We start from the raw sequence: 71590 nt of genomic DNA, 5'->3' as shown, positions 1-71590 counted from the left end.
GAAGCAGCAGAGTCACATTAATATTTTTGGCCAAATGTAAATATATCTAATTATCTACCAATATTTGCGACTAATGGTTTTGACTTTTAAGACTGGTGTATATTAAGTTAGCATAATAGCATTAGTCATGCAATAATTCATATTCATATTGGATCAAATTATGTTGTCTAAGTTTTCTATGTGGATGATGTCTGTGGAAAATAAATATGTCACTATTTTCATTAATATTGCATACATTATTCACTATTATTATTAACTATTGAGTGGAGATGAGGACATCTTGAGATTGATTGGTGAAATTACTATGTAAAATGTAGCAAGTCCTTGCAAATTGGGCACCACCTTCTGGACAAAATTGTCTTTTTTATAACATTAGCAAATGACTATAGACATAAAATGTTTTATTTAGTTTTGATGAGAAATATCATCATTTCAGACATGACTTAGTGACATCCGTTACCAACCTTAACACCAATTAATGATTAATTTCATTTTTTCTCAATGGATGGACGTCTAGTATTGTCAATGGCAGAAAATTAGTTAATATCTGGTTTAATGCTGGAGTGACTCATTGATGATAGACTGATTCAGACCACTTTAGGCTTCTGCTTTATCATTTAATGTTAAAAAGGTTAATAGGAATGATTTTCGTAGATCACTGACAACACACGTCACATAACTCAAGGCCTAGAAAGAAAGCCGAGATCTAATGAAGACAGAGTATGTCTTTATTCACGGGGAAAATTAGGAATTCTCTATGTCAGCACTCTGACCTTGTGATAATGGCATTGTGTGCATTTGCCATGACATATATTATTAGACCTGTCATTTCTTGATTTGCTTTTTGACAGGTTTGGATATGAGAAAAGTAGTGCTATATGATATATTCCATTGGCAGAGCTAATATTTCACAAGGGACACGTTTAAAAAATAAACAGGGTGGGAAGGGACTTACCCAAGCTCCTTGGTAGTCTGTGACTTCCATTGGCTGCTGAGTTTTCCACCTCCTCTTCATCTGAAACAAAGAAGTAAACACTTACAGTTTTGGATTAATGCAAGTATTCTAATTAATTAACATTTTTTTGCATGTTTTGTGTGAATTTGGTTGTTTACTACTTTGTTTGAAAGTTTCTAATGAGAGTGCCATAAGACTATCATAATAAAAAATAAATATATATATTTATATATATATAAAAACCAAAAATGCTCATAAAAATGTAAAAATCAACACTGAAACTCACAAGCGGAAGACAGGAAATGAAAAATGGTGGAAATCAGGGCACCGCGAAATTTCACCGTAGAAGAATGATGCGCCAAAAAATATAAAAGGCCAAGAATGATGATATCTTGCTTTTTCCTGTTTTGTTCGGATTGGATTTCACATTGCACACATCACTTCAAAGATGCTGACAATGTCTTGCCTTTATCTGTATTTTTCTTTTTATTGGATTTCACAATGCGCCTATCAACTCGTGGTGGAAGATCATGCCAAGCCTCTTCCAACTTTATTTCGATTTCGTAGTGTCCTATCTGAGTAAATGCCCATTGTGTTCAGCTGCCATTGCTCCCTCATGTGTTTCCCAAGTGTTCCTAATTGTCTCGTCAACCCATATCAGTCTATTTAAACTGTTATGTCCTTCATTGGATCATCTGCCCATGTTCGTCCAAGCCATGTTACCTCTATCCATGTGCCTCGTTCCTCACTTCTGTGATTAGATTTCTAAGACTTTGTCATTTTCTAAGATCCTGTCTAAGTTATTAAAGTTTTTGTTTGAGCACCACTTCCATCGTCCTCGCCTGCTTCCCTGCGATTGGGTCCTATTCCCCGTTTCCTTGCCTCGATGTCTTGCCAAAGACATAACAATTCCTACTAATCCTATGGGGCCTCCTGAAGATTCCTTGGATGATGATCCAATCCCTCTCAAATCTGACAAAAAGGACTTGGACTATACCTACGAATAACTTTTAAAAAATTTAAATCAAGCGGAGAGGAACTATTTTCATAGCGATTACAGTATTTACATTTTTTTATGTATACATTACATTTAAATATGAATCCTTTAAAGTTTGAGGGACTAGTGTAGTTTAGTGTAGCTTATCAGAGAGCATATTGATAAAATTATGATTAGAACATTTTCAATATGGCAGCCATCATGGATCAACACTGGGTTTCGTAAATAAGCATTTAACTCATTCACGGCAATAGATGTCCAACTTCAAATGGATTGGGTGTGTACTACTTATGAACACAATATATTTTTTAACCAGATGGATAAACAGAGCTACATGATTGGATCATGCATCGATACGTCCATTTTATTTTTAAATGAACGATAAATATGCATGTAGAACAAGTTTTATTCAAAAGAGCAGTTCTTTACCTACGGAATCAGTCAGCAGAAGCAGTTGAAGGTCATCAATGGAGGAGATAGGACTGTTTCTAACCAGCTCCACCAGGGCTGCAGGAAGTGGATCCCCCTGAGCAACACATAAAAGCAGATATTAATATACATATAAACAATTATTCAACACAGTAGAGTTACTAAGGAGGAGTGAGCTAAATCTGTACATGGTGAAACCCATTTGGTGTAGATTGGAGATACATAGATTAGATGTAAAAAGGGTTTTCCCTAAGAAAGCATATTAGACAACTGAAGCTACAGAAGTCAGAAATATTATAATAAAATAAGGTTAAAAACAATTCAGAGACATTGGCAACTGTAGTGAACAACTATTCAAAAGTTATCATTAGCTTTACCTATTCATTGGCAGCACAGGTCACAAAGGTTGTTATGAAAAGAGTAAAAATGATATTGAAAACATAAATAAACATAAATTGACAGGAATAGAGGTCCAATTTCTTTGATTCATCAATGGTAGTCAAATTTAAGCTATGTGAGGTCACAACAGATTTATAAACAAAAAAAAAAAAGTCCCAGAGAAAAATCTATGTTTCATAATTCCATGTTCTAATTTTCCATTTATTGCAAATGGTTTTAATTTACTATTTGAAACCTTCTTAATTAGATTAAAATAAAAATTACTACAGAAATATTTCCCCTATATGGATCCCTAAATGAATTAATGTATGTTATTCAAAAATTATGTGCATATATTTCTTATATTCCCCAAAATATATGCATGAAATACTAATATTACAATTTCATAAGAGTTGCAAAACACTGTTCCTCAAGTGTGAGATCCTTTTTTATGTGAATGCAATAAAAAATATTTGAGGAAACAAACAAATAATTTGTGCTAAAGCATGGTGCCTCAATCAAGGCATGTACAAGAGATTATCTTAAAAAGTGATGATAGAAAGATAACATAAAGTAAAGATGAAATAAGCCTCTTTAGTAAACAGTACTTAACTAAATGTGAGCAAAACACCACATTGTCATCATGAGCTGACTGTGAGTTTAAACCCCCAAGTCATTATAGGGCGAGGGGGTAGGTTTTGTCATTGGTTGAGTTAGGGGGGTAAGTATTAACCAAAGCAGACTACACAATGGTCACTAAGAGCAGGGTGAATGACTATTGGGGTTGTGTCTTCTCATCTGCTAACATTTAGGGGTCAAAGGAGCCAGGAAGGAGCCAGGAAGTGGGGGAAGGAGTGATACAGAGAGGAGAGGAGAAGGGAAGGGAAGGGAGGCAGGCGCATGTCAAAAAGGAGATGAATAAAAGACGGGTTAGAATGGCAGAAGATCAGACATGGGGTCGGGGTGACACTTGTCCACGTTGCTTCAAATGCTCTGTGGATGCGCTTCATTGGCTTTGCCATCAAGCAGATGTAGCTAGTGAAAATTATTCGTGAAGTACCTAAAGATTAAAAATGAGTATGTATCTAGGTGAACTCTGTTATTATTTTTTGAATTATTATTGAAAAAGGCATTTCTGATGTATGGTCGCCGGTCTTTTGGTCGCTGGTCTTTTGGTCGCCCGTCTTTTGGTCGCCGGTCTTTTGGTCGCCAGTCTTTTGGTCGCCGGTCTTTTGGTCGCCGGTCTTTTGGTCCCTTTTGGTTGCCGGTCTTTTGGTCCCTTTTGGTCGCCGGTCTTTTGGTCGCCCGTCTTTTGGTCGCCCATCTTTTGGTCGCCCGTCTTTTGGTCACCGGTCTTTTGGTCGCCCATCTTTTGGTCGCCGGTCTTTTGGTCGCCCGTCTTTTGGTCCCTTTTGGTTGCCGGTCTTTTGGTCCCTTTTGGTCGCCGGTCTTTTGGTTGCCAGTCAAATGTACTTAGATATTAAACAGTACTACTACTCTCTCTCTCTCTCTCTTAGATATTTAACTCTTTACCATGAATATAATTTTGAGAGCTGGCTTCAACAGTAAACTCTCTCTCACCATTTGACCAGCGACCAAAAGACCAGCGACCTAACGTCCGGTCACGGTTCCTCCCAGGTCACAAAAAAATGCTTCGTAGGCTGGTTGAACACTCTAAATTGCCCTTATTGCCCTATTGTCCGTCTCCTTATGCCCTGGGATTGGCTAGCCACCGATTAAGGGTATCCCCTGCCTGGTACCCATAGTTAACTTGGATAGGCTCCAGCACTCCTGTAACCCTTGTGAGGATAAGCAGTTTAGAAAATGAAAGATTTTTTATGTAGTGAGATTATAATTAGGTGTTTTTGAAAGTGCATTTTGAAGTAGGTTTTGGGCACAGAACTTTTCCCAAGTTGTTTGTTTCCTTATGTTCGTCCTGTCACTGTTTATTCATTGAAAATATTCAAGCACAAACATAATACAACATTTATTCTTAGACCACACATTCAATTTCAACAAAACTGAAAGACAAATAGAAGAAAAAGCTCCTAGTTATGTGAGAGAGTCCATCCAAAATCTGGAGAATTTAACAAAGTCTCTTTAGGAGGCAGGTTTTAGCCAAAGGAAGCGGTCATCCATGCATGAGCAGGTATTTCGAACTATATATGCCATTTCCTGCATTGTTTGTAGGCCTTTCAAAGTCTCAAACAGCCCAGCCGGGAAATGCCTGCTGTAATTCCGCTCACATCTCTGTTGTAGAGCAGTAGATGCCCCAAAGGAGTCATCATTATTTCCTTTCCTCGCCAACAGAGCGAACCTGCTTGCTCGGATAATTGTGTCTGATGTTAATTATAGGACATAGGCCTTTTTTCACAGCCCTCCCTGCTGTTATGAAGTGTATTTCCAAGTAGCGTTTACAAATGTATTTCAATTTGGAAAAAAAAGGTGCAATATTAATATATATACATTTTGAATACTAAGAAAATTCTTTGATGGAGTTGTTTTTATTATAATTTTGTGATTATATCACATCATAATGTGTTTATATGCAAATTTGACGCAAGTTTTCCTTGATTTAAATAGAAAAAGATAATAATTAGGATAATACAAAGCAATTTTATCATTCAGATAGTAAGATGGGCAAATAAATATTAGTGAGAGAAGAAATGTATTGAAGTCGCATGACTCATATACAGTCATCCAAAACAACAATAAATACCCTTTAGGTGCTTTTTATAACATAATTATAAAGTTACTGCTGCACGTTTGTTTTTTTCAAAATGTCTATCATAGCTATTATTGTCTTATTATTAATCATTGTATTTATTTGTATTATTTCTTATATAAATATAAAGACATTTGGAAATCACTATTTATTTATTAATTCATTCATTTTCTGAGCTGCTAATCCTCACAATGATCGCGGGGGGTGCTGAAACCTATCCCAATGACATCGAACTCCAGGTGGGCGACATCCTAAATCAGTGGCCAGCCAATCACAGGGCACACACGCTCACACGTATACATAGGGGCTATTTATAGTGTTCAACCACCCTACCCAGCATGTTTTTGGGATGTTATAGGAAACTGGAATACTCTCAGAAAACCTACACAAGCCCGGGGAGAACATCCCAACTCCACACATTGAGGACCAACATGGGATCCAACCCTCGAGCCCAGAACTGTGAGGCTGATACGCTAACCACTCAGTCAAAACAATGATAATAAAAACAATATTTAATGAAATCTAAATGAATAAAAAAATATATATATATATACACTTTGATTACAGCCACGAAAAACTTGTAAAGAAGACCTTTTTCATAGTATTTAACTGATGGCATGCCATAAAAATTATTTATACTGCTTTCAAAATGGAATAAATGGCCATCAAAGAGTTAAATAAGTATTTATAGACTATATAACCATAATTTGCGCATGAAAGGGTTAAGATCCCTTAAAGCGGTAGACCTCATGGCCTTCTTTTCTCAAGCTTCCACTGGATGCATTGAGGAATGCCAGGTACGTCTAAAGGGGAGGAGCAGGAAGATCTAATCGAATATAATTAGGGAGAGGGGCTTGTTGAAGTCCAGAAGCCCACGTGTTATTTTTAACAAGTGGTCACTGATGTCATGACCTCATTTGAGCAATGCAACATAAAACGCATTTTGGATTTGTTTGTTATTGTTTGGCGGAAGTCTATAATTAAAAATAATGTCTTCATTAGATGTGGGTGAGAGACTGGTCACCTTCCAATCTCAGTGAACACTTATTTTTTTATCAATGGCCAATTTCATCTGTAGTTTACCTGATAATGTGTGTTTTTCGAATGTGATAGGAAGTAGGAGAAAACTATTCAATAAACTTGGGTGAGGAATAATGTTTTTTAGTTAGCATCATCCAGACCAAAAATGTGCAGGTTCCAAATTATTTGAATGGTAAACAGTACGATCATAGTCAGCCAATTAGATGCTTTAATTCATCACTTTGCCACCCAAAACCCCACATTGGCAATTTTGCACAAGCCTGATATGTTTGGTATGGTTGTATGCTGAAATAAATTGAACTATCTGGATTAACTAGAAAATGCATTGAAAGAAACTGCATGCAAATGCTTGGATCTTCATTTTCTGGAAGTTGCAGGTCACTTCTGATTCATTTTAGGACATAAAGATGATATTGTCTTTTTTCTTAGTGGTGGTAATTAGTTAATTTTGTCTTACTTCAATCCTAATTTTAGGCTACCTACAGATTACAGTGTTTTCTAGAATATAAATCACATTTTTCATAATTTGGTTATACTCAGGTGTGTCTTTTTTTACCTACAGCATGAAATGTGATTTTTTTTGTCTATAGTTATCCAAATAACTCTTTATATATTACATTATCAGGTGTCTTTTTGTCTGTTTTCACCTATTTTACCATTACTTAAACATACAATGTTTGTTTTTTTTATGATAAATTGAAAAACTGGCCCTCAAAAATACAATTTATACACCAGTGGGACTTATAATTTTCCCCCTTTCATTATGCATTATTTGGGTGGTGCGACTTATATTCAGGTGCGGCTTGTAGTGCGAAAAATATGGTATTTCCTTTACATATTTGATCATTTCTTGTTGACTTGAGTGTTTCACATCTCTTCTTGTTTATTGCTCACTTCATGTAGATTTTGTAGCTTTTTTGTTGACACTCGACACGATAATATTTGCTCAAATTTTTCACATTAGGATTGGATTATGCCGTTAATAATAAATGTGGATGTTTGTTAAATATTAATGCAAAAACAAACAGCAGCTTTGTGCACCTTGATTTCGATTTGAAAAAAAAAACGGAATATATATTTTGAAATCTAAAAATGTAAATGGTTTTGGAAATGAATTTGTTATTTTTTGTTGAGAAATCTTTTTCATTTTTAACTTTCCGAATTTGCAAACTGCCGAAAGATTGGACTGAGGTGGAAAAATAAAAATCCCATAACATTAAATTCAGAATTCAAAGACTTTGAGCCACTGGCAGTGTGGCTCAAAGCCATTTTATGATAATAGGAATGTTTGAAGTTTGCATGTATGCCTTATTCCCACTTTCAAAGTTCAACTCTGGGAATTCCCCCTTGTATACATCAAAGTCCTTTTAACTTTCACCCATGAGCATCCCTGTCAAAATGGAGTTTTAAATTAAATGTGCCTACAGAAGCCATAAAATGGTGCGATTGTAGAGGTTGCAAGTCATCCATCATAGAGTGGGATGAACCTTTACATCATGCACTCTTGAAGAACACAATTAATTGAGCTATTTGTTCTTGCGTGCTATATACAGATTCATCCTTTTAGCCCTGAAGACTTCGAACTATAGGTATTTTTTTACAAGGTAAATCTCCTTACATATAATAGGCATTTTTTTCCTTAGCACTTTTTAGTTAAGACACACAGCACATGCACTTTAACCATTCCGACTTTGAAACATTGCAAAATCTCACACAACTGTTTCTTTTTTCAATTTCACCAATAAGAAAAAAATCCTCATTCATTTCAAATGGCAAAAAAAATTCATTGTCAATTTCAATGTGTATCTCCTGAATTATTTCCAATTGATATTATTTGTACAGGGGGCCCAGTGGCCGATTGATTAGCACGTCAGTCTCACAGTTCTGGGGTTGAGGGTTTGATCCCAGGTCGGTCCTCACTGTGTGGTGATTGTATGTTCTCCCCAGGCTTACGTAGGTTTTCTTCAGGTACTCCAAGTTTCCTCCCACATCCCAAAAACATGCTGTGTAAACTGTTTGAAGACTCAAAATTGACCCTAGGTATGAGTGTGGGTGCGAGGTATTCCCTGCCTGTTGCCCGTAGTTAGCTGGGACAGGCTCCAGCACCCCACTCAACCCTTTTAAATCTAAGCAGTTCTGAAAATAAATGAATGTTTTTTACATAGAATTAGGGCGCACAAAAATGTTTTAGTTCCTGTCACCATTGTACAGGCGGCCACGCGACTTGAGTGGTTTGCACGTCGGCCTCGCGGCTCTGGGCTCCTGGGTTCAAATCCAGGTCGGTCCACCGGTGTGGAGTTTGCATGTTCTAACCGGGCCCGCGTGGGTTTTTTTTCGGGTACTCCGTTTTCCTCCCACATTCCAAAAACATGCATCTATCTCCTCGTGCCCTGCAATTGGCTAGCCACCCATCCAGGGTGTCCCTCGCCTCTGGCCTGAAGTCAGCTAGGATAGGCTCCAGCACCCCCTGCAACTCTAGTGAGGATAAAGCGGTTCAAAATGAATGAATGATTGTACGCTTAAACCAAAACTTATTCGTCTGATAATATCCTCTTTATGCCAAACTAAGCCTTTCTATTTAATCTATATGTATGTTTCTACTGATTGATTCTTTTGACTAAAGAATGTATCTCATAAGTCCCAAGGTATCATTTTAAGACATGTTTATTTTATAATGAAGTGTGTGTAAGTGAGAGAGTGACCCAGCTTACTGATTTAAAAGGTAGTTTTACATCTGGAGTTTCAGCAGCACACCATGTGCTACGTTCACAAGCTGCAGAGGACGATGTACGTGCACGTGCCTGCCCCTGGGCAGTCCTTCTTATAGACCCTTAATAGCACGAATACCAAGCTCACCTCGGAAGCACTCTTACCCTTTTTAAAGAAACAACCTCCACATCAAACAATTAGTTTAGAGGATGACAATGCAGTAATCACAATAATAGCTATATTTATAGTTTTAAGCGTTTAATTACTGGATGCAACATGGCAGTGCAAGATAAGATAGTGTTAGATGTCCAATTCATTTGAACTAACAATCAATGATGAACTAATGTGAATTCACAGCAGAAGGATGAAAAGAACTCAATGATTGGAAATCTATTATCAACAATGGCAGCCGATTCATTTAATAAACTCTCACTGCTTATTGCATTGATAATGCTTATTTTGAACTCCGCTATGCAACTGACAATCGAAAATTAAAAACATAGTGCAAATTCAGTGTGCATGTTTTTTGGAATGTGGGAGGAAACCAGAGTACCCAGAGAAAACCCACGCAGGCCCAAGGAGAACATGCAAACTCCACACAGGTGGACCGACCTGGATTCAAACCCAGGATCCCAGAGCTGTGAGGCTGAAGCGCTAACTACTCATCCGCCAGGCAACCATATTTTTTTTAAAGAAAACTTCACAACCAATACATGCCAAAACACCTGCTTTTATATCATTTTGTTTTCTAGATATCCGATCCATTACTGATTGAGGTTGGCAAAAAATGTGCCACTTTATGTCTAACCCATGATTCATTCGTTCATTTATTCATTTTCTGAACTGCTTATCCTCACACGGGTCATGGGGGTGCTGGAGCCTATCCTAGCCATCTTCGGGCACGAGACAGGGGACATCCTAAATTGGTATCCAGCCAATCACACACAGGGCACAAGGAGGTGGACAACCATTAACGCTCACACTGATACTACCTATGAGCAATTTTGAGTAACCAATCAACCTACCTGGCATGTCTTTGGAATTTGGGAGAAAACCGGAGTAAAGGGGGGGAAAACCTATGCAAGTCTGAGGACAACACGTGAACCCCACACAGGACGACCAACCTGGTTTTGAACCCAGGACCCCGGAACTGTGAAGCCAACACACTTATCACTCACGCCAGGCCATTCTAACCAATCTTTTTTTTTAAATCCACATGCAAAATATACAAAAACATGCTGTGTCCATATAAATGTACTTATTCTTACTCCTTTCGAGTTCGATAAAGGTTCAAGTCATTCGTAGCTTTTTTACAGACATATTATCAAATAAATACCACAACCGCAAGATACTATATACGTACATGACAAGCAAATAGTGGTGTTCACCTCATTGACCACATTGTCCCAAAAGGAATACAGTTTCAACGTTTTCTTCATAGAACCCTATTTCCTCTAAACAGACCTGTCTTCAAAGCGGCTGATAATCAAACAAAACACAATCTTTTAACTCATTAGAGGCCATTGACAGCAATAGACGTCTAATTCAATTTGACTGGGAGGTGCAAGGGAGGCGGATTAGACTGGAGAGGTCTAAAAAACAAATGTGATATCTAATTAACGGAATGTGACATTGATGTGTAATTGTGATCCACACATTATGGTTGAGAAATTTAATTGTCGCGTCATACTTAACATTTGTTCATTTGCCATTCCCAATCAAAGTGGATTGAATGCCTAGCCTCCTCATCAATGGTGCTAAAAGAAAAACAATCACTGCCAATTATCCCATTGTCTAATTAATTGGACCTCTATTGTTATCACTGGCAGCCAATCAGATAATTAGCACACAAATACAAATATTCCACCAAACAGACCAGAGTGACCACAATGACTCCCTAAAATACATTCCCAGTGTCTCTGGACCATCATCCACTTTTGGTTTGGAGATCCAGTGCCGTAAATGGCAGTGAAAGATGAGCAACCACTCCTCCCAGTTTAAAATAATTGGACGTGTGGGAACGTCAATGGCAGGCAAAGAATTATAGAACACCTCTGAGGTCAAATTGTGCAACATTTTCGCACTATCACCATCACTACTGACAAGTGTAGGGTTTTTTTTGTCATATGGGGTGTCCCACAAACGCGTGTAAAAGTTGATGGAACTGCGGGGGGCACTCACCTCGGACGCGCCGAGTCGCACGCACGTTGCCAGCAACGCCAGAAGCAGCAGCACGGTGGAGCTCATCTTGCTGCCCAGCCTGGAGCCTCTGCGACGGACCGAGCATTTATGGAGGCTCCGGTGGCCCGCGGTCCTCGGCCGGCAGGGTGCGCGCGGCTTGAGCGCCGGCTCTCCCGGTGGAGACAGTGGCTCTCTCGCCCCCTACGATGGATTGAGCCCTGGTGGTCGTCGCACTCTGATTTGCAGCTATCCAGAAGATGAAAAAAAAGTTGGAGGAAGACAAATCAGCGGTTGCTTTTTTTGTCCGAAAATAGGATTTTTAATCCGCATTAGAAGATCAGATCGAGTTTGCTCGGTGCGTCGGACTGATGCGAAGCAGCGTTATTCCCAAGATAAAATTAAAAAAAAAGCTTCAAACCACCGCAACGATCCAATGTGATCAAATCTTTGAAAAGTATTGATTCAGACAGACATTGAAAGTGCTCCAATGGTTTCTCCCCGAAAAGTCTTGTTATTCTTTAACTTTGATCCATAAGAAGTCCACTGCTTGCAGGTGGCAGTCCTTTGGGACTTTTCTTCCTTTTCTAAATCGTGTGCGAAGATAGGCCTGATGAGGCAGTAGAAGAGGTGGCAGTGTGAGGGCTAAAGCACACTTCCAAGATTCTACTGTTGGTCTCCTTAACGCTATACTCTCCCGCCCCCTGTCTCGGGAATGCCTCATCATCTGCATAATAGCACAAAAGAAACACTAAATACTTGCTCCAATATTTCCCTAAATCATGATCATGATATTCCACTGAATCCTTTAGACTTACATTGTCTTTTTTTGGCAATGTGATGTGAAGGAATGTATGTGTAATTAAAAGTGACAATAGGTTCTAGTGATCAAGTGGAACAAGATCTAATATTTGCATAGGTGAATAACTTCAAAAAGCAAACAGTATAAGTAGTAGGGACTAAGAAGTAAAGTAAATGTACTTATTTATTTGTTTAAGTGTATGAAAACTATCTGGTCAGGGGAAGTTTTGAACATATTGACACTGAGTCATTTTCTATTGTTTCTATTGTTGTAGAGCATGGGTGGAAAACATGCGGCTCGAGAGCTGCATGCTGCTCTTGGCCAAAATGAATACTGCTCTTTGCTTCTCATATTTGGTATATACTCCGGCTCTTTGCCTAGTTTCATGTTTCTCTTATTTTTATTCTCTCTCGAAACACTCCAATTCATCATGGCCAATTAAAAATAAATAAATTATATTTAAAAAATATTTTTTATTATTTTTTATGCTAATTCTGTCGCAAGGGGTGGCTCTCTGATCCTTAGAGTTTCAAACTTTTGCTCTTTGAGTTGCCACTCCTGTTGTATAGCATTTCTGCGTAAATCTAATAACTATTGAACATTTTGAATGATGTCTTAGTGTATTTTTTGACTATAAGTCTCACCAGTTTAAAAAAGCACATGGAAAAAAATTATATTATAAATTGCACTGAGGTATAAGTTATATTTTTGGGAGGGGAATATTTCAATTTATCATAAACCAAGAACAGGTATATGTTAAAGAAACACTAGTAAAATAGAGAACAACAGGCTAAATAGGCTCCTGCTTTTTAGTTTTTCAGAACACTATAGCCTAAAAAAATCTCCATGAAAAAAAACGTATATAAGTCGTACGCCCGGCCTTACAAGAGAAGTCTTATGGTATTCCTAATATTTTTTAAACCTCTCCTTCAAAGGTAATATTGAATGTAGCACAAGGAGGTTGTCTAATTATGATTCATGACACAACTTCATCATTAATCAGCGAAGGCAACAACTGAGGGTTTATTGGGTTTCAGCAGGACTACCAATCACTTGTCTCTGTATTTCATATAGAATAGAAATCACTCTATCCACTACAGAAGTTGATTCATGCACATTACATTTGCAAATAAATCACTGTAGTCTATTTAATGTATAATGCAGATTAGGAAGTAAGACAAACCTTAAAGTACTACTAAGTTGAGAGGTAATGTGACCTTGGAAACTAAAATAAGACTTCCTATTCAATTGTCATTCGACAGTTGAGTCATGTTCAACCACAGCCAAAGGTTGAGGAAATTGATTAAACACAGCAATAACATTTTGTTTCAGAGTTTAAAATTTGGAGCTGGGGAATTCCTGGTTGTGTGCCTCAAGAACGTTCAAAACATTCTTGCCCCAAGACACTTGGCCTGTGAAGATTGAGAATAACTTCAAATGCACTTCAGATGTCACTTTATAGGGATGACAAGTGATAGTTCTCTGAAAAGCTCCAGTCAAAATTGATCCATCTTAAAGCCATAACATTTACACTGACTGAAATCAATAAAGCGGCTCGGCGGATGAGTGGTTAGTGTCGGCCTTACAGCTCTGGTGTCCTGGGTCCAAATCCAGGTCAGTCCACCTGTTCGGAGTTTGCATGTTCTCGCTGGGCCTGCATGGGTTCCTCCAAGTACTCCAGTTACCTGCACATTCCAAAAATACGGTACTCGCACGATTCGCTGAAAGACGTTTCGTCGACAGACGTTTGGCCAACGGACAGTTCGCCGAACAAACGTTTCACCAAAATGGGATTCGCGCGCTATCCCATTTTGACGAAACGTCTGTTTGGCGAACGGTCAGTTTGGCGAATTGTTCTTTGGCCAAACATCCGTCAGTGAAAAGTATTTCGGTGAATCGTCCGAGTACCGTGATTTTAGAACAGGGTGTCCCTCGCCTCCTAGCAGGTTTGCCTGAATCAGCTAATAAATTAGACCCAACATATAATTGATATTTTTTGATATAATGCTCAGCCTAACCCTGTCTCATGCAGGAACCGCTAAAGCAGATTAGAACTGAGGTTATACGAAATTTAGGACTAGCATACATGCATGCTAAGCTCTTTGGGGACTGCCATTGTTAACAGGCTGGTATTTGTTGCAGATTTTATTTCCTCATTGAATGCTGATTATCATCTTGATACTTGGCAAGATTTTGAAGAATCCGCCCATTCATTTTCTACCACTTATCCTGTTCAGGGTCAGGGGTGAGCTGGAGACTATCTCAGTCAATTAAGCTAACGTGCATGTTTATGAAATATGGAAAGACCCGGCCGGAGAAAGTCCCTACATTTACATCTCAGTGACGTTGACTATGACAGATGTCCAATCATGTGGCATCCAATCTTAATTCTGCAGTGAATTTAAATTTGAAAGTTTCTGATTCATGAGCCTTCAACCCTCGCTCTTCATGTTGTTTTTTTCTGGATTTCTTGATTGTGAGTGTGCGTAACATAATTTTAAACTGTTAAGTTGTGTGTTTATGGGTGTGTTTGTGTGTATGTTTACTCAGATGCCACTCGCAATTCTGCCCCATTAGAAAAGTGTTTGCAATTCTTATTCAATTGAATGACTTAATGAAGGTAGAACAGGCTGAATTCACACGGAAAGGCTGGGGAGATTCTGTATTTCCAATGTGTCTTGAGCAAAGCCTAAATTCACATAAAATCCAGCTTTCAGTCTGTTGCATAATAGGCATTTGATAAAATTTCTATTGGTGGATATAGTATACTGACTTCTCTTATTACCTCAGAACAAGCAGCAGCCAAGTTATCAGGAACATGAGGTTGACTGTAAATATCACAGGAGTTATTCTAGGAGTCACGACCTTTTGATGGTCACTTGTGTTTGGGGAACATTTTGCAAACAATGATGTTCACTCTGCAATTTGATATCAGCCAAGCTACTTGTACCACAAATAGAACTGCAGACATTTTCATAGTGGTATAGAACAAAATTTCTGAAAAAAATTATTATCATTAGACTTCCTTAAATGGTGAACACCAAATTTTCTTCAAGTCAAATCATGTTCAGCTGAATAATAGGATGCCATTGTTTATCTAACTTGAGCCAACAGGGGAAACAAAATGAGCTATAGAGCTAAATTTACACTGAGCCATACAGTACTTCTATAAGCTAGGACCAAAGCCACCCATAGAATAATACCAAAATTTACAAGAAAACTTATGCATAAACTTGGTAAACAAACGTTTTTAAAAGAATAGTATTCATATAAGTAAAATGGTCATTTTGCCATAGATGTTTACGAACTATAGTAGGAAGACAAAAGTGATCCCGGAGCCTTTTTAATGTGAGGTAACCGGCAACCATGCTAAATACCAGAAGTTGGAGTAAGTCACATATGTGCAACTCGTAAGGAAGGAAGTCCAAGTCTTAACCTTTAGGTTTTGAGCAAATCCCATGGTACTGTAGGGAAAACAACCAAGACATTTTTTCAAGCAAAGTGAGTCAGATAATTACTTGGATGAAGAAAGTCTTGGGTATAGTTTAAAAAAGAATTCAGTCACCATTTTTAAACTCCTTTGCACCAGTTATTTGTAATTATCTTAGTTAATGGTTGTACACCTTTCAAAATTACATCAGATAAACTATTGAGTTGTTTGTTCTTAATTAAAATATGTTCATGAATGATGCCAATAAACTTTGTTTGATGGTACTCTAATGGAACTTTCTGTCACATTGAGTAAAAAAAAAAAATATATATATATATATATATATATATATATATATATATATATATATATATATATATATATATATATATATATATATATATATATATATATATATATATATATATATATATATATATATATATATATATATATATATATATATATATATATATATATATATATATATATATATATATATATATATATATATATATATATATATATATATATATATATATATAGTTTATCCAGATATCAACAAAACTTCAGTCCTGTGATATATTTTTGATTAATGATGAACTTAAACATCATATAGGATTTTAGATTTGAATCCTACCTTAGTAAACAGAATCTAATTCACACATCATCCTTAATTCTATGTATATGCTGAACTTAATCTACTGTACACGATGGACTGTATGTACATGAATGTGTTCAGACAAAGAATGAATGAAACTGCACAGGAAGATCATCTGGCTGCCCACAGACCCCCAGCCCACCAACCCTTGCATATTGGCTAACACACACACTGTCCCATGCTGACAATCATTTTTGCCAAGGGTTGAGGACAGAAGATCTTCTATGTTTAGCGAGTGAGTGAAAAATGACAGCACTCGCCCAAATATTTAAGAGCTCTCAGAGGATCCGGAGAAGGTCACCGCTCCGTGAAGCAATCGTCAATTGAACAATGATGGCATTTGATTTCATGTGTTTTTTTCCCCCCAGTGATGACAGCGAGGATTCAGTAGTTAATTGGACAGAGCAGAGTTCCTTCTCCTCGGTCAGATGTTACAGATGAAAAACAGAAATCTACTGTATTTGTATTGTACAAAAGATTATGGGTTAAGTGTGTTAATGTGTATGTGTTGGTCCATGATCATCTGTTTGTGTGCAAATCGCTGCTCATGGATGTGAGCTGGATTAGAAATAGTGTCTCATTTAGGATTGACCAAATGATCGAATGGGAAGTCGTTACCTGGCATCCTGTAGCCACGCTCAAATTCTCTCACCAGCACTAAACTTTCTTAATCCGAGAAGAGATCAAAAGAAAATAATGGTGATGAATACAGGTGATGCTGCACAATAAGTGTGTGCTGTGTCATATCTGGCGATACAATTTCTGTCACAATACAAAGGTCATGATTCGATTCTGATTAATCCCGATACTATGCTTTAAGGCGATTAGTGTATACTAGTCACCTCAGGATAAAAAAAAAAAGGCAAAAAAACTTATTCACGTGAAGTAGTTTTGGCCTAGGAATTACTTTTCACTTTAGGAGCAAATGCAATAGTTAGTTTACATTAAATATGGGACTTGAGCTGGGAAACAACGTCCTTGTGCGTCCAAGCATGATTACTATATCTCAGGTCACGTTGTTTGACATTGAATGACTAGTGGGCGCAAATGGAAGTGAAAGTACTATTTATATTGATCAAAAACATACTTTTAAGGATAAATTCAGACGGATCTCAATACGAGAATCATGCCATGTAATAATGCAGAATAGATTTTGAAAAACATATTTACTGCGAAATATGTACTTTTCGAGATCTAATTTCTAACTAGTCGTCATCGTACACAAGATAGTTGCCAGATCTGCACTGCACCTTAAGTTAGCCTCCCTAAAATGATCCAATCTTTTGCCGTAGATATCTATTGCTGTCAATGGCAGCCAATGGGTTAACCTGAGCACAATTCTGGAGTAAAAAATGTGGCCTAGTTTCTAATTTCCTTTTTATATTTAAACAGTATGGGTACTCAGCCAATCACATTCAGCCAGGTGTCAGAATCTGTACAGGATCCAAAAATTCGTATCAGTGCAACACTAGTTTTAATACATGAAAAGCTCAATTAATTGTTCCCTACGGTGTAGTGTAGTGTAGATATAAGAAAATTATTATTCATGAATATTGACCATAGTCCTAATCTAGTGAAGCAAACTGGAAATAGAAAATCATGTGACAGAGAACCGATGCATGGGATCTGTCAACATTGGCTAACAGATGAGTCCAAACGAGACCGTGAGAGACTGACGGTGAGGAATTATTGGAATGCTCTCTCGAGAGCGACATTCAGAAACGGAAAGAAGGGATACCAAGGTGTTCATAGGGATGTCAAGTGAAGAAATACAATTCAAAAGGGACAAATAAAAAAATAGTAGGAAGGAATGCAATGTGGCGTTTGCAATGGAAAAATATATGTTGAGGCAAAAGCCGTGAGTATTCATCTATATAGTTTTATCTAACAGAGAAAGCAAATTAACAAGGTTGAATAGATTAGTTGTGATATGGGGTTATAATGCTCTTCTAATTGCTTTTTTTTCATTTAAATGAATGCAAAAATGCCATAACTTATTCCAGCTTCCCCCAAAAAACAAAAACAACTAAATAGATTTTGTAATAAAGTATATCTTTTAAAAAATAATTCTATATTCTCACATTTTACATTATCTATATGGTTAATGTATTGCTGCCCCCCTTGGCCACCTGGGGATAGTCGGATATACTGTACTTGAACATCTGTACTGTACAGTTTATATGACTGACCTTGACAAGGATAAAGAATAGATGACTGGGAAAAACGGCCGTGGGAATCTCTGGGTACCTTTCAATAAATTTGCAATATATGGCTCACGATACCCATTATCTTGCATAATGGCAATACTACAAAAATTACTGATATATGTGTAAAGAAATCAATTTACAATGCTCTATTATGGTACAACTATTAAAGAGGAACAACAAGCTATTTCTATTTCTTTTGTCGTATATGTATAGGTATACATGTATATACATACACTTAAGACAAAAGTAATAGAAATAACTTGTTGTTCATCTTTAATAGTTGTACCATATGTATATGTATACATATACATATACGTATGCATATACGTATGCATATACGTATGCATATACGTATGCATATACGTATGCATATACGTATGCATATACGTATGCATATACGTATGCATATACATATGCATATACGTATGCATATACGTATGCATATACGTATGCATATACGTATGCATATACGTATGCATATACGTATACATATACGTATACATATACGTATACATATACGTATACATATACGTATACATATACGTATACGTACACGTATACGTACACGTATACGTATACGTATACGTATACGTATACGTATACGTATACGTATACGTATACGTATACGTATACGTATACATATACGTATACGTATACGTATACGTATACATATACGTATACATATACGTATACATATACGTATACATATACGTATACATATACGTATACATATACGTATACATATACGTATGCATATACATATACAGATACGTATACATAAACTTATACATATACATACACCCACATACATACACCCAGTAGCTGCCTACAGATATTATTTTTACAGTCTCCTCGTTTGTTTCGGTAACAATTAAAAACATAAAACAGCAACTATCTGTACATTGGATTTCTGCTCCATCTTTATCATGTCAATGGCCTCAATTAAAACTAATGGGTTAAAAAATAAAAACAAAGAAATAAAAAAAAATTAAAACTGTGATTTACAGGTTGTATTTCTTGCGTTGTACTTTGAATATGTATTAAAATAGTATGTCCGTGATCTGAGCAACCCACTGCTGTTGTGGTGGCCCGGATTTGATTCCGTTTTGTGTGGGTTGTGTCAGGAAGGTCATCCGGTGTAAAACTTGTGCCAAATCTATCATGCGGATTGATTGTTTCGTTTTGATGACCCCTAAGGGGATAAGCTGACAAATCAGTCAATCTGTATATTTATTAAACAAAGTAAAACTTTGGATGTAGTATAGGTACAACTATCATGAGTAATTGGGAGAGAATATTTTGAGAGGAATACCAGATGATGGTCATGTCACACTAAGGACAACGTTATCAGGAAGCAACATTGTAAACAGGAATAACAGGGAGGAGGCTTTGCCAAGACAGAAACATTTTTAGCTCAATATTTATAAATACTACACCTGTAATGCCTGTTTGACTGTGTAAACTCTCAGCATGAACGTAATATCCCAATTCTTCGTGGGCATGGTCGCAAACCTAGTAACAGTATGTCCCAAAAGCCCTAGATTTTGCTTAAAAAATGCAAACACCACCCCAACATATACTCATAGTACATATTTCACTGAAGTGGCTAAAGCTGATTTGTAGTGAGTACATTTACAGTATCCTTATTTGATTCTACTTGACAAGTTGGGACACACAACTGAGAACAAATACTGGAGGCATGTGGACACTTGAGTGACTTTGTAAATTCCCCCTCCATTCATGACTTTAATTTATTAGCCCCATTTACACAGTGATTACAATGCAGAATACACTCAGCGGGTTTGAAATGACTTGCCGTCTCGGGTTATAGAGTATGAATCCATTCCAATAAATACTGTGAATGTTTCTTATGCTGCCGACTGGAATGTGGTTCGCCCTAAAAATCAACGTTATCTCATTAGCCAGTATTTCACATTGTATACTATAGACGTGTTTGTACGCATTTTTGATCTTAGGAATCATCACGTTGTTGTTGTTTTTTTTTAAAAATATGTTCTATTGTTCTGTGCTATTTTAGTTGAGCTACTTTCATTAATTTTCTGAACTGCTTTCTCCTCATTAGGGTCACGGGGGGTGCTGAAGCCTCACCCAGCAGAGATGGGGGAGACCCAAATCAGTGGCTAGCCAACTGCAGGACATAAGGAGACAAACAACCATTCATGCTCACACTCATACCTAGAGGCAATTTAGAGTGTCCAATCAGCCTACCATGCATGATTTTGGAATGTGGGAGGAAACCGGAGTACCCGTAGAAAACCCACGCAGGCCCGGGGAGAACATTCAAACTCCAAACAGGTGGAAAAACCTGGAATTGAACCCAGGACCCAAGAGCTGTGAGGCCAACGTCCTAACCACTCCCTCTCCAGGTTGCTCCAGCTTCCTATCACATTCAAAAGCATTCATGGTAGGCTGGTTGAAAACTCTAAATTGCCTCTAGGCATGAGTTTCAGAGTGAATAGTTGTTTTTCTCCGTTGGCCCTGCGATTGCCTGGCAACCAACAGGCTGGAGTGACAGGGTGTCCCCCACTTACTGCACACAGTTAGCTGGAATAGGCTCCAGCACCCCCACGATAAGTTGCTTATTAAAGGGTCGAACATATTGGGTGCCTACTATTTAATATGCCCAGTGTAATGACCACTTTCCCTGAAATCATTCATGTTTAATGCTTATTATAAGCTTTTATAATTCAACTACAACTGCCTATATTTTCTAAAGAAATTTTTAAAGGAAGAAAAGAAAGAAAGATTGAAATGCCAACAGTTTCAGATAAATTAAAAATAGAATACATGAGCTGTTAGGTAGACTGGACAGATTGCCTCACATATACAGTAGGTGTTTTGAATAGAACATCTAAACTGAGTTTAGTATCAGAGGGGAGGAAACTGCTAGAAGAGTAGAAAGATGGTTATATACTACCCAGACAGAAGCACACTATCTCAACTAAATTTAGGGTTTGGCTTTGATTGCTTCATGGTGCCACTCTGGCTAAGCTAGTTATTTTTGATCAACAAATACTGTACATCTGAGTCACAGCTTGGTTGCATGTTAAAGTCTGTTTTCTATTCCCATTCTATTTATACTCAACTTTGTTTGTATTTGCTGTTGGGGGATAAATGGGACAGTATATTTTCCAATGTCAAGTGTCAAGCAAAAGTTATATATGGATAAGATGGTTTACTTTCTTCAACTCCGTATACTATATCACACCTGTATACCTCTAATGCTTACAGTGGGAATAACGGGGCATCTAAAATATTTAAAGTTATTCGTAGAGCATGTACTTTTTTCCTTTTATTTGCCTCCTATCACTGTAGAAGGAAATATTGCGATTAGTAATTCATCCTAATGGTGTAGTGCCTCAATATTAAGCACCTGTTTGCCCACTATTTAAGTCATATTTATCCGTACCCATCACTTTTTATCACTTCTGTGTTCCACAGACTTTGTTGGCTCTGTCAACATGGAAATAAAGATGATAAAGATCCAGTAAAAAGTTATGAAATGTAACTTCAAAAGAAATTAATGTGACTGCCTTGAGCTTTTTTTGGCACTCTCCTGTGCAGCTGTGAGTGAACTGAAAGTTGAAACACCTCCACATGCCATAAATTACAAAGTTGTCAAATCCTCCCCTGCAGATTCTTGGAAGACTTTTCTACGCAGCGAGAACGTGCACACCTGCATTTACACAAGCTCTGCACAAACATGCACATACATAATAACCAAGTTATATCTCAAAACAAATCCAAAGACACCCATACCCACAAATTAACTATTCATTTTCACCTTTGCAAGGCCTTCTCTGCTGGCCTAAAAAAAATACCTTAAACACAGACTGATGTTAATTATATTTTGACCATGAATACTTATTAAATAATTCCAAATTGTCGGTCAGATTCCTTTCATTGCTTTTCCCCTGGTTGCACTGCTTCCAGATGTGTCTTTTCATATTTAAGCATTTAACCAATCACATTTCAGCCATTATTTGTTGCCAGGGTCAGAAATCTACCTAGGGTCCTTCACAATCTGTCCTCAGGCGCTGCAGCATAAAATAAGCGCCGTTAATACTGTTGCTTTAACCAATCAGACTTCGAGTTGGCAACACCAATGCCTACGAGACGGGGGAGACCCATAACAGTGGTCAGCTGACAACAGGGCACAAGGAGACAAACACCCATTCATGCTCACAATCATACCTAGGGGCAATTTAGAATGTTCAATCAGGCTACCATGCTTGTTTTTGGAATGTGGGAGGAACCTGGAGCATCCAGAGATAACCCACACAGGCCTCAGGAGAAGATGCAAACTTCACACATTTGGAACGAGCTGGATTTGAACCCAGGTCCCCTACTGAGGCCGATGTGCTAACCACTCATCCACAGGACTCCAGCACCCACTGCAACCCTTGTAAGCAGTACAACAAATGGATGAATGAATTAAAACAGAACTACACTTTGTATGGCCTCATGTAACACACTAAAAACGTTTTAATAATAAAATAATTTCGTACCATTGATGGTGCTTGAAGTCCAATTTATTTGCATTGAAAGTGTTGCACTAATAAGTGCAATGAGTTCTCTGTATGAAGTGAGAGTATGTAAGAGTAAAAGTATCAAAAAACCTGAGTTGACATGAGTTGAAATGGGCATACAGGTTAAAGAATGAATGCCGTAATGGTTTTGTAGGGAGGAGAGGAAATGAGAGGGATTCTACTAATGAGAGGGTGAGCAAAATGTGCTTACGAGATAGCAAGAGTGGAAAGGGGGAAATCCAAGTTTTACCTCCCAGAAGGCATTATTGGGGCAAAGATGGGCGTGAGTGAGATGGAGGAGGAGAAGGGGGGAGTAAGCAATAAAGATGCCACTGGTTGACTGCTGATGAAGGTCGTTGAGTGTGAGCCTGCTTGGCGTCTACTGCGGCAGTGATTTCCCCCTCCTACAGTACATACAATGAAAATTGTGTCTGAAAACAATGCCATGCGCTGAGACAGAGTGGGAAGGCAATATGGCAGCTGAGTGGGGAACCATGGCAAGGATAGGATGTCTGGACAACTACAAAAGCAGACTTTCCATGTGTGTTGCTTTGAGAGGGTTTGCCTGTTTCTCAGTGTAATAGTGAGACATTGTGAAGATGACTTGCAAAAACTTTTTGGGTGTGTTTGTGCTCAGCAACAATAATGTCTTTGTAAGAGTTATCCTCCATAAAAACATCGGCCAGTCGGCAAATATGGCAAAAACTTTGGGCTGATTACAAAATGAGGTTCCTTATTTTTGATCACACACATGGTGTATATAAAAAATAATGAATAAATAGTGGTTTTGATACAAATATCTTTGCAGGATGCATGTTAAATAATAGCAGTAAACCGTAATAATATCAATACAGCCAATTATTTTCTTTATTATTTATTTACCATTTTCATAGGAATAGATTTAGTTAAATTGTAAACGCATGTTATTTAAAAAGTGTTGTTTTGTTGTTACTTCTAAAGTGCACACCTAATATGGCACTCAGAACTTTTCAATATGATGAAGTTTTCCCAGGTCATTTTTTGCAGAGGATAAAGAATATATGTATGTTTTTGAGTGTCGTTATCTCTCATTGTACATTGTTTTATGTGTTTAAATATATGTTGCTTTTAAATTGGGTTACAATACAGCAACACCATTGATATTTGTTAACCCTTGTAGTGCTATTTGCATTATTTGTTAGCATTAAGCTAAGTGAACCTTCCTAAATGACAGCCATCTGATTGTTTTACATACATAAAATGTCAAGGTCATTACTTAAATTCACACGGCGACACTGATGCCCGATTGGACAAAAAAAAATACACAATTTGAAGGTCAGCAGACAAGATAGAGTTGTGCTCTGAAGATGTATTTTAAAAACGGTGTAAAATCTCACATGTTTTTTAAATAAAAGTACAGGCCCGCCACTTTATTCATTTAAATAAACAACTGAAAAAGAGGCCAGGTAATAGTAATAATAATGAATGACCTTAATCCACTTAAGCAGTGGTAGCTTGTAACCAAATACTGCAAACAGATGCCAGTTTCTTCAAACAGATGTGATTTGCATCCAGTGGACTCACAAAACAGTACAATGATGCTTCACGGACATGGAAACCGGAACTTTCTCTTCCCCGGCCTTTTTCCTGCACTCTGGCAATGGCTTCAACAGCAGCTGCTCTCCCTCGCCTTCATTCTCACTCAATCCCCTCCCCATCCTGCCTCTCCTCTCCCTCTTCTTCCTCTAGATTTGTTTGTTCTCCTTTAGCTCCCAGGTGTTTTCCTGCACGGCAAGCTCTCTCTTCCTCTCTGACTCAGGTACAGAGCCAAAGCTTCCTGTCACCACGTGTAATGTATGTTGGAACAATCTACATAACTATTACACACTATGCATATTTCAGACCAAAACAGACCTAAGTCCTTATCCACCCACCCTTGAATAGACGCACACACTTCGCCCTGCTTCTTAACTCATTCTCCCTCATCCAACAATAACAACAAACCTTTCTTCCTGAGCACAGAAGAACAATGGTAGGATAGCTTTGATGGTCAACAGTAGTATTTTTTTTTGTAGTTCTTCTCTTATCAGTTCCGACATCGCCAGATCAGCGACAAATCCTGGCCGTCAAACCAAGACGTTTATCCTCATCTACTGTCAGGATGTTAGCATGGAAATGTATTTGTGTGAGTGGACAGTACCGGAAAATGTATTTTATTATGAGGACTTGAAGAGTGTGTGCACTGTAGTTGTTCATGTACATAGATAATTACAGTTAGATGATCCAATAACTCATTAATATGGCCTAAATATATATATGTATATATAATTACAACAAATATTTCAAAGAAAACAATGATAAAATACTAACTATACTATATAACATTAACTGCTGATATTTACTAAGTTCTTCCAAAAGTCTATATATGACAATGAAAGATATGACCCAAATGAGGATAAAGCAGTTCAGAAAATGAGATGAGATATTGCAATAAGTAAAAGATGCACGCAACACCAGCACAGACACATACGTACACACAGTTGTTCCTTGCCCTTCTCTCATTTCTCTCTGTTGTCTCATTCTCTCCATGAGCATCAATACAGCCATTGATTCAATAAGGAGCATGCTTTACGGTGCCAGGGTCAGAGGCACTGTGTTGGAATATCAGTTGCCCAGGACAACAGTCCTCCCCCACATCCTAACATGGAGCCCATGTCCTCATTGTTTCTATACATGTCTGTACCAAGTAATGTACTGAATGTATGTGAGTGTCACACTAAGGCGGACAGGATGACTGTTTAAACGTGTATGTCTGTGTGTGTGTGTCCTGCGTGGGAGAAAGGAGGTGATGAGTCATGGCACAAATACCACCAGGACACAAGAGCACCCCCTGTTGTCAGGGCAGGGGAAGCCCAGCCGTGTGGGTGTATTGTCTACAAGAACAAAGGTGACGGTGACATCACAGGACGTGTTCCTCCAACACCAGTCATGAGAGTTAGTCAGGGCAGATATTTAAAGAAGAAAATAGCTACTTTTTTTCACTTACTCACTTCTGTCTTTTTCATATCCTGTAAGGAATTACGTCTACCGTATTTTCACGACTATAAGGCGCACTTAAGTCTTAAATTTTCTCCAAAATAGACAGTGCGCCTTATAATCCAGTGCGCCTTATATATGGAAAAAAACAGAAAACCAAAAACGAAAAACCACCACTGTCGGATATTAAAAAAAAACACAAACGCCTGAACTGAAACAATACTGTTAAATATGCAGATGCCATCTTACTTACAAAATCTTCCATCATATAGCTTCTCCCCCACTGCAAGATTTTATACAAAAAATTCCAAAACATCAACAATGGCTGGCTCTACAGGTGACTGTATAGTGAGTGCTTCATACCTGGAAGTCAATAGCAATTACCGTATTTTCACAACTATAAGGCGCACTTAAAAGTCTTAAATTTTCTCCAAAATAGGCAGTGTGCCTTATAATACAGTGCACTTTATGTATGGAAAAAATGTCATTCATTGAGGGTGTGGCTTATAATGCGGTGCGCCTTATAGTCGTGAAAATACGGTATATTATGCTACCGGACAGTTGTGATTCAACTTTTAAGGACAGAAGTTAATACATATTAGCTTCATTGCTAACTGACTACATTTATTCATCTTCCATAGCATGCATCCTCGAAAGGGTTGTGGGGTTTTTGCTGGAGCCTAATACAGAAAAAGATCAATTTCAGTTCAAATAAGTATACACGATAGTATAATTTCTCTAATTCATAATACGGCCCAAAACTCACACATGACTCATTTTGGAACAAACAATTTGTTTAAGTTTTCGGTTCATTTCATGCTTGCGTTTCAACTATTATCTCTCCTAAATTGGGAATACAAAATCTAATGTATGAACAGCATTGTCGGAATCCATCCACCCATTTTAATTTAATTTCATCTTTGTCCTCATTAAATGGGGGTCAACACAAGAGGGCTGGACCCATCCCCAGCCAATCACTGGGTACGTAGTAGAATGATGACTTTTAGAAGTTAGCGTCCCTTAAACGACCCGGGACTGCCCGCAAAATCATTGGAAAATTGTGCCTCGCCCATTTGTTCACACTGCCGACCTCCCACTTTAAATCGATTGGACATCTAGTTTGATCAATGGTAGCTGATGAGATAAACATGCAAAAATACCATCAAGAGTAGAACTAAATCTAATTCACCCCATGACAAAAAAAACAACAAGTAACTATTAGTATTGATATTTTAGCAACATTTTAGCATCGATAATTTGATACTTTTGACAACCCAATTGACTATACATATTTCATAAAATAGACAATAGACCTTCAATTATGGCAATTAAAAGGTAACCAAAGCTTCTTAAACGAGTTCAGCACTAGTAGAGTCCAATCAATTTGAAGTGGATGGCAGGGAATTAACATTTATTAATTCATTAACTGGCAACACTCCCACTTCAAATTAATTGAGCATCTACCGCCGTCAGTGTATGCCAGTGACTTAACAAGGAAAATGCTAAATTACCCTCCATTAGTATTATCAGTTGTGCAAAATCCAATATATCAAAAACAACACATTTCTGCTGACCAGTGCAAAAACAGATAAATACTAATTATCAATACTTTTTGCAGTGAAATACTGTATCCTGATACAACAATTAAGTATTGATACTTTGATAGTGTTCCATACTTTTGACAACCCAGTCTGCTCTATATATTACCTAAAATCTCATCTCATCTCATTTTCTGAACTGGTTTATCCTCACTGGTGGCACGGGGGTGCTTGAGCCTATCCCAGCTGACTTTGGGAAAGAGGCAGGGGACACCCTGAATTGGTGGCCAGCCAATTGCAGGGCACAAGGAGAAAAACAACCATTCACACTCACACTCATACCTAGGGGCAATTTAGAGTGTTCAATCAGGCTACCATGCATGTTTTTGGAATGTGGGAGAAAACTAGAGTACCGGGAGAAAACCCATCTAAGCCCAGTGAGAACATGCAAACTCCCCACAAGTGGTCTGACCTGGATTTGAACCCAGGTCCGCCAATGTGAGGCCGACGTACTAACCACTCAATTGCCGAGCTGCCCATTTCCTAAAATTGATAATAGAAATCCAATCATGAATAAAAATGTACTCATCTTTTAATGAGCGAAACATTCATTCATTCAGTTTCATCCCTCACATTTAGCACCCTCAAGGACAGCAGCCAATTAGTTAAGAAAAACGCAAAAATCCTCTCCATAACAATCAGGAGAATTAATAATTATCAATACTTTAGCAGTCAAATACTGTATCTAGATACCACATTTCAGTACTGATTCTTCTATACTTTGACACGCATAGTAAGAATTTTGAAAAACATAAACACACAGACTGTATGAGCTAAACTCTAAAACTAGATTTGCAATTCATCTTCATAGTTATGGACAAGAGGACAGGACACTAGTACATGCATCAAATCATTCGCTCTCTCTCACACGTGTTCTCACACAGCAGGGAGAGGAAACTGCAACACAATGATAAGGTCTGAGAACACAATGGACTCGGCAGCTTACAGACAGAAGCCAGGACCAGTTTAGCTCTAAAAGGTCAACAAGCCTCTCCAGGCATTCATTCGGTTCCCCTCAGTTATTATTGTTCCACATTATAATGATTACTCTGATGGCCTGTATTTTGCATTTGTAGGAGACATCCGGAAATACCAATGAAATATGAAAATGCAGGCCAGCAAGGTGAGGACAGGGGAAAAAGTTACTTACTGTTTTGGAGGGAATTTCTTTGACGTCAAGAGTCATATGAACAAGCCCATACTTGGAGAGGACTTGCAGAATAACCTGTGATCCATTGTGATGAACATTTGATGAATTGTTAAATGTATCATGACTAAACTATGGCATCACGTCAATATTAGTGCAGTGGTTGTAATAATGTTCGAAATAAGATATATATTTATTTATATAGAAATATATATGAATAAAAAGTCCTCTAGAGAAATAAACATTACCCAGGTTGTGCATGAAAAACTATGTAGAATAGGTAGTATGTGTACTTAATTACGCAAGTATATACGAATACACTAAAATAAAAAAACAATATGTATGTATATATAATATGTAGTTCGTAAAAAATGGTGTTTTAATGTCAATAAATCATGATATCTTCCTTATGGTTCTGTATTCTTCTTTTTCTTTTTTATTTATCAAATACCCATTTCCTGAGGAATGTTAGAATTTGCAAATATTGCATTTTTCTGTGGAGTGGGTGGTGTACTGACTGTTAGTGTTTTTTGTTTTGTTTTTGATGGTCCTAATTCCAAATGTGTTTTTTATACATTTTTAATTCAGGTTTCTTTTATGGTATTTCTTAATCCTAATGTTTGCATTGTCTTTATAAATCCTTTTTTTCCAGCAGGCTATACCCTTGTAGTAGCCATTAGAGTTGAAATTTAGCTTTTAATCGCTAAATATACATTTCTGCACTAAAATTGTGGAATCACCAATCAGGGGCCTCATTTTTAACTCATATTGAATAAATATAAACATGTACTTTTCTAAGTAGTGACAACAATCTCTCCATTTTATATATTATTTTCTATTAGGGTTAGGGTTAAATAAAATGTACAATAAAATACCAATACAATGTTCTCAACTCAATTCACATTACTTAACTCATTTGGCCATTTTAGGAAAGTGGAAACTAATGTTCCAATCATTTGCGCAATCAAGATTTCAGTCCATTATTTCAAATCTTTCCATCTTCTTCATTGCTGTAAAACAGATTAAGACAAGACACATCAGCGAAGGTGCGTCATATTAAAAAAAGATTAAAGTATCCATTATTGGCCTCATTTGCTATTTGGAAATTTCTGGTGAAAGATTATTGAACACAGTATTCCAATTGAATTGGCATGAATTTAAAAAAATATGGCACGACTTCAAAAGGCAGCTTTAGTTTATTTTCAATGAATGTTCCGTGCTAGTAAACCTCAGCCCTGCCAACAATTTTCACTTTCTGAAAGGAGTCCAAGCAATCCAAATCTCTTGGGGGTGTAAACCTAACTTGAGAACATGTTGCCAGGCTCTAAAAACAGTACAAGTATAAATGGAAATCATTGGTAATGGGACCCATTTCTATTTAGATAGACATTTTTCACCATTTCAAATACATCTAATGTCTGAATATAATTTTGCAGTGAGAATTGGACTCTTGTTTTTTTGTTTTTATTGCCTTGAGAATTATTTTAACTGGAAAAATGACTGTAAATGATAACGACAAAAACAAAACCACAGCTACAAATCTGGGGAATGAGTGAATACACGCACAGTGAGTTGGCAGTGGGAGGGACAGCCACACTTCATTGTTCGTTCACTTTTTGAAAAGCTCGTTAAAACTTATTTCCCTCCCAGCAAAATCGCCAGTCTCCCACCACCTCTATTCCTCTGTCTCCCCTTCTTTACACCATCAACAATGGAGTATTCTGCAGTGTCCCATTTGAGTGGAGTCACACCCAGAGCCAAGGCCATGATGCGATGGGAGATTGTTGGGTGCTGGCCAACCGGGTGGGACACCATCTCTCCATTTTTGTCTGGGAACTTAAATCCTGCCTTCACATTAAGGGCAAGGGGGCACATACTATGTTTGGTGATCCTGCATATAAGCAAACAAATCAAATGTCTAGGTGTTAATCAATGTGTAATTTAGACGTCCATTTCTATGTGACTGGAAAGGACAAATGTCTGTATAAAGGTGAGCATTCATAGCCAGTCCTCCCGATGTAAATAAATTAGATTAGCAGAAAATGTCAGTCTATTTTGGGTCGTATTAATTTCGGGTACTTATGGGTCAATCAATCCCTGTTATAGTTGGGTCATTCTAAGTGCATTTTGGGACATTTGAAGGTCACATTTGTGTATGCATTTTAAAGCCATTACTGTTGAGTTTAGGGTATTTTGAGGTCACTTCTTTCTGACTTTAGCTCACTTTCCTTTGGTTCCAAACACTTGGGGGTCTCTTTCTGTTGGTTCTAGGCAATAATGGGTCACTTTCTGTTGGTTCTGGGCACTAATGGGTCACTTTCTATTGATTTTAGGCACCAATGGGCTACTTTTTGTTGGTTTTGGGCACTAATGGGTCACTTTTTGTTGGTTCTAGGCACTAATGGGTCACTTTTTGTTGATTCTTGGCACTAATGGGTCACTTTCTGTTGGTTCTGGGCACTAATGGGTCACTTTCTGATCATTTTAGGGTATTTCCCCTGGCATTTCCAGTACATTTTGAGTCATTTCCTATTAATATTTGGGAAATTCCAAGGAAGTTTTTTTTTGTTGATGAAAAAAAAAATACTCTAGTCCTGTCAATGGCACTGAAACATAAGTATTGCTAGACATTTATTTACAGTACCTGTGAGAAAAAAAAAGATGCCATATTGATTTCAAAGTACTGAATGCCATTTTGAGTGAGTTAGATTGTAAAAACAGCTTGGAGAAGACAATTGAGGAATTAAACATTAATATGGTGTCAAGCTTTGGGGGACAAGACACATCACATAGTCAAAGTAATAAAAATATCAGGTTTCAAGGACCATTTTTAATGCGACCATGTTTTTATTATAATGCCTATTCATCATGTAAGGTTGGCATGTAAACCTGAGTATATTCCCAACATCTAAAAGACTTATAGTACCACACAAGTGCATGTATTTTATAATTCATCCATTCATTCATTCATCTACCGTGAAGCACATCTTCATAAGGGTTGTGGCAGTTGTTGCAGCCTATCCCAATTGACCTAGGCGAAAGACAGACAACACACTAGACTGGTTGTCAGTCAGCTGTAAAGTACACAGAGAGACAGATGACCATTCGCTCTCACAATCCTACTATCACCAGCGGGAATCAAGCCCTGTGCTTGCCCACACCGAAGTCAAGCGGATGAACGTCGACACCATCAGGCAACACCATATTATATCAGTATAATCTAATTCACAAGGTTAAAACAAAGTCAAAGATTGGCATACCAGGCTACCCAATCACACGATAACTTGCCCTTAGAACACCAGATTCATATGAGCGCACTGAAACATTGCTTTTATCAAAAAACTAAACATTCTTCTGTCTTTTCATAAGTTATTTGACAAATGATAAATAGAGATCTCCAGTCACATACATGTTTGCTGTTAAATCTTCCTGTCCACGTCTTAAAGCTAATTAATCCATCTCTTACACAGTCTTTGGCGCAGGAGTTACAGGCAAAGGTCGAAACACAACGTAGTATGTCTATTTTTTTTTAACTCAGCCAACCTAACTCTAATGAGATATTAATTAATACTTAATCTGAGCCTTCAAGGTCCAGGTTTAAAAAGTTTAAGAGTAAAAACAATCCCACTTTGTAAACTCCCCACCTTTTCACAAAGCCAACAAACACACATGCATCTACACTACTACAATACAGGCTCTTATCGCCAAAGGCTAAAAGGTCAACCTGTAGCTGTTAGTAACTATCATGACAATCTGTTAGCTATAAGTGCCACATAGGGAGCTCCCAATATACACACAATTGCACACGAGTGCACATCTAAAAGGCCAAACTGACTTCATTGTCTCATAACATAACATCTGACAGTCCCTTACTGCCTAATTATATAATTATGCCTTGTCTGATTGCGGCGAGGAAGCCTATACGAGGGAGGCCCTTTGTGTGGCTTGATGGAATGCAATGCATTTGGCATTTTTCAGCAAAAGGCCATCTTTCTGAAAGTCGCCGCCAAAAGGACCGTAGGGTGAGATCACAGCTACTAATGCCCACTCTTCTTCTTTTCTCTCGTCTGAGCCCTGCTCAGTCCATCATCACCCTAAGACTTGCTTAATATGTCAGCTACTTCTATAGGCCTCTCTATCCGGCCCTCCATCTAATGCTTTCACTTCTGGACAATTCAATCCTTATTCCAAAAGCCCCCCCACAAGCCCCTTCCTCTACCGCCTCCTCCACAACACAACCTCCTAATCATGTTCCCAACTCTGACCTCCTCATCCTCTCTAAGCCTTGGAAATTTGGCAGAGGCAGCTTTCTTGCAACTAAAGTGGTCTTTCCAGGTGGAATGTGCAGGATTTGGCTCTTCGGTGATAAGAGACGACAGGTTGCAGTGTAGGAAAGTAACGAGAGAGATCTGAAACAGAGTTGGCTAAGTGGACTTGGAAGAAAGTCCACCATCGTTCCTCTTGTTTCGGAATCCAGGTGTTAGGTGAGATAAGAGTTTGTCTGGAATTGATACCATGTTTTTAGATCCTGATAAATTAGGCAGTAGTATTAGGCAATATACTATATTACTGCAATACAACCTTATGGGCAAAACGCATGGGAGGCCATGTGTGATAGCAAAATGTGAAAGTCATCGCCTTTAGGTTGGAATCAAACACACAGCGCGGGACTGAAGGGCGAGTAACAACCTTAGGCACTGCGCTGAGCCTGTGCGCCATAGCTTGTCTCTGATTGGCTATGAATTTGATGGGAATTAATGTCTTTTTTTTACCGAAACTACACTGATACAGAAGCTTGTAAGGGGAAATAAGGCAAATTCCTTTTTACACCTTGCTTTACAAAAAACAAGGAATGACCCTAGATTGGGGGCACTGGCAGCAAATGAACAAATGCTACCAGCTTATGTTCAGATGCATTGGATGTCCACTAGTAATGGATGAATGGAAGGAAATTTGGATATGTACGTATCATCATCTTGGGAAAGGCAATAAGCGGTCATTTTTTTTACAGTGGCATGCATGGGCATTTCAGGCAAGGCAACTACTGTAAGGTATATCATATTTTAGGACTTGCCAATACCAATGACATCATTTTATTGCCCTATCAGTACTGATAATAGTATCGTTATCGATACAATACAATTTAGGCTGCATTCAGACTACAGGCATGTCTGATATAAATCATATTTGCCCATTTTTTTTTAAGGCTGACTGGTCACACTATTTTTGCAAGTGACCAAAAATGCGCAAACGAGAAACACCCGACTATAATCCACTGATTCCACTTGTAGGACACCAGATTGGTGAAAGGTTTTCCTCTTGATGGATTGGAACGAACACATTTCAGCTGTTCAGACTAAAAAGCATCTTGCTCTTTTCAGATATAGAACTACCTCTCATATGTGATTTCGATTGGTCTCAGATTTCTGTGCTTTGTGATTATTCAGACAAAAAAAAAAGCACCAGCCATTTTCCATCTGTTTGGGCTAAAATCAGATTTGTGCTTTCACTTTGAACAAAGCCTTAGAGTGGAAGCAAAATGGCAGGTAGACCACTACTTCCTTCAAAAAAAAAACAAGATAGAAGCAACAAGCCAGGCTTCAAATAAAGCAAGTTCGCCCACCAGACCTTTTGCTGACATTTACATCAAGGGGGCCTCCAAGACTTTGCTCAACACTACTGGTGATTTTATGAGGTTCTCTACTTTATCAGGGACCTTTTATTCTTAATAATGAAAACAGCAGGATTGGGGGTGTTTTGGCACAAGTGAACTCCCTCTGAATTCCTGTGTATGAGTAGCTGTATAATTTAAGTACATTTTGTCATTTTAACAGCCCTCAGCAATAGAGAAAACTTTTTTCCTCTTTACTATTGTCATTAGAGGTGAAATACAGGTCACTGAAATTAGGTTCTTTGTGAAATATTTATATTGTCTCCAATAGTCGCACTTTAAAACCAAATTCCTATCATGTTGAAAAGGAAACTGATAAATTGTGCAGGGGGAAAATCAGTTCTCAGACTGCAGCAGAATACAGACAACTGACAGTGCTTGAGAAATTCCCATAGAATCCCAAGCGGTGCCCACTCATCAAAGCCCCTCTGGTTATCACGCAGCAAGGAGTATGTGAAAGAATGCTCTCAGGATATATAGTGGCACACTAGGGGCCAAGTTTTCTCTTTTTAAAGACAGGCCTGTGCGTAGACCCCGAGTGAATTTCAAAATAAAGCAATAAAAAACATGTAAATACAAAGTACAAATAGAATTTGGTTATAGTGTCAAAATAAACAGTGGTTGATTAAGGTGTGGTTGTGGGAGCAATGTTTTTCCCCCCACTAAATCTTCTTAAAACAATACCTTGACTGGTTGATACTGAAATTGCACAGCATTGTTGTATTATTTTAAGAAAACCACTGGGAAAATCAATTACCAATTGAAGCATGTATTTCTATTATGTAGATTATGTAGGTAGTTGTTCTCATTACGTGAGACGGAAACATTTTTCCTCTGCCGATCCCCTTCATCTATTGTCCAGCCAGCTGACAGATGGAAGGGTGGAAGACCAAGGGCAGACATTTCCTGGTATTCTTTTACTATATGCTCCAATCATGATTTCATATTCCAAAGAACATGTATAATTTTCAAAAGGAAAAAAAATGAAAGAGTTTATATATCTAAATATAAGCTCATTGGTAGTAACTTATTAAAGAAGAATACTGTTGGATATAAATTGCTTGATTATCAATCAAATATATTACTACATATAAGAGGTAAAACAGTTCATCGTCACTAACAGTTAAACAGTGCCACTATGTGTTAATGCGTAGTATTGCATTAAATTGATTTTGGTCATTAAGAAAACACATTATTAAAACACAATTGTGGCAGCCTAGTGTTAAGTTAGGTTCGTACCTCTGCCTTACAGTCGTTAGATTGAGGGTTTAAACCCCCGTGGGTTAGGACCTTCCAGTGTGCAGTTAGCATCTTTTACCGTAGATATTCTGGGATAGGCTGTGGCACCCCCATTTCCCTTGCGAGAATAGGCGGAATGGAAAACGAATACATGAAAAGACTAATTAATTTGCCATTGACAGCAATAGACATGATTTAAATTAGGAGGATTGCACGTGAATGCTTATTTTTCAGTACCAATGCTAGATGAACTATTTTGTATGGGGTCATAATGGATTGGATATGTAGTACCATAAATGATAGCCAATTCGATAAAGGAGTTTGGATAATCGGTGAAGGGTCATATTTCATACATTAAAGGGAAAGTTGGAAAGACTTAACAGTATGTGAACCCCCCGCAAATCAGGGCAGAACATGCAAACCCCCCACAGCCAGGACAGACCTGGACTCAGAACGTTGAGGCCGACACACTAACCACTCATCCAGCGGGCTCCGCAAAATTTTTCATATTATTTAAAAAGCAATATATCATTGTAAATCAAGATCCTGATTCAAAATGGCTGGTATCATTTAAAATCATTTTAATGCTTCATAGCACAACTACTAATTGATGTTATGAAAAATGTTGGGGTCAGCATCACCAAATACACAGAGCGGTTTTGGGCGTCGCCCATACAAAAGAGCCTGAAAAAAGTCAATTGAAATTTAACATTTGCCACAGAGAAGACCAAATTATTTGATTTATCTATTAGTTTGGGGGCCACGTAATAATAATGACTTTCTCTTTGTATTTTTTTTGTAGGTTTGTAGCACCCCTGTTGACAGATCTGCATGAATACAACTTTAACCTTTGAGCATAGTCAATTGCACTAAAAGAGTTAACTTTCAAAAAGAAGCAGGTTGCAGACTCCTGCTTTGGAGAATTAAATGAATTTAGTTCCAGTTCACAAACAACAGAAGTTACAGTATATGGCATATTTCTCATGATTGGCATAAATTATGTTTTACTTTTAAAAAATCATCACAATAATTTCCTAATTTTCATAATTTCATTGCTCGACATTAACAAACGCCAAGTACTCTTTCCGGGCAGTTATGGATGCGTTTTCATAATGGCGCCACCATTTTGCAATGAATATTAGTTGTTGTTTTTTTAATGCAGGCCGGTGCACATCAATCATGATCTGTTTAGGATTTTGTCTGCTCATCGTCTTTGTATCCGGTACTCATAAAATGTCACCAAATCTGAGTTTGCTATTCTGTTATAAATTAGGTGGCTTAAAAAGTAAAGATAGAACCCTGAATTTATGTCTTTTTAAAAGGCCCCATATCACATGGGATGGTACTTCACTGAATTTGATGGATAGAAATTGGCTGAGCCACAACCCTTATTCATTGTCCTCACAAAATAAACTAAAAAGCAGGGTAAAAAAAGTGTTGATCCAATTTCACTGTTGGTCATGAATACTAAAGTACTACTGCAGAGTGTCCGCCCTATTCTGTTTATTTTTTTACTCTGCGGGCCAGCATTTTAGTGTGTTCATCCCCTAAGAAATTTAATCATTTCATCGGGGAATGTTTTATACACGTTGTGTAGAAAATTGGACCAAACATCGCCGATATGAGCCTCTATTTTTTTCTGAGGGAGGAGCTTAATAATTATAAAATAATAATGATTCTATAATTAGTCTAAAATTAGTGATTATATGGGGCCTTTAAAGAAAACTTACCGTCATTATCAAGCAATTAGTTAAAATCTTACTGAAGTTACAGTGTTGTCTTGATTAAGATGATGACGCTTGCAAAATGTGTTGCTCCGTTAAAGCTCAAGTTCAATCTTGACATCCATTTTGGCGTTATACGGCTCAAGTAGAGGGCGTACCTCTTCTGACAGGAATCTGGACACCTAGAAGAGGAACACAGAGTATATATAAAACATATTTAGTGTACAGACTTGATAAAACCAGGAGGCTAATGAATAATATAGTGAAATCTGCAATTAACCTGCTGGGGAGCACGTCCAATAAATGTCTTGGGATCAAGTATGGCGTCCAGTTGTCCTAAAATGGGCCCAAAATAAGGGTCCCCCTGCACTCTGGCAAGCAAGTCATTATCACCACCCTCCTGTTTAACTACAGCTGCAGCCTCTTGGGACAAGACGCGTATCTTTTCATGGCAATCCTAAGAAGATGATGCAGAACACATAGGTGTTATTTCCAACAATATTTCCATACGCACTAAGTGATCTTATTGGCATACCTGTCTGTTGCCTCCAGCCTTCACCATGGCCATGATGATGTTTTCCGTTGCCATAAAGGGCAGCTCATGGCGAATGTGTCTTTCAATGACTTTAGGGTAGACCACCAAGCCCTCTGTGATGTTCTGTAGAGTGCTTAGGATGATGTCAGCAGTGAGGAAGGACTCTGGCAGAGAGATCCTCCTACATGAGAAAGGACAGCCATAAGTGACAAAATGAAAATGAGATTATCACTTGTTGGCGCCCAATCTGAACTAATAGAGTGGAGAAGGTTCATTCACTGTCATCCTTCCACTTCAAGTGGACTGGATGTTTACTCATGACAAACCCATTTAAATTCATAGGAGAGGGATGAAAAGAGCCACAAGAATGGTCGTCCATGGTTGTCAATGACTGTCAATGATGTAAGGCTGACCTATTTGCACTATCATCCAGTGTGCGCTCCAACCACTGCACAGATGCTGTCTGTAATGGGTCAGCCATTAGTGCCACCAAATGTCGGGCCAAACTACAGCAACGCTCGGCACGCATCGGGTTCCTTTTGTAAGGCATGGCACTAGAACCTGTGGGAACATTGGCGATTTAATTAGATGCCTGTGATCTTGGGTGATTTGATTCATTAGTGAATGGCTTTTACCAATCTGTTCTTTCTCAAAAGGCTCTTCGATCTCCTTCAGGTTGGCTAGTAGGCGGATGTCAGTACAAATCTTTGGAAAGATAAATCACTCTAATAAACCAAATTTACAGTTGTCCAAATAACAAACACCACTACAGAGGGTATTGCATTCACTTTAAGAAAAAATTAAATACCCAGACCAGTTTTCTTTTACCATCATCGCTAAAATAAATTATTTTGAAAAACATAGTTTTAAAAATAATTAACAACCCAAAAATTGTATTATTTTAAAAAGAGTCAGGGCTTTTTTTAAGTGTATGCAATACGCTTCCATAAAAATGTGTCCTAAAACAATATAAGACTTTTTGGGGGAAATTTCTATCAATCATTATTCTCCTAAACAGAACTGCTCCTGCAATGCACAGCTTGATTGCTAGAAGATATCATCTAAGAATGTATATTACCTTATGAACAGTGGCTCCTAGACTGGCAAGGCTGGCTAAACAGTCAACATCCACTTTACGGCTGTATGTCTGTCCAGTCACCAGGTAAGCTCTGGGTAACACAGGTACAAGCTCTTAACAGCTAAGAAATTTAAATCCTCTCCATTTATATTATTTCTATGTATTGAAATTTCAGATGTTGCATTTCTTAAAAGTTTACAGAGGAAAAACTCGTACAGTAATCCCTTGAGTATCGCAATTAATGTAAACCAGACATGGGCGCGATAATCGAAAAATCGCGAAGTAGGGTCACCCCTATTATTTTTTATTTTTTTACTTCAGTGCCCTAGTAGCAAAAAATGCTTATGACTTTCAGCGTGGATTTTCACATTTTTATGAAGTTAAAACTAATAATAATAACTAATAGCGGAACAAAATTGTGAAGTAGTGAACACGCAATAATCGAGGGATTACTGTACAAGCCTTTTCAGTTGTGTATCTATAAATGCTTGGCATTCGGTACTGATCCAAAAGAGAGATGTTTGAAATTAAATGAAAGCATCCTCAAATTACCTCTTGAATCCAGCCATCTCCGTCACTAAACTGTCCAGCTCCTCAACCTTAATGAAGCATTCAACAATGAAGCCACTACAAAAATGTGTTGTGAAAGAATATGATATGTTGTTTAAATGGACAAATTTTACCTTGCTGTGGTCTCCCTGAAAGAGTTGAAGGAAACTAGCCTGTGTGCCAGTGGTTCCCTTGACCCCACGGAAACGCAGGTCATCGCGGGCTCGCTGCAAGTTTCGCATGTCCATGGCCAAGTCCTGCAGCCACAGGCACGCTCGCTTTCCCACAGTGGTCAACTGTGCTGGCCTGCGGGTGCGAAAGATTACATTAAGGTGGTGGCGTGTGTATGCATTGAGGAAAGTGAAGGGACATACTGGTAGTGCGTGAAGCCAAGCGTAGGGAGGTCAGAATATGTCTCTGCAAAGTTTGACAGTCTATCGATGACTCTTGCCAACTTTCAATGGAAGAAAAACAATCCAAAACATACATTAATTAATGTTCTGCTTTCAAACCCATGCTTCCAAACAGCTAACTTTGCTTGGTACAGTTAATTTACTGGATGGATGCACCATGACAGCTACACAGCTAGGCCTCACCTTTGGTAAGAGGATGTCGAAACCATCACGTAGCATTATCAGGTCCTGAGGAGAAAGAGCAAAACACAGTTAGATTCAAACCAATGAAACAGGGGTGTCAAGATGGAGTAATGATAGAACATTAATACAAGCACAAAGAACATAAAAACATCACAGAGAAAGGTTGGAGCTGGGATTTGAATCAGAACCTCAGAATTTTGAGACACTCTAGTCCAGTGCTTCTCAAATAGTGGGGCGCGCCCCCCTGGGGGGGCGCGGTGCGATACCTGGGGGGGCGCGTGTAACCCTGGGGAACAGGATTTTATTTGGCCGTACTAGTATAAAGTGTAATTGCGCATCCACAACAGTAGCTGGCAGTGGCGCTCTCATTGTTACTTCTGTCATGTTTGTGAGAGTGCAACATTTCACATGTTGTACCTATAACACTTTTATAAAATGATTTTATTTATAGTCACGGTGTGAAGTGGGGGGGGGGGCGCGAATAGTTTTCTTCTTGCTAGGGGGGGCCTAACAGAAAATAATTGAGAAGCACTGCTCTAGTCTAAAGAATATATTTTAGAACATGCGTTATCATCTTTGATTTTAAATATGCATGCGATGTTTTAGCTCCACGACTATTACAGTGTTGTCTCCAACGTAGCATGAAGTAGCTCCCAGATGGATAATGGCCGCTGCAGTGGGGCAGCAGTGTGCGAAAGTGTGCACGTGAGCCATCACGTCATGCCGGAGTTTACGCTCCTCTTCTGCTGCCATGCTGAAGTCGATGTCCTCCACATGGCTCTCCATCTCTGCAATTTGTTCGTCCGTTATTGACAGACCCAAATTCTGAGTAGAACAAAGACCACAACATGTTGAAATGATGCATTATATTGTAATAAGATCTACAAAACGGAATTAAAACAGTTCATGTAATATGTACCGTATTTGTAACTTATAAAAAAAAGACTGAATCAGGGGTACGGCTCATATGTGCACATTACTTGCTATACTCTTTTTTACCAGCAGATGTCAGCAAAGTAACATTTACTATTTGTTGTTGTTTTTTTTGTTCTGCAGTAAGAAAACAACCATTAATGGATGAATTAATTCCTTATCATATTGACCTTAATAATGTGCTTTTGATTCAAACAGCATTTCAGAAATATTCTTTCACAAAGTTTTACTTTAATACATGCTTTTACAACTTACACATTTAAATGTGAACGATGCTCTTGAGACTTGGGCCTTCTGTTCTTTTCAAAATTAATTTGTTTGGGGGATTAATATTTATTCCTCCCGATTTTTATCTGCCTTATGGGAAAAAAGCAATGCAGGTCTAACTATAGGATGGTGTGAGCCTTTGTTAAGGAGTGTTAAAATAAGCTCTGTGCTCCTGGATTTGATTACTGCTGTGTCAGTGTTGAGGGGGCATGTGACTTCTTTTTGACATGATTTATTATCCTGATTGGATTAGTGCTTTTTTGTTAGATTACAGCGGACATGTGATGGAACTATAAAATTGAGTAAGTGGGTACATGGCGCTATAAGTTAAAAAAAAACATTTACTATTTCAAGTCTCGTCTTGGTAAAGGTCAATACGTTGAGCACACAAAGTTTTATTAATCTCTAATAGGTCAACAAAGTTAGCACATTCATATCTCGTATTACATTCACATTCTGTAAACCCAAATTTTAGAGGCAAAAAAAAATAACTCCCCGATCAAAGTTTGTTAACTGACCGTTTGAAATAAGGGGAGTTTGTAAGTGGGAAAAAAAACATTGGGATTATCTGGCTGATATTGTTATTTTGTAATATTTGTTTGCTTTGTAGCCCATATAATTTAGCAAAAAATAAAAATAAAAAAATTACAAATTCAACACCCAATGGTGCAGTTGTTCTTCCTCTGAAAATTTGATCGGGAAAAATAAGCAAAAAATTGATTACTCTTTAAGGCCCAATGGCAAATGTCAATAAAACTGAAGAGGAAGAATTTCTGTGGACTGTATCTGTGGACTTGATCTGATTAGCATGTGCAAAGTGTGAGTTGTCATGTGAGAGAAGGCATGCAAGTCTGTGTCTTCCACTAGTTAACATCATGTCTTCAAGATGATCAATCCCATCATGCTATGCATCAAGTATGTATAATTACAATAATTGTATTGGAGAACACAGACAGGAATGAACACTACATCAAAACATGTAGGTGCACTAACCAAAGAGCTATTTAGTAAGTGTTCTTTTATATTATTTTCTTTTAAAGCCCATAGAAATACATTTGTGTGGGCCTAATTTGGTATGCGCCAATTGATTTTTTGCAATACTCTTGTAAAAAAAAGTGACATTTTCAACTCGATAAAGTGTTTTGTTTGCTAGATGCCAGTGATGCAAAATTAACCAATTGCCTTCCATTAACAAAAACAGGCATTAGATTAATTTAAACTGAGAAAACGGTGTAGGGTCATAATTCATTGCCATTGACAGCGTTAGACGTCCAATTCAAATTTTTAATTAATCCCATCATAATACATTTCTGATGACCCGAAAACTAATAATAATTATAACTGTGCATTGATTGGAATCAAAAACCCTAATTTTAATCGGATGAAACGTATTTCATATGAAATTTAAGTGCTTTCGTATAATGATTAAATATTAAGTTCATCAATAGAGTGATTTTGTATTTTTAAGAATAAAGTGCAAGTGCAGGTATGGGTTGTTGTCAGTGGAAGCATATATGGTGTGGGGCTCTTTAAAATTATTTTTAGAATCGGGTACTGCAACGTGAAGGTCGATACATTAGCACACAAATAGTTCATGCATTTGTAAAATATTATGGCAATTATGGCAAAGTTAAGTACAGCGACAAAAGTCTCAAACCTTCTCAGCCTTAGCAAGGAAGATCCACAGCTTTCTCCAGGTTGTGAATTTTTTCCTATCGCTAAAGTTGTAAGCCATTTCCTTGCTGGCATATCTTGACACCAGTGGAGAACGGTATTTCATGAATTCGTCAGCTTCAGCCATGATTCTCAAATAAAGTTTTGCTGGATTAAGAAGTTTGATAGGATTCTTTGCACAAAGAGAGTAGCTGATTTAGTCGCTTTCACTAGTTGCACGAGGTTTTACGACAATATTCTCCGCCCTACGGCACGTGCTTTGTGACAAATGTAGGAGAATACGGTAAAGGGGTGTGGTGGACATAAGATGTTGATGACAATAAATCACGCGCATTAAATTAGCGAAATACATAAAATAACGTTATGTTTGGTAAAATACATAAATCAGTCCTTTTAGATTTTCATCTATACTGGCATGATAAATAGATCATTTAGAAAGGTAAACTCTAGGCAAGTGAATTAATTCTTTCTTGTCTACTTTTTAAAAATAATAATAATTTTGATGTGGAATTTATTTTTTTCTGCAAAAAAAAAACGTATTTTAATGTCCATAGAAATTATGTTCGACTAAAAATTAAATAAAGGATGGAATCCAAACAAATCCACGGTACGCTATGTGACGTCACAGCCCATATTTTAATCAGCAAGTAGATCATTTGTGTCCTTTTTATGTTTTTCATAAAACAGTGCATGTTAAAAGACACTGCATTCAATGAAGCTGACATAGTTCATGTCTGTGCGTATGTTATGTAACGTAGCCGTGTATGCATTTTACATGATCGTCAGAATTTATTCATGTGATGTACGTCATCTGTCTGCAGGCTTCGTATAAATAGTTGGGTTTGATGCAGCAGCTGTAGGATGCACTCATCTGCGTGAAAAAAAGGTATTCTCGCTTCTTTTAACTCACACCCGCTTTTTCTCTCCCTCTGTCTATCCATCTTTCTATCATCCTGACTGCAGTCTGCATCCTCTGCTCACAGATGCTGATGATGCTGCTGCTCAGCAACAGCGTACCCTTCTACAATATGATGAGGCATGCTGTAATTTCTGCTCCAAAGAAGGACTACACTCTTACAAAATCCTAACTCAATCTACTCCGATAGATTCCTGAGACAAAATTAATGCTGAAACAGCCCAAAAAAAGTAGGATAAAAAACAGAAAGCGATGACAGAAAACATTTGGACAAAGGGTTAAAAGATTACCCAAAAAAAAGTGGGGGGAGAGTTTGAATGGCAGCGGGCGTAGAGAGAGGGGGGAGACCAGAGAGGGCTACGCTGCGGTAGAATGAGGGTCAGAGCGGAAAAGCGCTTGAGTTGCCAGCCCTCTCCACCCTGCTCAGGAACCATCGCAGCCCGTGCCTCTCTCTGAAGGGGCTACAAGAGGAATCCACGGTGGAGGCAAGAAGGAGACGTCGGCGGGGGGCTGAGGAGGAGGAAGCCAGAGGTTCTACACACAAAATGGCTGCTGTGTCCTCTGCCTCTGACACTGGTAGGTGTGCTTTCATCCTTCATCCTACACCTTCTTATCCAGTCAATGAATTTAGGTTTGAAATGTTCAATACAATTGCCTGTCATCTGCAATTCTGAAAAACTGTTGCTTTAGTCCTCATGCGTCCAGCAAGGAGAGTGCCGGACGGGTCAATATATATACCTCCTTCTCCTTTCTGTAACACCCCACCGTTTAATCACCCCTGCAGAGGGAGTGTGTATCCCCTTTTTTTCAGCGTTGATAACTCATCTCAATGTGTAGCTTTCTCTTGCAACTTTTAATTGGAAAATTCACATTTGTTCAAATGACGCACTCCCTGGAAGGCGTTCAAGGTTCCTCCTCTGTGACCCATATTCCTTATGAGACAAGAAAAAGAAAAAAAACTGCATTCTGGGAACATTGATACAGAGGGAAGGGTGAGAAGAAAATTAGAGAAAAAAGTTTAGGATCCAGAAAACAAAAACTATGAGAAATAGACATATTTGGCTCTCAATTCAGTGCCAACATAACCAACTTTAAGACAGAGTAGTGTACTATTATGCCTAGAAATCATCCTGAAATTAGATTTGGAAATATTGGATAGCTGCATGTCACTTAACCCAGTGACAACATTAGAAATTCAGTTTTTTGAAACAAGGAAGACTGGCTGTGAAAGCTCATGTTTCACTGCATTTGACAGCACTGGACGTCCGATTCAGGGATGAAAAAATGTAAAATCATCAATGGCTGCCAATGAGTTGACAACAAAAGTGCTAAAATACTTACCATGACCATGTCTACCAAGAGTGCAAAATCAAATCGAAACGATTACACCAAATTAAACACAAGCTATCATCCCTCCTAGTCAAAATGGATGAGACGTCTAGCGCTGTCAATGCCAGCCACTTTGTTTACCTTAACACACGTGTCAAAGTGCCGGCTCGAGGGCCAAATCTGGGCCGCCGCATCATGTTGTGTGGCCCGAGAAAGTAAATCATGAGTGCCGACTTTCTGTTTTAGGATGAAATTAAAGTGAATGTATAGATTTTTATTCAATTTCCAGATTTTCCCCCTTTTAAATCGATAGTGGTAATTTTTTAATCATTTTTTTCTGTGATTTTAGTTCAAAAATCATTTTGTAAAATCGAAAAATGTATTTTTAAAAAGCCAAAATAAACATTGTTTTAGATCTATAAAAAACTGAATATTCCGGGATTTTAATCCAGTTATTTTAATCAATTTATAAAAAATGTCCATAAATCATAATTTAGTTAAAAACAATTTAAAAATTATAATAAAAAGGAATAAAATGAAACAGGGCAACCTAGTGAGAAAGTGTTTAGCACTTCGGCCTCACGGTTCTAGGATCGAGGATTCGAACCCAGGTTGGGGGCAACCTAAAATGCACCTACGTATGAGTATGAGCGTCTCCTTGTGCTCTGCGATTGGCTAACCACTAATTCAGGGTGTCCCTCGCCTGAGGCCCATATGAAAATGAATGAATGAATAAAAACAGAAAGTACTTAAGGGTATTTATTGGTATTAATCAAAGGAAGTGAGTTTAACTCTCTCTTATTGGTGTCGTTTAGTTTCTGCAGGGGACAGCAGGGGTCGTCACCCTCCTGAACGCCGGCTGCTGATCCTAGGGGGCCATAAATCTGGTAAGACCTCCTCAGCTAACACTATTCTGGGAGAAGAAGTCTTTGACGCTGGGACAGAAACGACTCATAGCAATGTGGGTCAAACGGAGATCTTCGGACGTCGAGTCACAGTAGTAGATACGCCTCCGTGGCTTATCCCCAGCCACCCGGAGGATGACACCGAAACAGATGATAATGGAAACAGTGGCGCACAGTCAGAGAGCCTTCCGAGACCCCCTCCAAGCCTTGACAGTGAGGGACCCTGCATGGGAGCCATCCTCTGCCCACCTGGACCTCACGCAATTTTGTTGGCGGTGTCCGTCACGCAGCCTTTCACTGACACCGAGAGGAGAGCTGCGGAAGAGCAACTCGGGGCCTTAGGGGGAGGTACTTGGAGATACTCCATGGTGCTCTTTACTGGAATTGACAAGTTACAGAAAGGGGTCTTCATTGAAGAGCACATCGCAAACACAGGAGATGCCCTGCAATGGCTGGTGGAAAGATGCGGAAGCAGGTATATTATTGGCCTTCTTCCTGTAAAACAAGTCTACCAGGCACAAGAAGTACATATTTTATATTAGTAATTAATACATGCCACCTACAAAAATGGCAAAAAGTGTCATGCTAATTTACTTACAAATAGTATATGTATTTATGAATGTACCGTATTTTCACGACTATAAGGCGCACCGCATTATAAGCAGCACCCTCAATGAATGACATTTTTCCATATATAAGGCGCACTGTATTATAAGGCGCACTGTATCATAAGGAGTACTGGCTAATTTTCCTCGGCCTTTGCAAGTGAATATTTAAAGGAAGTATCAGTACCATCCCTCAACCAGTATGATGTGTTTATATAACACAGGCGAGGCTATCAGATATCTTGGAATGTTCTTTTTACTAATGGATCTGGCCTCTTTGATCAAGTGGTATAGCACTAGACAGTGATGGTTTAATGTTTCCTCTTTTCACGGCTTGTGACTGGAATCAGACTTTGTCATAATAGCAGTTTTCTTGGAATATATATATTTTCTGCTGAGGCTGAGTTAGTGAAAAGTCACTGCCTGGCCTTATTAACAATACTATACTAGTAAATTTATATTCTATGCAGATTTTTGTTGTTATTTATTTGGTCTGTAGCATTATTGTTAGAAGACTGTTAAAATGTATATGATTCCAAAAGTACTGTTGTATGAATACAAACCAATCACGTCATTTTCAGACATTTGGATTTAGGTGAAAATGATTGAGGTTTAAGATGTGTAGTTATTTATTGGTTGTGGTTACTATGGGCTTCAAATTGGCAGAGGTAAATACCACTAATAAGAGTGTTATGTTAACTATTGTGGGAAGTTAACAGTCTTAATGCAGGGACTATAATGTCTATAGTATATGGAAATATTTTAGATTGGAATGTACTTTTTTCTTGTCAGTATCTGATCAATACTTACTAGTTCTACTTACAAGATTCGGTGACTCAGACTCAGATGTTCAATTATGTGATCGAGACAACCTTAGTATAAATTATACATAGACAAATGGTTTACTCAGAAAATAGACATTAGACATCCAATCATGTGATTCTTGAGGTTTTTTATTTAATCAATTTTAAGCCTGCTCACTTTAAATGGATATGACATCTAACGCTGTCAATGGCATTTAAGCTTTCTCTTCAGAGTAGCTCACAAGAACAAGATTCTCCTGCAGAGTAAACAATCCCTTAAGCTTGTTTGAAATGCTTTTGTGTGTGTGTGTGTGTGTGTGTGTGTGTGTGTGTGTGTGTGTGTGTGTGTGTGTGTGTGTGTGTGTGTGTGTGTGTGTGTGTGTGTGTGTGTGTGTGTGTGTGTGCTTATATCAGCTGAGTAATAAAAAAAAAAACGATTTCACAGCTTGTACAAAAAAAAAACGGTTCCGAAAACAATGAATTCCATGTGGATTTCACTACTGAAGACAAGAAATTGTTTACTCAGATGCCTGAGTTAAATTCAGTTAAACACTAACAGCAAAATAGTATTACTACTAGCAAATGTGGCTTTTGGTTGAGTTCCAATTCCTTTATTCTACCTGCAGGTACCATGCTTTTGATAACAGCTGGAAAGATACAGAGGAAAATACACAGGTACCTGAGTTAATGGAAAAAGTGGAAGAAATGATCACTGACAACCAAGGTTTGTTGATAGCAACATCAATATTTGTCTAGTTTTTTTCTGTGTTTCACTATATACTTATGTCATTGTAATTTGAATGGCTGCTGCTTTTGTACAGGTTGGTACTTTGAGGTGAATGAGTTGATTTTGTTAGAGGAGGAGCAGGCCAGAAGAGCACTGGATGAAGAGAGGATGAGGATGGAAGAGCATGCTCGACAGAGAGAGCAGATGATTGGAGGTCCTCCCAGAGGTATGAGGATCTGTTTGTGTGTTTTATTGTGTGCGATGACCATGAATAAGTGAGAAAATGCACACGCTTGCATTTCACTGCTGCCCGTGGAGAGGAAAATTGTTAGCACTCAATCATAGAAAGGTGAAAAGTCCCAGCCGTTGTTGGCTCACACTAAGGTGGACTATGGTTTCCTGGTTCTCTTCCAGCATGGATAAAATAATTCGTAGGGATGAGATAAATGCAATGATTAAATGTCGCTGTGCATGTCACAATTGTTATAACCCGTATTTCATTCATCATAGTAGTATAATCCGTTATTTTGTGATTGGTAAACAAGGGCACTGATGAGGACTGAAGTTATTTTTACAACCTAAATTTTTCCCATTAATTTATATTCCTTTGTTTCAAATACTTTTTTCTCGGGTATACCATAACAAAATTAATCAAAACATTGAATTTATGGTAAAATACTCACAGCTGTGTTTCCCAGAATGATATATTTCCCCCAAAAATATGAAAAACCTTAAGAATTAATGGTTAAATTAACAACACACCACAATATTTAGAATAGATACTATATAACTGTTGTTTTTTTATATCAAATTAATGTAAAATTTTCCACTTGTAACCAAATGGTGGTATATATTGTTAAATTGGAGGTAATTATATTTTAGAGCATGAAGTATTTGTTATATTTGTCCTTTATCTTGTTTTGACATTCATTCTTCTTCTACGCTGCTTAACCCCACGAAGGTCACAGGGGTGCTAGAGCCTATTCCATGTCACTATAATCAGAAAGCAGCCCTGAACTAGCTGCCAGCCAATCGGAGGGCAGACATAGACTAATGATGAATGACACGCACACCTATGGAGAATTTAGTGTTCAATCAGCCCAAACTCCACACAAGGCGTGGGGTTGAACCCTTGATATCAGAACAGCGAGGCACGCTAACCACTCTGACTTATTATTAAAATCCAAGAGGATGGTCCTTGATTCATCATGATGTGCATTGATAACTCAATTATATTTACTTATTTCTGCTCCCATACCTCTTTTGGCAGAACTGAGGTTGCTGTTGTTAGGCTGGAAAGGTGTTGGAAAGAGCTCTGTTGGAAACACCATCTTGGGCCGCCGTTTTTTTGAGTCGGGCCAGGAGACAGATCTCTGTCTCCGCAGGCAGGCACTCGTATCCGGTCGGCGGGTCACCATCGTCGACACTCCGGGTTGGGACTGGTTTTCAGTACGCCGCACACCCAAGCGCATCCGTCAAGAATCGCAACGTGGTGCAGCCCTTCTGCGACCAGGACCCCACACGCTATTACTTGTCCTCCCGGTCGTCTCCTCCCTCACCGCCAGGAAAAGAAGAACACTTTTGGCTCACATTGAGAATCTTTTTGGGGACGGTGCCTGCCTCCACACCATGGTGCTGTTTAGTTGTGGCGACTGGCTAGGCCGCACCCCCATCGAGGAGCACATACTCAGAGGTGGACGGGAACTACAAAGATTGCTGGAGTACTGTGGTAACTATTACCATGTCTTGGACAGTAAGACTCCTGGCAAGGATAAGAGTGTCTCAAATCTCCTGGATAGGATTGAAGAGATGATCAGGGAGAATGGGGACAAAGCCTTCCTCCCTGTTCAAACCGAGTGGTGTAAGTCTTGCAATTTTATCTTTGCTATACATTTAAGGCAGTTAATCCTGCAGGAGTGCATGTATTATCACATCTGATCCAAAAACTCAATTGAGCATGCCTTTAGAACAGGGGTGTCGGACTCGGTTGGTTTGTGGGTCGCGTTAACGTCAACTCGATTTCATGTGGGCCGGACCATTTTAGATTTAATATTTCGATTTTTTTTTTATAAATGGATTAAAAGAACTGGATTAAAAACAGTGAATATTCAGTTTTTTTATAGATCTAAAACAATGTTTATTTTAGCTTTTTTTTAAATATATTTTTAGATTTTACAAAATTATTTTTGAACTAAAAACACAGAAAAAATTGATTTAAAATTTAGAATTATTGATTTAAAAGGAGGGAAATTAGGAAATTTAATATACATCTATACTCTTCATTTTAATTTCCTCCTAAAACAGAAAGTCGGCGCCCATGATTTACTTTCCTGGGCCACACAAAATGATGCGGCGGGCCAGATTTGGCACCCGTGCCGCCACTTTGACATGTGTGTTAATGTAAACTAAGTGGCTGGCAGTGACAGTGCTAGACGTCTCATCCATTTTGACTAGGAGGGATGGCATCTTGTGTGTTGCACTTTGATACATGTGCTTCCTGAACGGATGTGGCCAGACGTCCGTCGGCAAAACGTCTTTAGGCGAATCGCCCGAGTACCGATGAGTATAGATGTATATTAAATTTCCTGATCCTCCCCCTTTTAAATCCATAATTGTAATCTTTTAATACATAATTTCTGTGTTTTTAGTTTCAAAAATCATTTTGTAAAATCTAAAAATATATAAAAAAAAGCAAAAATAAACATTGTTTTATATCTATAAAAAACTGAATATTCAGGATTTTTAATCTTGGTCTTTTAATCCATATTTATATAAACAATCTAAATATTATGTCTAATAGGGTCTGGCCCACGTGAAATCAAGTTGACGTTAAAGCGGCCTGCGAACCAACCTGAGTTTGACACCCTTGGTTTAACAGGATAAAAGAAAAAATATTGCATGTGAAGAGTGTCATGACATGCCGTGAAAAAAAAGCTTTATCTGTATTACAGTGTGATTTGATGCCTTGTATAATCTAATTGGCTCGTTTTTAACAGTGAGCGAGGAGAGTTCTTACTCATCGGACAACACTGAGCCAGAGGACGACTGTCGAGGGTGCCAAGTTCAGTGAAGAAGACAAAAGCAAAGAGGTCATGTGCGTGTTTACTCTTTTTCTGCGTCCAACAGGACAAAAACTAACCTCATGTACCTTCCGCCTCGCCTATTCTAATACTAGAAGAAGAAAAAAAAGGTTTAATCGTGAGTAGCTCTGAGGAAAAACACTACTTATGGGTATTGGATGAGAGGATCACATTTGAGCACTCTTATGAAGGAAATGTTCCATGAATATATTTAACTTGTAACCTCATGTTGCATCCATATACTGTCAAGATTTATAGTTGAAAATGTGAGGAAAGATGAAGCCATCTAGCGTATTTTAAGTCTAATCCCTTCACTCACGAAAGGATCTGTCTAAAATGACATTATCTGGACAAGGCAGCTTGTTGTCTCTCACGTCTACGACAGGAATAAAGCCTTGTCCACACATAGCAGGGCATTTCGCCCAAAAAAATTTCAATAAAATAATTTCTACTGTTTGACTGATCCACACATAAAGTCACATTTTGCTTATTATGGTTAAGAAAAGCCTACGACCAAAGTCAAGATTTTGAATTCTGCGTTTATACATTTAATACTCAGAGATTTACATTTTTTTAAATGAAATACTCTGATATGTTAATTATCCGACTTGTGTTTTGGTTCATTAACAGTCCGCTTAAAGGTTTTGATGCTACTTCTAGACCAGGTGCTCCTTTTTGTTGATAGTTTTTAAAAAGCTAAGATGCTGCTCCCTTCTTAAGAACACAGACATATTTTTTTTATTTTTATTATTATCATAATTCGTCACTGCTTTATTGTGTTTAACTGATTTTTTTTATTAATAAGGTAAAACACAAGAACTTGCCTACTTGTTTATCGGAAGCTGCAATAAATTATGACTTGGTTTTAATTCAAATGGTTTAACAAGTCAAGCCTTAACAGTAAAATATATCCATATGTTGATGTTATTATCTTATAAAACAGGTTATCAATATGCTATAAAAAATTGATATCTCGCTGTTTGTTAATGCAATCAATAAGTTGCTTCCATTAGATCAAAAACGTTCTTCTAGAATAGTGTCTTATGTTAAACTCATCATTTTGACTGTTGAACTGAAATATTTTTTGATGGATTGCACGCAAAAGTGCCAAAAAATCTTTCTATTTGGAAATACTTTTTCTTTTTAACACTTGTTTCACTGAATATCATAAACTGATTTCCTTACCCATATATCAATAATTGTCATAGTGCCATATAGTCATTATAGCCGGCCTTTTTTCAGGATCAAAACTGAATGCATAATATTATATTCATGTGCTTGTGTATGGATGGATGATCATGTATTGTGTACTTATACTTTTTTTTCTTGATAGAGGGGGCAAAGTATACTTGTTTTGAAAAAAAAGCCCTGCTACGTGTGCACAAGGACTAACTTAAGGAACGTTTCCTTCTTTTATTATTGCTTTCATTTACGGGAAGAGCGTCAATTCTTTATCGCCTGATCTTTGACTCCTTTGAATCAAAGGCATCATAAGGAAACATCTTGACTTGACTTTGCACATGAAAGCAGATCAATTTATGAGAACTACAAATCCTGAGTGGTTAAAAATTGGGGAATTTTTTCTTGGGTAAAATCTGGCACCTCTAAGGAAAAGTCACCTTTGTTATGCAGATTGAAATACTGCAGACATTAATTTTAAAAAAATGCTGCTTTGAAGCAACTAAATAGAAAGTCTTTGTGCTTTGGTTTTAGTTTATTTGATCGTTTTGTGTTAGTATACATCAAAATAGTCCTTTAAATGAATTATGTCATAAATAAAGTCATGTCTGCAGTCATTTTAAATTTTAACTCTATCAATCAATACAAATTTAAAAAAAAAGCTTTTTAAAAAATCCAATGTTAACTCTTTCACTGTTTCTCCATTGGTGGTCATTATTTTTTGAAAAAATCCTCTAATTACCCTAAAATTAATAGGAAATAATGCTCTAAAATCATCAGGAAATGCTCAAAATCTACAGCAAGTAACCAATGAATTGCAAGGTGACCAGAAAATGCCCAAAAATCAATAGTAAATGATTCCAAATATACAGAAAGCGACCCAAATTGACCTAAAATCAACATCAAGTGACTCAAAAGTACCCTAAAAATAATAACAAGGAAGTGACGCAAAATTAACTCATTGCCTGCCATTGAAACCAATAAGACTGAAATATAACACAACAAAATATCTTCCATTAACATTACTATCACCAAGAGTGCATAATCCCATTTTAGCCAATGACAACAGATTTCTGGTGACCTATGTTTGTGCAAAAACAAATAGGTCAATACTTTTAAATCAAATCCATGCCTGGATACAACATTTGTGCTGTATTTATTGACTAGTTCAACTACGCTCGTGCCTCAGCATCAAAGCGTGATTGTGGAAGTACAGTCTTTTTTTGCGAGGGCTGTTTCCTATAGAATATGTCAAGCTTTTCGCATGCTACTAAAACCACATAACCTCATGAATCACCGGAGCTACAAAATAGGGCTACCAAGCTACTTTTTTTACGCCTAGAATAAATCAGCAGCCCTGAAAATACAAGATATATATATATAAAGATATATCCAGCAGTCTGAGGCATGTTAAAATACTGCATGAATTTCCAGAGATTTGATGACAAAGCCATGTATAAATGTCTTGTCTGACATCACATCTCTAAACTTTTTGTACACCTGCAAGCAAATAAATAATAAAATAAGAAATATTACATAATAGGTTAACCCACCTGTGTCAAAGTGGCGGCCCGGGGGCCAAATATGGCGCGCCGTATTATTTTGTGTGGCCCGGGAAAGTAAATGATGAGTGCCGACTTTCTGTTTTAGGATCAAATTAAAATGAAGAGTATAGATGTATATTAAATTTCCAGATTTTTCCCCCTTTTAAATCAATAATTTTAATTTTTTAATCCATTTTTTTCTGTTTTTTTAGTTCAAAAATCATTTTGTAAAATCTAAAAATATATTTTAAAAAAAGCTAAAATAAACATTGTTTTAGATCGATAAAAAACTGAATGTTCAGGTCCTTTAATCCAGTTCATTTAATCCATTTATAAAAAATAATCTTAATATTATATCTAAAATGGTCCGGCCCACATGAAATCGAGTTGACGTTCAGTTCAGTATTATTGAGGGAGAACTAGAGTGTATTTCTGTTTTTCTCAACATTTTATTAATTCACCATTTAGTTTGTTCATGAAAATATGTATACAGTATAAATAATATTAAAACATATATTTTTATTTTAACAAAAATGGGGATCTTTTTATGCAGATGTGCCAAATGGGAATTCGGTGTATTTCCAGTGTGATCGTTTATGTCTGATTTATTCAGAAAAAAAGCAGCTGGTCAGAAAATCGTTTTAAGGTACAGTGGGAAAGAAAGAACAGAAGATATTAATGTAAAAAAATAACAATAAATAAACTGTATTGGCTACCTAATACAACACCTAAAAGTAGCATTGCTGTCAACTCTTACTGAAGGAAAATCATGTTTGGATATGTAAGAACTTAAAAATAAAAAATATAGGGTAGATAAGTGTGTGTATGAGTGAGTACCCAATCAATATTTGCAATATAAGTTGAATTATATTTTTAAAAGAATGGGGCAGATGAGTGGTTAGCGCGTCGCCCTCACAGTGGGGGACCCGGGTTCAAATCCAGTTTGGTCCACCTGTGTGGAGTATGCATGTTCTCTCTGGGCCTGCACGGGTTTTCTCCGGGTACTCCAGTTTCCTCCTACGTTACGAAGACACACATGGTAGGCTGATTGGACACTCTAAATTGCCACTAGGTATGAAGGTGAGCATAAATGGTTGTTTGTCTCATTGTGATCGATGATTGGCTGGCCACTAATTTAGGGTGTCCCTCGCCTCTGGAACGCAATTAGCTGGAATAGGCTCCAGCACCCCCCACGACCCTACTGAGAATAAAGCGGTTCAGAAATGAGATTAAATCAAAATGAGTCACTTGCCCTATAAAGGGCTAGAGGTGTTTATGTGACTTACTTCCTCAGGCGCGCAGTAAAATATTTTAGGGGGGTGTCGAGATAGAATACCCTGACTATGCTTCTGTCTATGCTTTAGTGACTGTGCTTCATGTGATTGCGTACCCCACTGCAGCATTTATAAGCATGACTCAACAGTTTGATTGGTGGATGTTTCAATGGTTCATTCGGGAGTGCTCCTCTGCGGCTTTATTGTATACGCATTGTAATATTTACAGTGTAAACTATGTTCCACTGTCGCTATATAGTGAAGCATTTGCACTTTGTAAATTATGCCACTTCTTAGGTCAGTGATGTTACTTGTTCCCCTTTGTGTTCCTCTTAAGGGTGGTGACATCATCAGCGCTTTGTCAGCCATACAATAAACTATACTGATATGATATTGCTTGTTTTCCTTCATATTGGTTGCAGCTTTTTGATCTTCTTTATCATGTATATTTCATATTAATCCTGTGCCATACAGTAATCCCTCGATTATTACATCTTCATTGTCGCAAATTCACTACTTTGCATTTTTTTCCGCTATTAATTATAAATATATATATATATATATTTCTACTTTCATAAAAATGTGAAAATACACACTGAAATTCCCAAGCAGAAGCCACTCTTGCTATTAGGACTCAGCACTGGAAAAAAATTACTTATAATAGAGTACCTACTTAGTGATTTTTTGATTATCGTGGCCATGTTTGGTCTACTTTAACTGTGGTATTCAAAGGATTACTGAATATGCCTGTCATCAATCAAATTTTGATGTTAGGTTTTTATTTTATTATTTAGGCTTTTTATATGCCATTATATGACACCACTTGCCAAAAATGTACTTGTTTCCTTGGTATGTGCAAATCTAGTGGGTGTGACTCCGAAAAATCAAGTACTACTTAATTGGCATCTTTAGTCATAATACATGTTTTATTTAGGAATACACATTTTAAAAGGACCAACTATAAAGAAACTGAGGCCCAGAGAAACAATCAAAACAGAATATGTAGCAGAATTTACCAGGAGCTACTCTTGGAATACATTTGAACAATAAATGTTAGGAGATACTCAGTATGTGCTATATGTGGAATACAGAATATGTGCGTTGATCACATAAAATATTAATTTAGCAAGAGACAAAAAACAATGAGCGTATGATTTCTCAAACACACGATTCCACAACCTGTCCACTTTTCATTTTTGCCATGCGGACTTCTTCCATGAGCTCTTTAAGGTACTCAATCTCTCTCGCCATAGATTCGGCCTTCTCCTGTAGCTCCACGTTCTTCCTTTCCAACACGGAGTGCTCAATCAGTAGGGCGTCCTGCTCTGCCCTTTTTTTCTGCCTGTAACGAGTGGCCGCCGTCTTATTCTGTTCCATTTTCTTAAATTTTCGGTTCCTTGGCGCCTTCGGAGTTTCTCTTTCAGTTGCGGGGGAAGACTTTACTTTAAGAGTGGGGGAGGGCGGAGTTTCTTTTTCTTTGGGACTGGGGTATGGTTGGACTCTGGAGGACTTAGCTAGGGAAGAAGAATGGCTAACGTTGGACCGCGTGGATACGGCACCGGTGACCCTGACGTCATCTTTAGGAGCAAGCACAAGGACAATTCGCGTTGGTGAAAGTGAAAGCACAATTCTTTGGACCTGGGGGACCACGGTGGCTTCTGGTTTCACCTCATTCATAGGAACATCCACCTCACTACCTAGGTCCAGGGTGTATGCAGGGGAAGTTGAGGGAGTGTTGTCGGATGGGGGGGAGCAAGGGCTTGGGGGGTCAGAGGTGGATTCCCATTTGATCTCCATCTCCTCTTCGGGTTCTGGGATGGGGGCAGCGGGGGAGGGAACATCGCCTGCGTTGCTGTGGGATGATTTCGGTTTTACCGAGATGTCTGGATCAGTAGCCATTAAAGGGGGGTGGGGGAGATCTGAGGGAGGAGCAAGACTTGACAGAGAAGCGATGGGGAGCGTGTCAAGCTCGTTGGGAAAATCGAGGGAGGCCAGGATGTCATTTGGATCACTGGAAGACTCTTCATTAGGACCACAATCGGCTATCAGAGAATCCAGGTCAAAGTCACTCAGGTCCACCCTTTCAGCCATCCAGTCCAAGGTCCCAAACATGTCATCTGAGGGTAACATGGTACAAAATTAGAAATGTGGCACTAAGACAGGAGTCAATCAAACAAGCCTGTTAGAACATTTCAAGACGACTACCTTTGCTGTCAGTCAAGACCAGTTCGCTCTCTCTCGACTGCCCAGATCGGACCAAAAAGGGGAATGGGAGTGGGTCGGATGAGGTTCCAGTTTTCCCCTGGAGGACGTTCTGTGGTGAGTGAGGGGGTGAATAAAAGGGAGGGGGAGAGGAAGAGGAGGAAGAAACAAATGAGGAGCTGAAGGGTGACAGTGGTGCCGCGGCTCCATCCGTCGAGGTCCGTCCTCCTTGGCGATGGTCCTCTTGATCAGGGTGAACTGAAACGGAGCCCGCAGCGTCAGCCATGGGAAAGGAAGGCTCCCATAGAAGGGCCTCCATGTCTTCCAGGCCAAACAGTGAGTTTGTCATCATCATGGTCATAGTGGCTATTGTTGGTCACAAAAGGAGTGCGTGACAATGTTCGGCGGGTGCCAAAATCTTTCTTGCTGTCGCTTGCAGCAGTGCTGAGGGTTTCCACGTGGAACCTGGAAAAAGAAGGGTTGCATTTGGGTCAAACTACATTTTGCCTTGAGGGAGATTTTCATGTATAACTCATGGTTAGATCAAATAGTTTGGGGGAGTCGAGCTCTTCTCCTGCTCTGCCACTAGATGGCGGCAGTAAACTTCAAACTGTCAGTTAATGCTTTCCTCACAATCAAAATAGAGATTTTGTCATTTGTTGCTTTCATTAGCCACTTTTAAGTATAAGAATCGGATGATGTGTTTTTAATGTTTGAAGTAATTTAAGTTCAGGACGCTGCAGATTTTGTAAAACTTTAATCCACCAGTTAATGCGGGTTCTTCATGAACGAAGTACTAGGATTTGCCCTTTGTTGCTTTCATCTTTCATTTCCCGTTTTAAAGAACAAGAATCAGATGTTAATGTTGGAAATCATTATGGTCAAGATGTGTAAAGTATATAACTCATGTAACATGTTTAAGACAGAAACGGGAAAAATAAGCTTAATAAATTGAGGCAATCGCAGGGGGAAAATACTGACCTTATTTTCCTTATATTGATTTTAAAATCTTGTTTGGAAATAAAACTGATTAGGAGATAAGGAGTCCATGCCTAAGTTCATTATTTTGGTAAATATGACGAGAATATTGGTACGCCCTTTTAAATTTTATTGTAGACATTTTCCCCATTATGCTGCCTCCTACGCTGCGGACGAAATAGCTGAAAATCACGCGTGATCTCAATTTTGACGTCACACGTCGGTAACATGAGGACAGAGAAATCCCCTCCCCCGCTAAAGCCGCCATTTTAACACAAGGAAAATATCTTGTTCGACGTTCACGTCGACAAAATATGTTTATAACAAAAAACAATACAATTTTAAAACTGGTTAATGTGAACTACAGCTAATTATGCTAAAGCCACGTGGTAAATAATATCAAACCATTGCTTCCCTATGTCTGATGTTGCGTCAGCCATTATGAATCCGTTTTTTTTTTAATTTGTAAAGAGATTCATATCCACGTAAAGAATTATCACACTAAATAATAAGTGTTTATTATATCTATACTACATTATCTACATTGTCTGTATTACCACGACCTTTCCCGGAAGGGCAGTCAAGCGAGGTTGAACACACGGTATCGATTTAATTAATAAAAATACTTACGACATTTTTGCTGAATTTGAAGTAATTCAGTGCACTGGCTTGATGCACTGTTTTGCTGGCTGCTGCTGAATCGCTGCACTTTCAGACTGCCATTTCGGCAAATATAGGCCGATGTCCGGGAATGTCACAATACTGCTTAGCTGTTGGCTGTTTGCTAGACAAAATGGCGATTAGACGCATTGAGTGAATGGCTGCAGTGCAACAGTTTTCCGCCCTGTATCCTTCCGCAATATGTGTGTTAGTGATTACTACGCTAAGGACTATAATGTCTAATAGTGTTCATTACTTGCTGCTGAGTTATGGTATAAGTAAAACTTGAATATGAACTATGTTACACGATTTATTATATGCAAGTAAACACGGACACAAAATATAAAATATTTGCTGCGTAGATAACATTTATTCATTTTTCATATTAACATCACATTTACACATTTTATACATTCTCTTGCATTTCGAGACATGATATTGTCCTAGATTACGAAAAAGAAATCAACCATATGTAAATTTAGTTATTTTCATTCATTCATTTCTGAACCGTTTATCCTCATTAGGGTCCCAAGGGGTGCTGGAGCATATCCCAGCAGACTCCGGGCCAGAGGCAGGGGACACCCTGAATCGGTGGCCAGCCAATCGCAGGGCACAAGGAGACGGACAACAATGCACACTCACAACTATACCTAGGGACAATTTAGAGCAGTGGTCCCCAACCACCAGTCCGTGGACTGGTATCTTTCCGTCCGAGTAAAAAATATTAACGTTTTCAATCAGTTAAGTCACAGTCAATATGGAGTCGAAAAGGTTAGTAATATCAAGTCAGCCATAGTCATTTACAGAGAAATATTTACCATGCAGTTGTCCATTCAAGTATCATTGTTTTCTTTTTTTTTTGCATTGAAAGAATACTGAGTGTCAATTGTCATAAATTATGCTAGACATTATATCCATTCACAACGCTAGATGGCGCCATGTATCTTATGCTGAACATTATGATGGGTAATGCAGTTATTACAATTTTGTTACATCACAGCAGATTGGTTAATTTACATTTTTTTGAAAATGACGCCAAATAGGATTGCACTTTTGTTTACATATCTAAATGTTCAGATATTAAAATGTGATAGGTTTTTGCATGATTTGAATGAGGCAAAAACATGCTTTTTCTCTGAAATATATTATTATAATCATTAGTTTCAGATGTATGTCATTATTTTCTGTATAAAAATTGAATTTGGTGTTCAAAAAGTCTTTCAAATTTGGGTTTTGAAAAAGAGAGGGTCGTCTTATATTCGGGCCAATACTGTACTGGCTGGTAAAGACTAATTCAACTAAATGGAGGCTACGTTTAATCATTTCAAACTGAATATGCATTTTTTATTGAAATAGATCAACACAATAAAGCATTTTAAGAATCCATATATATTTCATTAATTTCTTTCTGTCCATGGCAATGTAGTACTCAAGAGAGCTGTACTAAAAAAAGAAATAAAGCTGGGGATAAAGCACAGCATGCAACAGAGCATATGGATAGCGTGAACCATACAAACTAGAGGTAGAAATCTACTGTACTTTGTTCTGTTTTTTTAAACAAAATATAGCCCAGTACTACACTCTCCAAGTACTTTTTTTTTAAACATACCTCGGTTGACAAAGGAAAATGTCCACAAAAAGACTTAGTAAGACCAAAACAAAGCACTTCATGATAGAAAACTATTGAGTCATTACTAGTACATAATCTTTTTGTAACAAAAGTGCAACAGAGAAGTTTCCCCATTATCATATATTGTAAATAGTGTCATGGAACTAAATGCCACTATACACGTGCTATACACATTTTTCCCAAGGCTACACGTGATGGCAAAATCAGAATCATGCACTAGTCTCAAGTTTTGGAATAAAATACTTAAAACCACAATATACTTATTAGTCAGGTGACAGTTGTTACTCAACCCGTGAGCTGGGATAAACTTGGACTCTAAGTTCATTAGGATTTAACTTTGAACATGTTCAACACAGATGAGCAAATTGTTGTCCCAATTGCGACGTTTTTAATACTGCAAGATGACAGCAGGTAGGGCTGACTAATCTCAAAAAAATGTAATTGCAATTTTTCTGAAGATTCACAATTTTTGTCAACTGACGCTTTAGTTCACAATGTAGACGTGGCATGGAATTAAAGCTTTCTTTCAAAACACAATTCTGACTAATAATGCAAGTATTATCAAATGTTAATTAGTACTTTAATTCATTGGCGATGACAGGACATCAAATTGGATTAGTAGTTTATCGCCATCTTACTTTAAATTAATTTATGGCTGTCAATGGCACTGAATGAGTTATGTTTATTATATTATTATAATTGAATATGTCGAGTGGTTCTTTCGTATGACTTTGGTGTCGACAGCATGAGATCGATTCCCACTCGGTGGCAATATCGGTGGCGACCAGTTTTGGGTGTATAGTGTGCCTTTTACCTAAGGTTAGGCTCTAGCACCCTGCTAATCGGACAAGAATAAGTTGTGTTGAAAATGAATGAAGTTATATCATCGAAAAGCGAATGATGGCTGACCAATTACAGAGAAAGTCACATCATGTGAGAAATGTATATTATTTAGTGATAAATCTGATATTTTATAATTTTTTTCCTCTTTCTGAAAGCAAATAGCTTACCGTTTTTAAAATTGCAATGTCTAATTTCACAATTTCAATGTAAAATCAATTTATCTTTCAGCCTCAACAACTGGGTAAAGAAAAAAAACTATACATTGAAAATAATGCCATGGTTAAAAAAAAGTTCTGTTTAACATGAATAAATTTAGATGATCGCAACCTTTCAAATGGCTTTGACAAACTGTGACCTTAGAACCCTTACCCAGAAGTTGAATGTTATCCTACATGATAAATTAGTGAAAAGATACATGCAGGCACCAATAAGCTAATGTGGAAGTGGAAAATAAGGTGGTTCTTCATGAGAGTGAAACAAACGGTGGCTTTGTATATGAACACAGGCAGTCACGAGGGAATAGTTTCTGCTCATGGCAAAGTTGCACAATGATGGTCAAACTTAGCAAGTGGTTGGGGGCTGACATTTCCAGATCCACAAAGCAAAATCATCTTACTCACTTGATACTGGCAAGACGGCTGTTTTTACATTAATTCAGACACATTGTATTTTTTTTTTTTTTAAGAGGCTGCTGCGCTCAAGAAATATTGTTCAAAAAGCTTCGGTCTAATTTTAGTTATGACATTCAGAACTATTTTTACTCTAAAGGAACCTTGAGGCTTTGGCGAAATCAGTTCATCAGCGATTTATTAGCTTTTATATATTGACATACAGACAATAAACTTTGCATTTTGTCCTGACACGACGTCACAGATCCTTAATCTCCATTACTATAGCTAGCGTAAAATGCACGAGACGTGTCTTTTAACCTAAAACTGTCCAATCAGTTTAAAAGCGCCACGGCCTGATGCAGAGTGTTTTACAATGATTACCTTTTCCAAGACGATGCGTGAAACATACACCAACTTCATTAATACAATCGCAATAGTACTCCAAAACACCTTTGTATTTGGGGTTTAGACATGGGCATCTGTGATTAAAAATGTATTCAGTTTAACACACGAGAAACAAGTGATCTTTACATCGAGTGAATGCCAATTTTCTCCAGAAGTTGATGACATATTTTTCCAATTCTCCTGACACCAGTATGCCTGTGGGCCTTCACTGCCTGAAGAGCTACTCAGTGACACACACATGTCCCAAATTTTAAGAAGGATCCGGAAGTCGTGTCGCTGCAGTCACCAAAAGTGACTCTGGTTCTGAAAGCGCACAATAGAGAGTGTAGCCTAGCTCGTCCACTTCTTGCTCAGTCAATTCACAGAACAAGTTAACTTTGGGATTAAGGGCACAGGGCAGTCGGCCCGCCTCTAGGTAACCCACAAGTTCCTTAAGCAGCTGTAGAAAGTTATCAGCCAGTACCTCGTGGGTCCAAACACCTTGTTTTTCATTTAGCAGCAAGATTGCATTGGTGAGCTGGCTGGCGTTAAGCCGGTTGAGGGCAGGATTAAGCTTGCATACAGCCTTAGCTACTTTGAGGCAAGCGCATCGGTAGCCTCCATCTTCTTGATCCAAAGCCCTTACCCGCGCAGTCTCAGCCACTCGGAAGCTCTGCCTCCACAAGTTTTGGTGGCGCTCAGCCGCAAGTCGATGCGGTTTGGCTATAAGAGAAGTACCGTCTTCCATCACGAGCAATGGCAAAAAGTCCACGTAAAGCTTTCGGTCCGTCTCGTATTGTACCTCCAGGGTCAGTGTTTCAGAGGGGACCACGGGACGAATCACATAGTCCAGGACACTGCCAATAGCAGGCCAGTTAATGGTGCCCACAAGCTTATCAAACACCTCCAAGACTGATTTAGGGGAAAGGTAACCTCCCACCATGCATCGATCCCAGTAGCTGTTGTTCCGTGGGAAATATTCTAAATTTTCTCTACGGACGAGCCAGAAACCTGGAACATTCATGATTGTTTCCTCGCCAGGAATAAACGACCACAGGTTCTTCTCCAGAATTAGGGGCACCATGAGCTGGGCGTGGTCCGCTGTCACCACCTTGGGGATGGATAAGTTCCATTTTAATAAAAAAAATGGGTCGGATCAATGTAAAAACGGACAAAAAAACCTTGCATCTCACCTGTAAATCATCATAGAGGCTACCGCTCAGGTACATCTCACGGAGAGGCATGTCTGGAAGTTTTGCATGGAGAAATACTCGCAATTCAGCACAGATGTCCAATGCAGCCCTCCTGGCTAAAGCTTGCTCCTGAGTGGGAATGTCCACATTATTCTGGTAGAAATCCCACAGACGCTCCTGAAGGGACAGACGCATCCGAGCGCGGAGCAGGTCGGACTGAGTCGGGTTGCTTCCTTTCATTGCAGCTCGACCCACAGTTCTCCGCAGATAGTCTGGGAGAAAATAGAGGGCAAAAATAAGAAGCCTTAAAAGAACTCAGGTGGTTGAATGTCATTTGAATGGTATTGCACTACAAAACGCACTATGGCGCAAGTTGGCTGCATATACCAAAACAATGAGGAAGTTATCGCAAAAGACCATTTCTAATCTAACAACTCTATCTGGCTGACTCTAGCAAGTACACCCACTGTGAAAATATGGAAAGAATCCTCCAAATTGGATGACTGGTACCAGATACAGAAATAGAGCCTGGTTGACAAATATTCACAACAGTTTGGAAAACAAACATACTAATACAAGTTTGTTGTACACACCTGGTTCCAAGGTATTTGAGGCAGTGGGCAAGGATTGAAGTGACCTGCTAATAGTGGCCTTCATATTGTGGTTTAGAACCCGAGGTGATGAACCTAGCCAGGCAGGTTCTTCCCAGCTTTGTTGCCCTTTCACCTCTGACTTGGTGGGACTAGTTGGAGCACTGATTGCACGATCGTACATCTGAGCAACAAAGAGAAAGATTTTCACATTAAACCTGAAGCCTTACACAAAGTGTAGTCAATATAGAAAGATAATGGGAAATTGTGTACTCTTTTGACAGCAAGCGTTGCAATGCCAAGCATGGCAGCACCACCGACTCCCAAAACAAGTTTGGCATTGGAAAGCATGAAGTCGATGGCTGTGCCGATGCCATTGTCATCTTTTTTCCCTTTACGGTCCCCATTCACTCCGGCCATACTGTGGCTAAAATGAGGGGAAAAGATTTGCACAATTTAAAGTTGTGTAATTAACTATATACACTAACAACCATCTTGTAAAGCGATATTTCAGAACACAAAATATTGTTTATTAATAATCATAAACATGCCGCTTAGCATATCTTGTTCATACTCTTAATATTGCCTATAGACATGCCTGGTAAACTCTAAATAGAAGTGTCTTTCTTCAGAAATGGCACATTAATTTTTTTAAATTATTTGGGTTATCATAAGAAAATATGCTTAGCTTTTACAAATAACTGACCATAATAAATAAATAAAAACCTACCTGGGGAGAATTTCCAGATGACCTTTACCCCACCTCAAGATGACACCTCCCCCTTAAAAATCCCCCTACATTAGCCCACCCAATCGGCTACTGAGGAAGAACTGTCCCCTCTTCAGCGCTTCCTCCTTGTCTTCAGGTGTAGTCAGAGTTTTGCAGCGCCGAAACTCACGTGCCACAGTACGCCGATAGTAGTTGCGGTCAGTGTACTGAAGGTGACGCCCTGCACGGAGCAGCGCCCGGTACAGCTCCAGCACAGCACTGCTAGACCAGCCGCCCATGAGGGATCACACTTGGATGGGGGCGGCACCCTAAAAAAAAAAGAGAGAAAAAAAAAGAATTATGGAGTGACCTCCTTACTCAAAAGTAGGGTTGTAAGTAGGGTTCTATATTGAAATAATGTATCATTATAGTTTGCATTGAATGAACAAATGTTCTTTCTACCCAAGTTCAAATGAATTGGACATCTACTAGTGATAAGCAAAGTTAAAAAGTTTCACTTTAGTTTTTGAAGAGCCACATGATTAGGATAACTATCATCTCGACCTAGATTTGAACCTTGTCTGAGGTCACAATGGAAATTGTTAGTTGTTGTTTTGTTATACCTTTAATAACAGCAGTGAATATTACCAAGAAAACGTTTTCATGCCACAAACCAGAGTAGCATAATGATAAATTACTTTTAAAACAGAATCATATTTTAAACTTGTGGCCTTCTACTTATTTACATTTCTAAAACAATTTTAACTTTGGCTTTAAACGTTTATAAAATATTGCAGGTGTTAGCAATAATATCAATTGTGGACCCCATTTCATTCAAGCTTGAGAGAGGCAGACCATGAATACTACAACATCTCTACTCATAAACTGATTGGGGTTTTTTGACAACACATTAAAATAAAGTCTAGTCTGATATGTTAAATGGGCCACATGTTCAAGAAAAGCATCACACCATGAATGATTTGCAGGTAGCCTGACACGCGTTGCTACTATGAAGATGAGTTCCCTGCACCTAGTCAATGCGCGAAGCTAACATTAGCAACCCCGCAAATTAAGCACTTATGTGATTACCTATCCAAATTCCGATCCATGTCGTGAAAAATTGCAACATCAACCAGGCATATATAACATGATATGTTATATTGACAAGAGAAAATGGCTGACTGGAAGGGAAAGTCACTCTTTTGACTTACTAGTTAGCCTTATCACACCCACTGACGTTAGCCAAGCGCTGACCTACACGTAATACTCGCACAAGACACGGCGGGTGATAATATATAAAATGGCAAATACAACACACGTCAAACAAACGCCGAGCACTTACGTGTTAAAAACAAACTGAGGATTTTCAGAAAGATCACTAGTTCTCCCCAATGCCAGGGGTCAAGCTACTAAAGTCACAACCGGAATCAAATGGGCGTTTTATTTCCGGGTTGTTGTACGGGGGGAAAAAAATCACAAGGGGGCGTGTGATGAAATGTTACTTTCGTGTACGTAGTTTGTTGTACTAGTTTCTAAGGCTGCTCCAGAAGCGAGCTTGCTGTGAACAAAGACAACCACAATTGCCATGCACTTTAAGTTATTTACTCTTCACGCTAAACATCCAAAAATAAATGATTTTAACACATCGTAGAGAGCTGCTGCGCATGCGCTCACAAACTACAGCTGTTGAATTCACTCAAGAGGCCATGCTCAAAGGACAACCACAAAGATATGTAGAAAGAGAGTTGCAACACTCTGATAGGCCTCCATTATATATAAACTAGCCTGGATTCAAGTCCAGGTCGGGCCACCTTTGTGGAATTTGCATGTTCTCCCTGGGCCTGCGTAGGTTTCCTCCGGGTACTTCAGTTTCCTACCACACTCCAAAACCATACATGGTAGGCAGTTTGGACACTCTAAATTGCCCCTAGGTATGGATGTGAGTGTGCATGGTTGTCCGTGTCCTCGTCCCCTGTGATTGGCTGGTCACTGATTCAGGGTGACCCCCACTTCTGGCCCGGAGACAGCTGGGATTGGCTCCAGCACCCCCCACAACCCTAATGAGGATACAGCGGTTCAGAAATTGAGAGGAGATGAGACTGTTGGCGACTTTGTTAGTACATACATGGTTTTCAACGAGAATGGGCACCATCATTTAAACGGCCAATTGTCAAATATAATTGGACATTATTTGATTACAAACAACTACCTCCATTCAACGTTGAACTGTCTATATTTTATCAGAGGCTCTTTATGATGTGTCAGCATTATTTGTATGTGCATGGCGTAATTATGAAGATTTAAAAAATGCATTTATGTCACCTCTTATTTATTCATTTATTTATTTTCGCCAACTTCAAACTGGGAAGTTATGCCTAGGGTTAATTTAAGTAGTTCTACATCTCTTTTAAATTGTCAACTTTATATTATATCAATTTGTAATGCATACACTTAGGCCTGGGCGATATGACAATTGTAATCACGATAAAAATTGAAAAAACTATCGGTCAATATCAGTATATCAGGAGTCTTTGGTTAACATCACCACAAATAGAAGGGGTCTGGGTTTGATTCTGTATAATACCAGCATACAAATGACAAAAAAAGTAAGTTAAAAGATTTTTTTATTGTGCTTTTCAAATAGCAGACAGAAGAAAAATGTGTTGTTGTTAGTAATCATTTGGTGAGATTGTTGCTTTTTAAAAGAAAATATGCTGGAGCATAAATTCAAATTCAGCTCTTCATGAAAGAAAGAAAAAAAACAATTGAGCAAGACAAACAAAAACTCTAAATTAATTAAATACTTCATCAACTTTGCAATATCAGTTATCAGTTATCACTTCCATTAGCACATTCCTTGTCAATAATTAATGCAGAATGGGAGAGCAATCAATTGATGAAAACATTTTTAAAAAAAACTCATAATTGATAACATACATGAACAATTTTTGCACAAAATTTGAAGACATCAAGGGTTTCATTTCTTGTTGCAATTGAAACATAATAAACAGATTTGGAAAGAAATATTTCCCCAAATGTTCAAAATTCCAAAATTTGCATCATTGAATCATGATTTCAATTCCAGTACATACTGTACATTATATTGAGAAAGGTATTTCTAGTCATAGTAAGAATGATCAAGGCATATACTTAGTTCCTTTGAGTCTTGGAATAATCTGGATATCTCTTACATCATTGTGCTGAAGCAACCAACACAAGTATCGCTCTGTCCCCATTCCCCAGCCACTCGTAAGAAGTGGTTTCACCTCACGCATATCAGTGTACCACTTATAGGTCTGCTGTGGAACCGCATGGTGTTTGAGAGCTTCCTGTACCAAAGCAGGGGTGGAATGACGTTCACCCAGACCCACAGTTTCTCCCAGGCCTAGCAGAAGGTCCGCAGCCTTGGCCTTGCACCGCCCACTGCCCTCCACGTACGCCTGGTAGAATGGTACTGCTAGATGGTCCATCTCAGTCAGCCAAACAACACCGCCATATTTTTCTATCAGGACACGCTCACCTTTGCGTGTAAGCTTTCTTCCAAACTGGGGTTGACCATCTTGTACCCATTCCACGCAATCTGCTGAAGGAATCATTGGAATAGCTTGGTCGAGAGAGACTCGCGGTAGTGTTTTTTTGCCATCCAACTTACTCAGCATGAGTTTGGTATGTGTTAGGGACCCAGCAGTGTTGAGAATTATATCAGAGTGTCTCTTCAACATGGATTTAGTGAGATGAGATAAATATCCCTCAGCTATAGAAATGGCACGGTCCATGTCACCCAACAATTCACACTCTACATGGTAGAATTGGTTCAAGTGTGTGGAATCAGGATCTTCTCCCCGAAAGCTAGGAGATATATAATAGGTACCTTGAAGGTTATCCTGGAAACGGAGGAAATATTCAAGCACAAATTGCATAGAGTCGGCTAGGTAGATGTCTTGACCCAAAAGTTGAATAGAAACTGGCTCTGAGTCGGACCCCAGACCCATTGGAGAGGAGATGGTGTCTGTTGTGAGCGGTGTCAATGCGTAGGAGTAATGACAGTAATTGCTAAAATATTCCACTGTGCTGTGGAAAAGTGTGTTCTGTATCTGGAACAGGTTGCGATACCAGTTGCTTGTGATAGCAATTATAGAATGGGACTTGGGGTCTTCCCATGATTGTGGAGGCTGGCATTGAGTGATTTTGGAATAAAACGTTTTGAGGTCATCTGGGTCAGCTACTGGACCATCAAGTGAGGACACATACCCAGGGTATCTGGGGAAGAATTCTGCCCGTGGCCTAGCAATTTTAGGGCCTTGTGGGGACGATAGCAGGGGTATTAGTTTAGTATGAGCATAGTTAATCTCAAAGCCCTCAAAGATCAGTGCAACACCTTGAGCTTTCATACACTCCTCCAGCATTTGGGCAACTTTATAAGTTGCCATGATCAAAGCTTTGTAGTCAGTTTCTTCCAGTTTCAAGATGTCACTCGGCAGTGGTTTGCGTGGCACCACAACTGTTATTCCAGGAGTATTTGGATATGGTGTTAGAAAGGCAACATGCTGACTGTCTTCCCATATCCTCCAGTGCTTCTCCTCTCCTCGTACAATCCGACTGAACAAGTTATTATCAGAGTGAGACCCCATAAATTCAAAACTTGAGGGTGCATTGGTCGTTGGTAACCCATTCCTAATTTGATCTTGCACCTTGTTCAATGCTTCATCATCCCAACGTGGGCCATTTTTAGAGGTGCAGTATCCTGGGTTAAAAGAGTGAAATTCTTCCTGCTGGGCAAGATGGGGTTGCCACTTTTCCCATACGCCATGAAGTGGTAGTAGTCCAATCTGCGCTGATTGATTGGCGTTAGGATAGGAAACCAAAGCACAACGTTGCACTCCTAGTTTCTCACATAAAACACTTGAAATGGATTTAGCTTCCTGCAGCAGACACATATAATCAGGTTCAGCCAAATGGAAGATGCTGGTGGCTCCACTTAGTGTTTTTCTGGTCAAAATAGTTGATCCAGGAGTCCAAGGATTGGGATTCAAGTATGCAACCAGTTCATCTGTTTCCCAGATCACATTGGAAGCATTCTTTAGGGGTCGAAGCACCTCCACTCTTGATATTCCTCCTTTCATTGAGGCCACAAACATGACACTGGCATTTGTTTCAATAACACAATCTCCTTTCGAGTCAACAGCAATGACTCCCGCACACACACCTTTCAGATTTTCTGTCATCACTTCTTTACATGCCTTCCTCAGACTATATCCTTTGTGATGATATAAGCTGGCAATTTTTTGTGCAACTGTGTGTCGTAAGAACACATCTCCATCTCCAGAGCAGCTAATAGCGAGAGTGTCATCAGCGTAAATTCCTGCTCCGACTACTGCTGTATCACCAACTCGGCCTTTCAACTTCCCCACTAACCCACCAGTGGATGACGCAGCAGCCAACCCATGATGGCAATCCAATGCCACGGCACCAACTGTTTGAGGATGATTGTTTTTTGGATGATTTCCACCACTGAGCTTCACAGCTAACTCTTTATGTCGAAGATCAGTGTAGAAATAGTCAGGTTTGACAGGTTTTGCCTCTTCTTTCAATCCTTCTAGGAATTCCTCAGCGCCATCTCCCACAATTAAAGAATGTGAGCTTTTTTCCATGACACTTCGAGCTGCTTTAATTGGGTTCTTTACACTTTTCAAACAAGCAACAGCTCCGGACCTCAATTGATTTCCATCTACAATGGTGGCCTCCAATTCATTTTTGCCCTCTTTGTTGAATACTGAGCCTTTACCTGCATTGAAAAGAAAGCAATCTTCCATTGCTTGAACTGAACTTTGAACTGCATCTAAACTTTTGCCGCCACTTTGAAGCACTTGCACTCCAAGGGTTAACGCTGTTTTCATTGCAAACTCAATTACATTTATCACTTGTGTGTTCAGCATCATTCCCTCTCCGGCACCACCATGTATCACCAAAGTATAGTCGTCACTCTCATCTGTGGTTGAATCATTTGTCGTTATGTTACTCCCACTGCCCATTGGGAAGTGACTTAAGTCGCCATTCAGGTTATTTGTTTGGGTTTGTTTGAGGAGACACTCCAGAGCTCCCATTTGATGTACAATTGCATATCTGAGTGCCAATAGCATCACTAACTTCAAATTGATCTTCAGGTTTTCCTGAAGTTTGTCTAACATCAGAGCAAAGCTGCCTTTCGCATTAAGCACAACTCGAAGTTTCCCATTTTTCCCAAGGTAGGTTACAGCAAGCTGGTCTTGGGCATAAGCATTTCCAACACCACACTCCACTCCTTCCATTAGGTCTGTCCCAGTGAGGTACACAGAAGGAC

General features: G+C 38.5%; 7 protein-coding genes across 8 annotated transcripts in view; 1 reads left to right on the top strand and 6 right to left on the bottom strand.

Annotated features, from left to right (window-relative positions):
• pdgfbb (platelet-derived growth factor beta polypeptide b) overlaps positions 1-12183 on the bottom strand; it is a 17466-nt gene extending 5283 nt beyond the window's left edge. Inside the window, exons 1-3 of the mRNA XM_077734512.1 lie at positions 11416-12183; positions 2382-2478; positions 956-1015 (exon numbers count right to left, since the gene is read on the bottom strand). Of these exons, the coding sequence (XP_077590638.1) occupies positions 956-1015; positions 2382-2478; positions 11416-11481 (223 nt within the window). The 5' untranslated portion in view covers positions 11482-12183. The remainder of the gene's footprint in view (positions 1-955; positions 1016-2381; positions 2479-11415) is intronic.
• Positions 12184-35550: 23367 nt separating this feature from the next.
• adsl (adenylosuccinate lyase) lies at positions 35551-43351 on the bottom strand. Its single transcript, XM_077734855.1, has 12 exons — positions 43072-43351; positions 40836-41039; positions 40215-40259; positions 39993-40072; positions 39753-39924; positions 39622-39668; positions 39070-39160; positions 38627-38696; positions 38405-38552; positions 37992-38172; positions 37737-37913; positions 35551-37638 (listed from the first exon to the last, which is right to left on the bottom strand). The coding sequence occupies exons 1-12, from the start codon at positions 43213-43215 to the stop codon at positions 37552-37554; spliced, it is 1446 nt and encodes a 481-aa protein (XP_077590981.1). The 5' UTR covers positions 43216-43351; the 3' UTR covers positions 35551-37551.
• Positions 43352-43830: 479 nt separating this feature from the next.
• Positions 43831-55839, top strand: LOC144208853 (GTPase IMAP family member 8). Its single transcript, XM_077734891.1, has 7 exons — positions 43831-43974; positions 44072-44580; positions 46149-46713; positions 48273-48370; positions 48468-48599; positions 49644-50234; positions 51370-55839. The coding sequence occupies exons 2-7, from the start codon at positions 44550-44552 to the stop codon at positions 51441-51443; spliced, it is 1491 nt and encodes a 496-aa protein (XP_077591017.1). The 5' UTR covers positions 43831-43974; positions 44072-44549; the 3' UTR covers positions 51444-55839.
• Positions 55840-56349: 510 nt separating this feature from the next.
• atf4b (activating transcription factor 4b) lies at positions 56350-59447 on the bottom strand. The gene is made up of 3 exons (XM_077734126.1): positions 59261-59447; positions 57656-58117; positions 56350-57567 (listed from the first exon to the last, which is right to left on the bottom strand). The coding sequence occupies exons 2-3, from the start codon at positions 58011-58013 to the stop codon at positions 56609-56611; spliced, it is 1317 nt and encodes a 438-aa protein (XP_077590252.1). The 5' UTR covers positions 58014-58117; positions 59261-59447; the 3' UTR covers positions 56350-56608.
• A 3106-nt stretch (positions 59448-62553) lies between these two features.
• mief1 (mitochondrial elongation factor 1) lies at positions 62554-64961 on the bottom strand. The gene is made up of 4 exons (XM_077734123.1): positions 64815-64961; positions 64545-64725; positions 63952-64223; positions 62554-63869 (listed from the first exon to the last, which is right to left on the bottom strand). Exons 1-4 carry the CDS (start codon positions 64959-64961, stop codon positions 63030-63032), a joined length of 1440 nt encoding a protein of 479 aa, XP_077590249.1. The 3' UTR covers positions 62554-63029.
• A 375-nt stretch (positions 64962-65336) lies between these two features.
• On the bottom strand, positions 65337-66743 carry LOC144208339 (mitochondrial ribosome and complex I assembly factor AltMIEF1-like). 2 transcript variants are annotated; one of them, XM_077734124.1, is made up of 2 exons: positions 66593-66743; positions 65337-65579 (listed from the first exon to the last, which is right to left on the bottom strand). In XM_077734124.1, the coding sequence occupies exon 2, from the start codon at positions 65547-65549 to the stop codon at positions 65337-65339; it is 213 nt and encodes a 70-aa protein (XP_077590250.1). In that variant the 5' UTR covers positions 65550-65579; positions 66593-66743. The 2 variants fall into 2 exon arrangements, with proteins under 2 accessions (XP_077590250.1, XP_077590251.1); XM_077734125.1 differs by lacking the exon at positions 66593-66743 and adding an exon at positions 66340-66497.
• Positions 66744-67857: 1114 nt separating this feature from the next.
• The window catches only part of LOC144209126 (uncharacterized), an 8030-nt gene continuing 4297 nt past the window's right edge, over positions 67858-71590 (bottom strand). The window contains exon 4 of the mRNA XM_077735350.1: positions 67858-71590. This exon is cut by the window's right edge and continues 706 nt beyond it. Within this exon, the coding sequence (XP_077591476.1) occupies positions 68388-71590 (3203 nt within the window). The 3' untranslated portion in view covers positions 67858-68387.

This window comes from Stigmatopora nigra, chromosome 15 (genome assembly GCF_051989575.1).
Source record: "Stigmatopora nigra isolate UIUO_SnigA chromosome 15, RoL_Snig_1.1, whole genome shotgun sequence".
Taxonomy (NCBI): Eukaryota; Metazoa; Chordata; class Actinopteri; order Syngnathiformes; family Syngnathidae; genus Stigmatopora; species Stigmatopora nigra.
The sequence above is the reverse complement of the archived record's forward strand: the minus strand, read 5'-3'. Positions and strand labels throughout refer to the sequence as shown.

Coding starts and splice junctions, on each gene's coding strand:
- mief1 (XM_077734123.1), bottom strand. CDS start 64,961: ATGGCCGGAGTGAATGGGGACCGTAAAGGGAAAAAAGATGACAATGGC. Junction 64,224..64,544: donor CTCAAATACCTTGGAACCAG/GTGTGTACAACA, acceptor ATTTTCTCCCAG/ACTATCTGCGGAGAACTGTG. Junction 63,870..63,951: donor GCCTCTATGATGATTTACAG/GTGAGATGCAAG, acceptor TCCATCCCCAAG/GTGGTGACAGCGGACCACGC.
- adsl (XM_077734855.1), bottom strand. CDS start 43,215: ATGGCTGAAGCTGACGAATTCATGAAATACCGTTCTCCACTGGTGTCA. Junction 40,073..40,214: donor TCGACATCCTCTTACCAAAG/GTGAGGCCTAGC, acceptor TTCCATTGAAAG/TTGGCAAGAGTCATCGATAG. Junction 37,639..37,736: donor TTGGACGTGCTCCCCAGCAG/GTTAATTGCAGA, acceptor TTCCTCTTCTAG/GTGTCCAGATTCCTGTCAGA.
- LOC144208853 (XM_077734891.1), top strand. CDS start 44,550: ATGGCTGCTGTGTCCTCTGCCTCTGACACTG. Junction 44,581..46,148: donor GTCCTCTGCCTCTGACACTG/GTAGGTGTGCTT, acceptor GGTGTCGTTTAG/TTTCTGCAGGGGACAGCAGG. Junction 48,600..49,643: donor GATTGGAGGTCCTCCCAGAG/GTATGAGGATCT, acceptor CTCTTTTGGCAG/AACTGAGGTTGCTGTTGTTA.
- atf4b (XM_077734126.1), bottom strand. CDS start 58,013: ATGACCATGATGATGACAAACTCACTGTTTGGCCTGGAAGACATGGAG. Junction 57,568..57,655: donor GGTCTTGACTGACAGCAAAG/GTAGTCGTCTTG, acceptor TGTTACCCTCAG/ATGACATGTTTGGGACCTTG.
- LOC144208339 (XM_077734124.1), bottom strand. CDS start 65,549: ATGGGCGGCTGGTCTAGCAGTGCTGTGCTGGAGCTGTACCGGGCGCTG.